General features: G+C 32.9%; 1 protein-coding gene across 1 annotated transcript; it reads right to left on the reverse strand.

Annotated features, from left to right (window-relative positions):
* Nucleotides 1-7778: 7778 nt before the first annotated feature.
* On the reverse strand, nt 7779-53701 carry LOC143052017 (uncharacterized). The gene is made up of 13 exons (XM_076224992.1): nt 53684-53701; nt 52833-52944; nt 49972-50022; nt 48783-48884; nt 47911-47990; nt 47020-47121; nt 42104-42184; nt 19318-19393; nt 18552-18809; nt 17067-17513; nt 14827-14966; nt 9732-10215; nt 7779-8945 (listed from the first exon to the last, which is right to left on the reverse strand). Exons 1-13 carry the CDS (start codon nt 53699-53701, stop codon nt 8878-8880), a joined length of 2019 nt encoding a protein of 672 aa, XP_076081107.1. The 3' UTR covers nt 7779-8877.
* Between the last annotated feature and the right edge of the window lie 18388 nt (nt 53702-72089).

The raw sequence follows: 72089 nt of genomic DNA on the forward strand, positions 1-72089 counted from the left end.
GGTTACATGTACTGTACACACTCATGCATTAATTTATGTATTAATTTATAGCACATGTTGACCTCTAGATGTTGTTTTTTTGTTTTTGTTTTGTTTGGTTTGGTTGGCTGCTATTTCATTACAATACTCCTTTAAATCCTTCTATTCACGTTTTAATCACTTTTTAGAATTTCACATTTATTCATAAAATTAAATTTTTATTCTGGTCAATGATTACAATTGAATAAAATTGGGAGGCTCCTAAATATTTTTATTTTCCATCAATTTGGGAATCAGAATATGTTTTCAAGACAAATACTACTAGTAGTCCAAATAATTATGACAGTAAGGAAGGGTATATTAAATTTTTGCTTTGACGGCCCGCCTTCCTATAACGCACGAAAGAAAAAAAATATAATAGCCTTTCAAGACGTTTTGACTAGTAAAATACCATACCTCCTCCAACCTTTTGAAGTGCAATGATCGTTCCATAAATATTTTCCATCTGAATTTATTATTTTATCTTAGACAAAAACTATATCATATGTAGGACATACGTCCTGAAAATGCATGAAATATTTGCCACTGGACGTTAAGCAAACAACATTCAATCAATTTATTGGACATTGTCTTGGTATAAAGCTGGAATTTAAGATAGCGCCTTCCTCATATTAAAATGATAATTGACATGCATTATATTAGTAACATCAAAAGGGTCAGTCATCTTAAGATTGCTAACTACTAGTATACGATATTTAAATTTGTTAAAGATCTCACAGAAACAGTAATGTGTTTTATTTCTTATGATTTTATTAGACTGTTATCCTTTTAGAATCAAATGCACTAATATAATGGTGTAGAAGTTAGCATGCGGAAATACAGAAATTGGAGCATCGGAAAATCCACATTACGTTTCTTATTACGGAAAATTACACGCATTACGTCCCGCAAAAAGTGACGTTTTGCGGGAATTCAAACGCTTAACGTCGCGCCAAGAGTTAACTCCCTTTAAACTGTATCGGATGCCCTTAAGCGATAAATTCAGAATCGGTTAATGCCACAAACGACCCCGTTTATATAGTGTCTGGTCAATAACACATTGTGTTACGTTTATATAGTGTCTGGTCAATTACACATTGTGTAACGTTTGTATAGTGTCTGGTCAATAACACATTGTGTAACGTTTGTATAGTGTCTGGTCAATAACACATTGTGTAACGTTTATATAGTGTCTGGTCAATAACACATTGTGTAACGTTTATATAGTGTCTGGTCAATACCACATTGTGTAACGTTTATATAGTGTCTGGTTAATAACACATTGTGTAACGTTTATATAGTGTCTGGTCAATAACACATTGTGTAACGTTTATATAGTGTCTGGTCAATAACACATTGTGTAACGTTTATATAGTGTCTGGTCAATACCACATTGTGTAACGTTTATATAGTGTCTGGTCAATACCACATTGTGTAACGTTTATATAGTGTCTGGTCAATAACACATTGTGTAACGTTTATATAGCGTCTGGTCAATTACACATTGTGTAACGTTTGTATAGTGTCTGGTCAATAACACATTGTGTAACGTTTGTATAGTGTCTGGTCAATAACACATTGTGTAACGTTTATATAGTGTCTGGTCAATAACACATTGTGTAACGTTTATATAGTGTCTGGTCAATACCACATTGTGTAACGTTTATATAGTGTCTGGTCAATAACACATTGTGTAACGTGTTTATATAGTGTCTGGTCAATAACACATTGTGTAACGTATTTATATAGTGTCTGGTCAATAACATTGTGTGTCGTAAGTATAACGGTGTCGTTCAATTTTTATTCAGTAGGGGGTTACGGGGTTAGGACCAACTTTTTTTTTTACGATCAATGCCTTTGAATGTGGTAATATGATTAGAACTTTAATTTATCCTGAGTTGGAACCCACTTTTTAAAAAATTGCTGCATCCGCCCATGAATATTTCCTAATTTCATCATAGATACATTGTACTTGTATTTATTATCTTTGAATTATCCTGGATTTTCAACTTAACATGACGTAAAATTGAGAATGGAAATGAGGAATGTCTCAAAGAGACAACAACCCGACTAAAGAGTCGAAAACAGCCGAAAGCCACCAATGGGTCTTCAACACATGGAGAAAATCCAGCACCCGGAGACGTGCTTAAGTTTGCCTCTAAACAAAAATATGTACTAGTTCAGTGACCTTGGACATCAAGCTTAATCTGAAAATGGTAAATAAACATATTAAAATTTAGGCAATTAATAAGTTTGCTATAACAATTTTGCCAACGATTAAATCTATCTGAAACAAGTGTACAACAATTAGCAATTTTCTGATTTATTACAATTTAAACTAAATCGTAAATTATCGATGATACATGTGATTAAACTGTTACATTATCACGATTTTCTTTTGACTGTTCAAACAACAGAAAAGTTCCCAATTGTGAAATAGATAACGACTTGTTATTTTTCAACCCAGATGTGAAACTTCATAGAGTGAAGATGTGATAGACGGATGCTAAAAATCAACATGTAAATTATATGGACGAGAAATAAAAAGGTGTTACATGTATGAAGTTATTTTGGAAACTGTTATCAATTAGCGAGATTCCGATCAAAGCTTTGTATTTGCAATCTTCGATGAACGCAAAAAAAGGCAAAAATAAAGAGTGATGTTATAAATGTAAAAGTTTTAAAAGTTTATTTTAACATATTTCTATTTCCAAGCAAATGGTCACTTACTCACGTTTAACATAAAAACAAATATGTTTAAATATTTCTTAAGAATATATTGTTTTTAATATTTGTTCTTTATTCTACTTTTCAAGACATTTCCAATATTTGCATATATAATTATATATATATTTTTTTTTTAGATATTCAAGGCAGTTTTATTTCTTTTTCAAGAACTTTTAGAATGATTCCCTCCTCTTATTTCTAGTTAATTTTCTGTATTTTATAAACGTCTTTTTTATGTACGTTAGATATATTTTCTAATTAAATCAACCGTTTAATTGTGTTGAGTCATTTAGGTAAACAGAAAACACAATATAATAAATTTTCTTCACTGAATATTCTTGCTACATTATGTAAGTATATTTGTGAGCGTAATTCGTCCTGAACATTCATGATATATATGCCACTGGACTTCAAGAAACGAACAACCAATCATTACTAGCTAGTGTTTGCACTTGAATAAAATAAAAACAAATACACTGTACATGCATATGATAGCGGACTATGCGTGCACTTACAGATAAATTGACTGACTTTGGAAGTACTAGGTTATTTTGAAAAAGACTAAATATACGGATCATACGCTAATGTAAAAGACGGGAAATGATTACACTAAAGTCATCGAAAAAAAATGTTTTCCCTCCGTGAAACTAAATAAGAATATTTGTTATCTATTTTTTGGAAAAACTTAACGGGCGTTAGTTTTAAAATAATTTAAAAGAATTTTAATAAATAAAACTATGCAAATCGTTTGACGTGGATAACGAAAACGATTGACACACACATGTTTTGAAAGCATAATATGATATATTCTATTTATTTTAACCAGGGATAGCGACTGCCACTAAATTATGTTTCTGAGATACTTTTTCACGTCTTTTACGATGTACATCTCACTAACTAATATGAAAATAAATTAAAAAAATATGACAACTTTAATAATAAATATGAATAATAAAATAAAGAATGGTTGCATCCTATTTTTTTAAGAAGAGAAGATATTTTGATATTTAAATTGATATTGTTTGCCTTTCATAATTTAAATAATTTTACTATTTATCTATTCATTTCAGAGTTATCATTTTTATTTTAAATGCAATAACTAAGTAATGTAATGAATTCTATTCATAAATAAACAATGAGTAGTACAATATACCGGTTAACTTCGGTATATTTATTCGTTTCATTTGGAAATTTGAAAACTAGCATAATCACCAAACAACCAATCAGGTGAAATAGTATCGTTTCTGAACGAAACATGTTTGTTTACACGGAATATATTAATCGTTTCGTTCGTTTCGTTCACACACGACTTTGAGCGGAAAAAAAACACGAGTTGACTTTAATAAACGAAATGAGTGGAGATACACGATTCTAACTGGTTTAACTCGTTCGTTCTCATTTCATTCCATTCGCGTGTTCGTTCTGTGTTTGTTCCATGTATGAGGGAACGTTGAGTGGTTTAGTAGCTGTATCTTAAAAAAGCATGGCACACCAATGTTTAGTGCAAAATATCTAGTTTGTAAATTTAAATCTTTTTAAGTATATAATTCGGACTATGCTATACATAAAAGTCAAATTAGTTCCAACAATTATCCAATTTTTACCCCGTGAGGGGTCCATATACAGGAGAAAGAATCCCCACAGAAACAATCAAGATCCATCGTCAAAAGTAACTTTCCAGATAACGAAAAATATTCATAAATAGAATTTCCAACCTCTTACATTGATCCTAACATGGAATATGGAAATAAAATTGTTAGCAAAAATAACAGAAATCCCCAGACTATAGACAAGCTTGTTTGTGAGAAGAATTAGAACGCAAATAACAACGAGAACAATGCACAGTAAAACAATACTAGTAGTTCTCCATTAATATAATTATATTACAATTATATATTGACATAATAACGAGTATCGTTTTTTTTTTGTGCTTTAACAAAAATGTTGTGTGGACCTTCAATTAAATCAAAGAAGTGCTCAGTAACAAATAGCATTCCTCTTTTATGTGTTGTTGCTATCATCTGGACCTTAACACAAATTTGAATCTTTTTTCAAGGTCCATTGTTATCAAAGAAGTGCGATTTAAAAGATATCATGCTTCTATGACTTGTAGTTGATTAGAGTTTGTATCTTAAGGTATCTTAACCAGCATTTATTTAGGTTAAGATGACTCTTTGTTCATGGACAATCGTTACTATCCAATAATAGTAAATCATTCTTGTTACTCACAGTTTGTTTCAATCTTTACCTAAATGCAAAACTTAAATACATGATTTTGTTATTAGTTGTTAGTGGCTTTGAACTAGCTGCCAGTAACTGCGAGAACTCGCAGATCAGTACTTAGTGTCTTTTTGTTGTTGAAATATACAAGTAACCGGCCATGTTCACTCTGTTTTTTGTTAGATGTATTTATATTTGTATCCAACTGATGAGTTCAGCCTTTTTCAACGGATTTTTATAGTTCGTTCTTATGTTATTCTGTAACAACACTGTCCCAGGTTATTCTGTATATAATTGTCTGTTCCAAGTCAGGAGCCTGTATTTCAGTGGTTGTCGTTTGTTAATGTGTTACATGTTCGTTTTTCGTTCGTTTGTTTGTACATTATTTAGGCCGTTAGTTTTCTCGTTTTGAATGTTTTACGTTTATCATTGTGGGGCTTTTTTCATAAGAGATAATAACTAGAAATGAAAATGTTAAACTGGGTCTTGAAAGGGTAAATTTTTCTTATGAAAGTTTATATCTCTATACAAGACTGCTGGTCATATTAAGAAGACAAACTGCTTGGCGTGCTTAAAGCTTGTAAAATAATTGGAATAATTGATGTAAAGTTATGTTAAAAACCTACAATGAAATGCTTTAAACTGCATTTTCCTTATCTGTTAGATACTTATTCATGTAAAAATGCCAAATTCTGAAAATCGATGCCAATAATGACTCTACCATGACATATATAAGTTACCGTAATATGGCACTTAGTTATTATAGAAAGTTGAATATTTTATTTAAAAGGTAATTAAGCTTTTTAAAACTGAGTACTGACTATAAAGTGGCACCTTGCTAAAGTTCTTCAGTAGAAAATGAACTCGAGGCCTATATCATACAAATTTTCCATGAGTTCAATATTTCATTAACTAAAATGTTCATTATTTAACTTACATTATGCCATGCGTATTTCTTACGATGAACATAACTAGTTCATTCATTCACCTCTTTGTTTCATATTTTCCTCAGAATGAACTTCCAATAAATTAATAAAATTATATCTGTCCAATTGCAGACAATAGCAGGCGTTATTTTTCTTCTCATATGATTTTCAATCGAATTGCCTTGATAACATGACTTTAACAACTGTTTCAATTTGTTTGCGGGGCACTATCAATTATGACTGTATTCGGTAATTTCCGCTAAAAAAAAGTTTACCGAATCATCTCATCATACATCAATCTCATCAAACATCATCATCAAACATCGTCATCACCATCACCGATCATCACCTTCATCAACAAAAAACGTATAATGTTGTGAGCACTTCATATAATGTCGTGGACACTTCATTTAATGTTGTGACCACTGCATATAATGTTTGAATCACAGCGTATAATGTTGTGAGCACGTCATATAATGTTGTGAGCACTGCATATAATGCTGATCATTAACATAAGGAAGCCATGGCGGTCCATAGATACGTGTAGTATTCGAACTGTGATATGTATTTAAAAAAGAAATAAACACTTTTGTATATACATTAGTTTGACTTTTTATTTAAAATAGTAACACATCTTGTAAGCCTTCTGTTAAAACTACAGTAGATAAATAGACCCCTTTTAGAAGATAATTGTATTACTGAAGGCAAAACTGGACTTTCTTATCGCTCTACCAATTAATAGAATTATCCCCAATGCTCTTCAACTTTGTACTTGTTTGGCTTTATAAATATTTTGATATGAGCGTCACTGATGAGTCTTATGTAGACAAAACGTGCGTCTGTCGTACCAAAATTATAATTCTGGTACCTTTGATAACTAAAGGCAACATATTATATTCCGTTTTTTTGTTGTTGTTTTTATTTCTGATTGCATAATTAAACTTTTATTTGTAAGAACAGAAGTTTAGATATAGTATAAATATTCAAATCTTTCCAAAACCACTTAATTGATATATTAATCTTAAAAGTCATTACTGTTATTTTGAAAAGCAATAGTATAACAATGCATACCAATGATACTTTATTTAAAAAAGAAATACAGTTTAAAGGAGGCATACACATAATAAAAAATAATTTTGTACGCACTCATAATACGAATTTTTACAAAATATTATTGAGTAATACAACATATTAATAAAAAGGTGACATGACATAAATAATGCATAATACAATATACAAAATACGAACGGAAAAAGATATTATATGTTACTCATGTCTCAGACAGGGAAGATACTGTGACATTCCCGATTTAGAGTTTATATCCCCCGAGACGAAGGCGAAGGGGATGTAAGCCTTAAGCCGGAAATGACACAGTATATACCCTGTCTGAGACATGAATTACACATATATGACGGATTATCCCTGACCTGTTATTTTCCAGTGTAGGTATTTGTTGAACATTCACAATGCAACATACTCATTACATGTTTATTGTGTTTTTTAATATTTTGAGTAATCCATGTATATGCACCTTTTATATCTTGTTAAATTTTTTCCCGTTAAAAATACTTTCAATAAAGTTTTTAGATATCATATGTTGTATTTGTATGTGTGTGTGGCTTTGTTTTTTTACAACACATATATTGAAAAACCCAACCTTATAAGTTTGGCATACGTGATGCAATAATTTATTATAATTAGTTATCAAAGGTACCAGGATAATTTAGTACGTCATACGCGCGTTTCGTCTACATTAGACTCATCAGTGACGCTCATATCAAAATATTTATAAAACCAAACACGTACAAAGTTGAAGAGCATTGGGGATAATTCTATTAATTGGTAGAGCGATAAGAAAGTCCAGTTTTGCCTTCAATGATGTAATGATGAAACAATTACAAAACAGAAAAAAGATAAACAGTTAAAAGTAAAAGTAATAATAATAGGTATACAGAATCTATAATAATAGGTATACAGAATCAATAATAACAGGTATACAGAATCAATAATAATAGGTATACAGAATCAGCAATCATAGGTATACAGAATCAATAATAATAGGTATACAGAATCAATAATAATAGGTATACATAATCAACAATAATCGGTATACAGAATCAACAATAATAGGTATACAGAATCGATACACAAATTGCATTAACTGAGAATATAATCAGATACAGTGTGCTTTTGACCTTAAGCGATAAAATCTGAATCGGTTAATACCACAAACGACCCCGTTTATATAGTGTCTGGTCAATAACACATTGTGTAACGTTTATATAGTGTCTGGTCAATAACACATTGTGTAACGTATTTATCTTCGACTATCTTCACATAGTTGAATTTAGACGTTGTTATAAAGACCTAAATGAAGCATTGACGTAATCTTTGGTTTCTGATGGACATCTCTAGCTTACAATTAAGAATCTAATTATACAAAAAATTCAAAATGCCTCCTATAGCAATTTTATGTCATAGATCCTTGATTTCACAACTTTCGACACGAAGCTTTCTTTTCATGATAAAACATATTGATGATTTTACTTTATGATCAACAACTATGTTTTAACTTGAAATACTAGTTATAATATATCAAACACATTCTGCATTTGTATGCGCTTGTCCTAAGTCAGTAACCTATTGTTCGATGGATGTGGTTTGTTGGTTTGGTTCATATGTGTGTCTCTGTTATAAGTCTTCAGTCGTCCTGTATGATTGGTTTTACACTAGAGTTTATAGTTTGCTGATTGGTGTGCGCCGCAGCTTCGTACCTTGACCTATAGTTAACTTTTATTACATTGGGACTCGAATGGAGTGTTCAAATCACATCTTCTTGTTTATATTTATTGTTTACCATTGACTTTTTTGTCAATTTAATTAGTAAATTATAGTCTGAGTTGTTCATTACATTTTTCTAATTTGCCAATTTTTCACATATTCAATATTTATCCCATTGACCACAAATGGTGAATACAAAAATGAGTTAACAAATATCGTTCAAAGCATCAGATACCACACTATCGAAAACTGCATACATGTTTTCTAGGAATCCTGAAAAATTTAAAAGAAATTCTGTCAAAAAATCATTTACAAAACGTGTTTGCATCCGATACTGAGATAATATAATGTACCTAATTAGAGCAACATATCTTTATTCGTTTACCTTAACTTAAACATGAAGACTAACTTAGTTGTTGTCGCTTTATCCAGATGATTTGTTCATTTCAAGTTCAATAGATCAACAAGGTATAAAACACAAGTGGTAAATATCGATTTGTTTTCACTTTGACAATTCAGTCTAAATATATCTAATAGCTGTTTAAGAACATTTGTTTTGATTAGGAGGTATTGTAATGGACACTTTCTTCATTGCCCAATATATTATACAAAACGTGACAAAAATAACAAGCACATCGTGCAAACAAAGGGTTAGGTGTTCTAAATTTGGGGTTGATATATTTGGTTTTGCATACTTGCATTCCTATTTTTCTTTTCTGTATAAAAGCAAGTATTTTTCTAATAGTTTTAGAAAAGTATGATATCATCTGACGAGACTTGTTAATTGAAAGTTGTAGTTTATCTACCTTTATTAACAAGGAAATGAAAACAGAATAAACTTTTGAATTCACGTTTTCTGATCGTAATCGTCAATAGTCGAGAACGAAGGGGAACGTTTTTTTGTTGGCTTCAAAGCATTGGTTTTACTGTTTAGTGTAGTGATTTTTTACTGTTGTACTCTTTTCCATCGATTTCTATTTGGGCGTGGTGTTATCTGTCTTTCAATATTTAGGATTTATTCCTGTACTTCAAACATGAAAAAGATATCACTTAAGTTACCTGCTTTCATTCGTTCTTTTATCTCTTCAAAACTCCTTGTCTCTAATTCCATTTTCCTGATTTCGTCTAATCGTTTTACATAGGATTCACCTGCTGGATTGTTACGCTGGTCAAATCTAGTTAGCATATCATGAACTATAGTGATTAGTGTTTGGTATCGTGTGTCATCTAATCCAAAGACAGAAGAATGCTGCATTTCATTTCTGATCACACGTATCCGTTGAATGTCATCACCAATAGTATCTTCATTTGGATAAATCTCGTCAACAAGTTTTATTTTCCTAAAGCCTTTACTTGGAAAGTTTATTTTTAAAGCACAATATTTCTTACACATTTCTGTTATGTCCAACTTATCACGATCAAGTATTTCTCCAGTCTTTGTATCTATGTATAAGCGATCGTATAAAACGCCTGATAATACCTCTAGAACTATCATTGACATTCTGACGTAATTCTGTTGATCACTACTTATTCTACGGGAAGCCTAAAATATCAATGAAATATGTACAATGTAATGGTACAAACTTATGCTATATAATTGCCATCTATTAACAGGTAGGTAGACTTAACATGCTTAAACAGGAGGCACTTAAAAAAATGACAGGTGTGGGCGTGAAGCCTGTAGGCTGGCTGTTAATTATCCGTAAGTTCATTTATGATTTCAAACAAATTGGACAAATCCTTCTGAACAAACAGAAAAAGAAGACACATAAGACTTTTTTCAAGTTTATTAAAGAAAACTATGTCTCTGCTCGGAATACGGTTAGGTGAGCTTTAAATTATAAGTTATAGTGTGGATTACGCAAATGTTTGAAGTTGGTCGGGTTTTGCATACATTTCCTGTAAAACAAGTTTTGTTGGTTTCCTCTTATAGTTGATGTGTTTACCTCAGTTTTAGTTTGTAACACGGATCTGTTTTCGCTCAATAGATCTATGACTTTCGAACAGCGGTATATATGAAATTTAGTCCTGGTATCTATGATGAGTTTATTTACAACCACTGCTGGTAGAGTTTTATTTCCCCGAGGGTATCACAAGCCCAGTAGTCAGCACTTTCTGTGCTGACATGAATTATCATTGATATTGTTATATTATAAGTTAACTGTTTACAAAATTTTGATTTTTTTGAAATACTAAGGCTTTTCTACCTCAGGCATAGATTTACCTTAGCTGTATTTAGCAACACTTTTAGGAATTTGGGATCTAAATGCTCTTCAACTTCATACTTTATTTGGCTTCTTTTTTTTTTTTTTTTTTTTTTTTTTTTTTTAACTTTTTTGGATTCGAGCTTCACTGATGAGTCTTTTGTAGACGAAATGCACGTCTGCCGTATATATAAAATTTAGTCTTGGTATCTATGATGAGTTTATATACTACTGTTGCCTTTATTTGACACATTTAAAAAAAACCTTAGTCATATTTGACACGTACAACTTCTTGGAATTTTGGATCCTTAATGCTGTTCAACTTTGTACAGTCGCGCATATTAATTGCGAATGGACCCAATACTTTTGTCTTTATCACAACCAGTCCACACTGATACTGACATTAGCAACGAGTACACATCAAAGGAATAAATATACAAATTACCAATAATTGGATTTCATCATGTCACAGATATATGCCCACTAAATGAAAATAATCTAAAGCAAATAAAGACATTACCTTTGATTTTTCACCAGACCAATAGTCTTTATATTTATGAACTGTCGCATGTTCTTCGCAATAATAATTTTCCCCATCATTTACTTGATCAAATTCAAGAAATCCTGTGTCAAAGGAGAAACTGGTGGTCTCACACTTCCATTTTTTCTCGAAAGATACTGTTTTCAACTTGTATCGCGTGTTGACAATTCTGTTGATTTCTCTTTCGACAACTTTTAAAACAGCTTGGTTAATCTCTGTATCTACTTCATCCCATTGCCATACTTGCAGCTGAATCATATGGCTACTCTTTGCTAATACAAATTTTGCACAGCCAGTTCTGCCAATATTGAATACACAACAATCCTTGAAGAGACCTATCTCGCCCTTTACCACTGCTAGAGGATATTCTCGTAGACAAGAGACAATCAGATTGCTGATTAGATACGGCGGTAAAAAACTAAAGACAAAACACAAACATGTAGATTTGCTAGCATTTGGGACGTTAAACAATGCATCAATATCCTTAATTTTTAATGTTTGAAGCATGCATGGAACATAAAAACTATGCTCCCTTTGTACATTTCCACTTTCCGTCAGTAGCAATGGATAGATGATAATGTCAAACTTTTCAATTACTTCCAGTATATGCTCTTTATGAATTATCATGTCTGCTGATTGTTTCTTGAATATTTCTTCCAATAGTTTAGCATCCATCTTTCCTGTTTTCTTGAAGTTGTCCCATTGTAAGTGTGGTAATTCAAATTGAAACTGCTGGGCTGTAACAATGCATTTAAAGGCATTTGCTAACCATTGGGGATCAAGTATGATGTATGACGGAATGTCTTCAAAAAATATCACGTTACCAATTTCATGTTGATACCTGAGAAAGAGATGAAGCTCCTTGTTATCAGTTATCGGAAGTGGTATTTTCTCACCTAGTTCTTTTAATCTTTCAAAAGAAATTATTTGTTTTCCGATCGTAAGTTCAGAGTTGATGGCTTTTTCCATCTGAATAAATTTAACAGGATATTCTCGATTCCAATTTGCAGTACTCTTTGCTGTGGCAAATATATCATTCCTCAATTTTTCAAAAGCATCTTCCACATCCTCTGTGTTGGAGATCAGGTGAATTGATCTCAGGTGAAGCTTGGAATCTTTAAAGATTTTATCAATGTAGGATTCGAGACGTTTTCTGCATTGTTCTTCGTCCTTTCGCAAAAACAAAAACAGTGATATTGTATTATTTCATTATCATTTAACCTAAACAGTCTTAGTACATGATTTCTTATAAGATGTTTTTGGCTGTAACTATTACTATTCTCATATCTGTACTTTTCTGTGTCGTTTTTTTCTAGAGCGGATGTATAAATACTCTGGCTTTCCAACCAGGATGTTTTTAAGCCGGCTTTGAGTCTTTTGTTTTTATGCTGATTGGTTTGTGCTTCGTACCGATCCAATTGGGAGGGTCGCGTGTTCACAAACATGCTTAACCCCACAACATTCTTAATGTGTCTATGTGTCTGTCCGACGTCAGTAGCCTGTAATTCAGTGGCTGTCGTTGATTCAAGCATGTCTGTCAATTAGTATTTAATAAATTGTATCGCTATAAATAAGGCCATTAGTTTTTCTGTTGTTTCAAATTTTTCATTTCGCGGACTATACGGTGTGTATTATTGTCGTTGTTGTACGGTTACCTACATTGTATGAGTGATTATCATTTTTATCTGGTCGGTAGTTGTCTCATTGTCATACCACATCTTCTTATTTAAAATCTACAGTTGTCTCATTGTCAATCATACCACATCTCCTTATTCATGTTATTTGCATACACTGTTATAGTAATAACATCTTCAAGTAGTGTGAGTACACAATAAAAACATTTTGTAAACTTGGACTTTTTGTGTTTGAGTTGATATTGTAGCACTTTTTTATTCTTTATTCTATTCATCACTAGGCGTCCATCGTCGTCTGTCGTAGTCGTGAACTTTTTTACATTTTGAACTTCTTCTAGAGAACCACTGAATGGAATGAAACCAAACATGGCATGAATGTTTCTTATGAGGTGCTGACCAAGTGTTGTTACTTTGTAGCCGATCCAACATCAAAGATGGCCGCCAGCAGGGGGACTTAGTTTAACATTGGACCCTATGAGAAATGCATACAAATGACTTATTTTAGAGAACCACTGAGTGGAATGAAACAAAACATGGCATGATGGTCCTTATGAGGTGCTGACCAAGTGTTGTTACTTTGTAGTCGATCAAACATCCAAGATGGCCGCCAGCAAGGGGACTTAGTTTAACATAGGACCCTATGGGAAATGCATACAAATGACTTCTTTTAGAGAACCACTGAATGAAATAAAACAAAACATAGCTTGAATGTTCCTTATGAAGTGCTGACCTAGTGTTGTTACTTTGTAGCCGATCAAACATCCAAGATGGCCGCCAGCAAGGGGACTTAGTTTAACATAGGACCCTATGGGAAATGCATACAAATGACTTCTTTTAGAGAACCACTGAATGAAATAAAACAAAACATAGCATGAATGTTCCTTATGAAGTGCTGACCTAGTTTTGTTACTTTGTAGCCGATCCATCATCCAAGATGGCCGTCAGCAGGGGGACTTAGTTCAACATAAGACCCTATGGGAAATACATACAAGTTTCTTCTTATAGAGAACCACTGAATGGAATGAAACCAAACATAGCATAAATGTTCCTTATGAGATGCTGACAAATGTTGTTACTTTGTAGTCGATCCATCATCCAAGATGGCCGCCAGTGGGGGACTTAGTTTAACATAGGACCCTATGGGAAATACATATACATGTCTTCTTTTAGTGAACCACTGAATGGAATGAAATCAAACATAGCATGAATGTTCCTAATGAGTTGCTAACCAAGTGTTGTTACTTTGTTGTCATTGCAACATCCAAGATGGCCGCCATCAGGGGGACTTAGTTTAACATAGGACCCTATGGGAAATGCATACAAAAGTCTTCTTCTAAAGAACCACTGAATTGAATGAAATCAAACATAGCATGAATGTTCCTTACCTTATGAGGTGTTGGCCAAGTTTTGTGACTTTTAGCCAAATTTTATATATAATTTTTATATGATTTCTAAAACCCAAGTAGAAGCAGGTGAGCGATACAGGCTCTTGAGAGCCTCTAGTTTGGCAATTGTAACTAGAAACAAATACGTTCATGTATATTTTATGTTAAGTCAGTTTAAAAAAAAATACAATAACATTTAAGGAATGATATTTTTTAAGATCATACAAACACATTCATTTAACGACAAGCTCAATGGTCTGACACAAATTTTTGAAAAGCACACCAAAAATAAAAAATAAATATTTTCAAAGGCGCAAATTCAGTTGTCAAGTTTTTATAAACAGAGACTAAATTAACATGTCTACTCCACTATTACTTTGATATAAATACCTGAAATTTGTCCTTGTGTGTACCAATTGCAATAACTGGTGGATCTAGAAGGTTGTGAGCTCCTTCGAGCAATACAGCTTCAGTTTTGTTGTTTATGCTTCCATAACAATGTATTGTATCCATCCAGAAATTGAATGTGCCTGTGATTAAAAACAAATTAATATTTAAATATTTCGGTGGATGACTGCACTTGAAATGTTTCTTAAGAATATAATTACTTCATTCAATAAAAAAAAAATATATAATGATTTATCCTGCAGACCGTTATGATATTGCAAGTAAAAAATACAACTATTTAAATCAGTGTTTAAAACGAGGCAAAAGTTACACACGGGCGATTCAACATTCATCAGTCAAAAAGAAAGCGATAACGATCGGGCAGATAAAAAGAACCCAAAGAATAAACAATCAAAAATATGCACAACATTATATAGAACACAATCGAGAGAACAAAATGAACCTTGCATAAATCAGGGTTGAATCGAGGTGCTCAAGAAGGGTACGCAGATCCTATATCACATTCAGCACTCGTCTTGTTGTTTATGGTAAGTACAAATTCGGCGAAAAGTCTCACTTGTATGTCAGAGTCGACGTAAATAGAACGATATTGTGGTAACTACAAATGGAACATGCCTATGATAATCTGGTAATAAAGCCAATTTAATGATGGAGTCCATAAATTTTCCATGTACAGAAAGCAAAATGCTATACATTAATAAAACACAATGCGAGGCGCAGCTTGATATGAGCGAAGAAGTCAAACCCTAAACAGTTTGGGCGAAAATCGAAACTTCATTCATGCAAGCTTGATACAGATCTGAATTTGGATTCTTATAAAATATTTGACACATATATAAAGCTTTCTAAAAATTAATTTTTACAAAATTATAAACAAACATACCATGAAGTTCTGCATAGTTAGATTAAGCATATAAAAAAACACCATTGAATTCAAATGTTGAAATCAAACTAAATTTAATTTGGACCCATAGGACCTCAATGTGGATCAATTTAAACACATGGCAAAAAATCCATCTAAAGATACGGTTACATTTAGCATAATAAAGAACCCACCGTGTTCTAGACTTTGAATTAAATCCCATTGAATATGGTCAAGAAATGAACAACTGATACATTTGTATCAGAAAAGTTTTGTTTTTGTTTCGTTTATCCTAAACAGTTCAGACCATTGCCGCAAAAATCAATCCCAACCTTCATTTTTTTATATGAAACCTTGTGGTAACATTTCATCAAGATCCAATCACTAATATGTAAGCTATTGTTTGGAAATCAAATGTCTTCGGACAACACAAAGGATGTTTGTATGAGATAAGAAGAAAACAACATTCGTGGTGATATTTTTTTAAGCACGAAATAAAATAGGTTAGCTACAAGTATATATTGACGTGTAAAAGAGAGGAAAAAGATACCAAAGGAACATTTATAATCATAAGACGAAAATAAACTGACAAAGACATGACAAAGAACGCCAAAGACTAAAACGACAATCAAAAATATTCAAAACACAACGTAGAGAACTTAAGACTGAGCAACAGAAAACCCAACTAAAAATCAGGGTTGATTTCATACACTCAGGGAAGATTCTACTCTACATGTGCACCCGTCGTGTTGTTTGTGTATTAAACCTGGTGATAAGTATAATTCAGTAGGTTACATACGAGACAAAAGTGGACGGGATTGTAGTTACGACTTTTGGAACATATCCGTCGTCATCTTTATAACAGATATTTTATGACGTTAAACCAACTATTGATGGCGTCTGTAAATTTTGAAGGAATAATTTCAACTGCACCTCTTTAACACTTGGCTTGATAGCTTTTTTAAGAGCAGCAACCTTCTTATCAGGACATCATGATAGGAAATACAAGTCCTAGAATATCGTATCAATTTGGAGATATATACTTAATGGGAAGACACTGCTATAATGTTGCTACATAGAAAATGAAAGAACAATTGGGAAGCTGAAGGCATCTCTTTTATCACGAACTAGATGGAAGTCAAGATAGTAAATGTCTATATTAAATGAAACACAAAAAGTAGTGTTGTTTAGAGCAAATATGAAAATCATTTAACAAAAAAGAACCGTATTAAAATTTGCTGTCTTAAATGTTTAGTTTCATTGTTTTTATATGAACTGAACATCAAGAATAATTTGTATCTACGTTTAATATAATTATATTTTTAAATTTGATAAAGAAGCACAAATTGACTTTACAAACCGTAGGATACTGTGTCATCTATGTCATGTAAATTTGCTACGACAAGAAAAATTGCTTCTGAATTCAAAAACGTTTGATGTGTGTTGTAATACTCAATGTCACCAGCGAAATCCCACACTGTTAAATTTGCAAAGCCGTCTTCGTCTTGTAAGTCTACAGCAGATCCGATTATGCTTAACAGCTCATCCTTTGCCAGTTTAGACAACGGCGATTCTGTAATCTCCGGATAAGCAAACTGATAATTCATTTTGGCACGTTTGGGTTGAGGTTCTTCGTCATGTTCAATATGTTTGGTGATTGTGCCCTTATTATCATCTGTTGATATCTGATCTGATGAAGATACCTCCAATATGTCATGCTTTGATTTTTCTTTATCTTGATGCAACTCTTTGACAATTGACTGTAATATTCTATTGTTGATACTTGTTTCTTTCACTAATCTTGTATCTACAAAAAAATAGTAAAAAGTGTTCATAGTATAGGAGAAATCTATGGAAGTTATGATTAAACTTCACCGATTTCATATGTTATACAATAAAGAAACAATAAAGAAAACCACGTTCATACCTTTCTCAGAAACTAAACACATAAACAATAATCTGTTAAGGCAACAGGTCATTCATTATCAAGAAAAAAGTAAATTAACAAAAATACCGACCTCTGAGGAAAATTCAAAACGGAAAGTATGTATTCAAATGGTAAAATCAAAGCTCAAACACATCAAACGAATAAGGGTATCTGCATTTAAAAAATATAGATATCAATAACATTTTATTTCTATATAAAACCTTTACAGTAACAACTATCGCAGTAATTGAAATAATGAAATTACAGTAGACATAAAGTATTTGCCAAAGGATTAAATTGCCATATACAACACTCAATTCAGACATCCATCTGATTAGATATGTTCATTTAGATTTTTTGAGCTGATTGGATTGTATTCTTGAGAACAATTTTTAATAAGACGTTGAAGATCATATAAACGTCATGAAATGCAGGCACTAAAAATGTATTTAAAAAAATCCTAATTACACAGCTTTTTAAGTCTCAAGTATAAAAGAGTACACTGCAAAACAGTACAATTATAAAAAAACAAAACATTTTTACATATAATAAAACGGATGCGAGGATAAGTTTACATAAACATAGTCATTTTTGCGAAAAAAAATATTTTGTGATAATGTAGTAGAGATCATTAGTCTTTATTTTAATTTAAATTACATCCAACATGCCTATCTTTAATTCCATTAATTAAATATTAAATATTCATATTAGGTCTGGGACATACGGTTCATACTAGGATCTAGCAAAAATGTGTTTCCAAGAATTGAAAAATAAAAAAAAGAGTAAATACATAAAAACAGCATACACAGAACTTTAAAAAAAATTATAATTATGTTTACTATGTTTTAGTTTTTCTATGATAACTTTGCAATAAATAAAACATGTAAAACGAGAGTGAGCAAAACATCGCATATTTACCTAACACTTTATTCCATTCCCAGTTACTTAGATTTATTCGACATCTCCGCCGATGAATTTCTATACCATTTGTGCTTTTAACGCTCGGTAACTCCTCCCCGAACAATCTTCGTACTAAGGAAGTCTTTCCAACAGATTTTTTTCCAACAATTATTAAATTTATATCCCGTCTTCTTTCTGAACCCGATTCAAGGGCGTTCAGATAAATTGCAATCGACTCATGATCCATCTTTTTTATTTGTTCTGGTATTTTGCTGTCTGAAATGTAAATAAATAAATGTTTATACTAAAACGTCATTAGTAAGAGGTAATACTCGTCTACTGATTTATACATATAAGGTCCGAGACATACAGTTCATATTAGGGCCTTCTCAATCGATTTATGAATTTCGAACAGCGGTATCCTACTGTTGCCTTTATGATTATGTTGACGTCACATACCTTGTGACAGCAACTAGTAAGAATGATTTTGACGTCACATGCCTTGTGAGAGGAACTAGTAAGAAAGGGATATCCAAAATATATTCAGCACGTTGAGGAAAGAATAAATTAGATGAGAATGATGTTAAAGTTAATGTGATCCTGGTGATCTGTAATCAATCAATCTTCATCAATAGCCTACTTCACTTTTCTCATCAATTTGTTGGGTTTTTTCATCATTTTTCATTATGACATTATAAACAGATATCAAGGTTCCCGTATATTAGAAACAAGTAATTATAAATCATTTCAGCCGGTATCTGAATAATTAACATTAGATAATTACCTTCAACTACTGGTGCTGCAGGTTCCTGTAAATGGGTGTCAGGAGTTACTTCTGGGGATGTCTTTGACATGACAGTCTACAAAAGAAAAATATGCCATAAACTATCCTTCCCCATGTGAAAACTTGTCAAATAGTTTTAATACATATATATGTTAATAGCCTTTCTATCTGCCAGTAGATTTAAAGGACAATAACTCTATATTTTACAGGAAGTTGAAATGCGCAATGCAATCACAACTTATTTTGACTAGACACAGACAATTATCTTGAATATACCGTAATTCTTTGCTTAGTTCTACCTTTGATTCTGTTGTTTGCATCTATTTGTTATAATAGGTACAGTCATTGTATTGAACAAAATCATGTCTCTTCGCCACATAATTTATAGATAATGCATAGTGATGCACGTTGACTAAATATGAAAGTGCACATGTAGTTGTCTCCCTTACTAGTATAATCAGTTTCAGAATGTTCATTGTTATTTCCCTTGTTTAAAACTATAAATTTCATGTTTCTTTATTTCATGATTTACATGACGTTTATTCAGTACCTATTTGTGAAATTGAATAGATATTAGTATTTTGAATTCATTGGTTAACGATATTCATTTTTATTCTAAAATCTATTATTTGCATTGTCACAAATCATTTATAACCTCCTTTGACAGACTTTAGGCCTATACATTTTATATGACTGGTTTGGTGTAATTGCATTGAATTGTCTGATGACTGAAATATACAGCCCAACCAATGAAAGCTGTACTGAATGCAAATCTTCCTTTAACTTATTGGAAATCCGAAATAAACTTTTTTATAATTGAATCAGTGTTTATAATGTACAGATTGAAAATATATTATTGATATTGAATAAATACTGTATCATATGCAGTTTATACATGTATTTCAACCAAAAAAGAGGATATTTTTTTGGTCAGGTAAATTAATCAATGAGCGATAGATTTCTCCAAGAAGAAATTTAAAGGTCTCAAATGAATAAACTACACATAGAACAATTGCTATTGTATTGATTCAATGGGACAGTATATGTGGTGGTGTTTAACGACCTTGACTGCTATACAGCCCTCGCACGGTCGGCTCGGTGCCCGAAGGCGTTTGGTGAGCTTTATCATATTTTGATGCCATTGGTCAGGAACAAGTAGTGAAGGTCGTAATATGTAGGCCTCCATCTTGGTTTTGGTGAGTTGTTTTTGGTTTTTGACTATTTTGTTGTTTATTCTTCACTAACGACTGCTTTCAGGGCCAGTTTGGTCAGCTTGGCAGCCCGCTAGCCTCGATGATGGAATACTGGTAGATGATCTCGGACGTAGTTCGAAAGATGACAGGAAGCATTATCAGGACCAAAGCCGTGAGGCAGTGAAATGAAGGTCGTATCACCCAACAGCCTAGGATACAGCCCTCAGACGTTAATCGGCATAACACTCCCCATAATACAATGGTTTTGGAGTGCATGTTAACGCGGGTACGCCAACTACTACGTCTATCTGTACGGCATGGATCGGTTTCTGTCATCTTAAGTAGTAAGTCGTTAATATCTAACTGTAAACCCTCATCGAAGATAGCGGGTAAAGGAGAGCTGGCCCAGCACGTCCGTTCAGCTGTAATGACTGAGACGTGACTGGATTGTGATGACAATGGGACAGGTAAACTTACAAAAGTTTAAATACCTTGGTCAAGAGCAGACAACTCTGTGGTTCGCAATAACACATAATGAACGGATATATAATCTGTTTATTGATGGCATTGTAAAAAAAACAATCTAAATACAAATTTATTATATTTAAACTTGCCAAAGTTTGTCAAGGGCAATGCCTCCAACTACATCACAATCATCAATACTGGGACCAACTACCGTATCCCCAGGACCAACAAATTTCACCTCTAGACCAACAACCTCAGGGCCGATAACAAATTCCACCTCTAGACGAACAACCTGAGGGCGGACAACAAATTCCACCTCTAGACCAACAATTTCTGGACCGACAACAAGTTCCACATCTGGACCAACAACCTCTGGACCAACAACAAATTAATAATTATATATTCATTTAGAACGCCGGAATAATTGCTTGCTAATTCCGTTTCAGGTCTTTATATTTAGAATTTAAAAGGAAAATTAAGTCACGGTTATATATGATGAACTAATCTATTTGAATAAATAATTTGTTATATATATGCATAAATAATCTATAATTATAGTTAATATTTAAAGAAAAATATTCAACAAGAGTGCACACACTGAAATGTCTCGACTTCGATACTAATCATTGATATTATGTTGATAGTCCTAAGTATAAAGCTATGATTTATTACAACTGTCACATAAACTTAACATATACCAAGATAACTAAACAAAGACCAATGAACCTTGAAAATGAGATCAAGGTCAGATGAACCATGCCAGGCAGACATGTACAGCTAACAATGCTTCTATACAACATATATAGTTGACCTATTACTTATAGTATAAGAAAAATAGACCAAAACACAAAAACTTAACACTGTGCAATGAACTGTGAAAATGAGGTCACGGTCAAATAAAACCTGCACGACGGACATAAAGATCATAAAATATTTCCATACATCAAATATAGTTGACCTATGGGATATAGTATTAGATAAAAAGACCAAAACTCAAAAACTTAACTTTGACCACTGAACCATGCAAATGAGGTCAAGGTCACATGACATCTGCCCGCTAGACATGTACACCTTACAATCATTCCATACAACAAATATAGTAGACCTATTGCATATAGTATGAGAAAAACAGACCAAAACACAAAAATCTAACTATAACCACTGAACCATGAAAATGAGGTCAAGGTCAGATGACACCTGCTAGTTGGACATGTACACCTTACAGTCCTTCCATACACCGAATATACTAGCCCTATTGCTTATAGTATCTGAGATATGGACTTGACCACCAAAACTTAACCTTGTTCACTGATCCATGAAATGAGGTCGAGGTCAAGTGAAAACTGTCTGACAGACATGAGGACCCTGCAAGGTACGCACATATCAGATATATTTATCCTATTACTTATAATAAGAGAGAATTCAACATTACAAAAAATCTGAACTTTTTTTTCAAGTGGTCACTGAACCATGAAAATGAGGTCAAGAACATTGGACATGTGACTGACGGAAACTTCGTAACATGAAACATTTATATACAAAGTTTGAAGCATCCAGGTCTTCCACCTTCTAAAATATGAAGCTTTAAAGAAGTGAGCTAACGCCGTAGCTGCCTCCACCGGATCACTATCCCTATGTCGAGCTTTCTGCAACAAAAGTTGCAGGCTCGACAAAAACTAGCCAGGATCTTTTCTACAAAAGCGTATTAGGGATGTAGTAAAAATGAAATCGGATTACTGATTGTTTTTAAAGTCAAAATGTTGACATCTCATATCTCAAAATCTCTGTGAATTATATTTTTGTTTCACTTATTTTGATAATTTACCAGTTTAATACACAATTATCTCTATCCAATAATATATGAATATTTGGCGGTTACGCGTACCCTAAGAAGTCCAATTATGCCACGCGTACCCGCATGACGCAGACACTGCCTTTATTATAAGCTTAATTTCACTCGTTTCATTTTCTTAAAAGAAATGATAGTTTTTCGCGATAGCTCTTAGCTTGGGGAAAAGAATAACACTTAAAATCGATCAAAATGTATTTCAAGCTTAAATTGTATAATAAGAACATTTGAACTTCTGGAAATGGTTGCATAAGTTTTTGGGTTTTTTTTGGAACGTTTTAAAAATCTAAAATATGTCCCCAAACATTTTCAGTTTGTCATAACCAGGCGTGGTGTTCTCAGAAGTATCCTTTCGTTTGAAGACACACTATAAGACAGATTTTGGGATGGACTTAAGATCATTTTAGAGCACTGATGCATCTCAAGTTTGAACGTTCTGATCATATCTTACATTTGTTTTTAATTGATTGAATTGTATATACTTCAGAGTAAAACAATAAAGAAAAATAACACAGATATCATGTTAGTCTATAGAGTAGTTAGTCATGCAAAATTTGTAATCCTCACAACTGAAATCTTTGTAATTATGTAAAGGGATTTTTTTTAACGTACTCTGTCTTTTACAATATGTACTTGAATGCAACAAAATCAATTGGAGATAAGCTTCTTACGTCAATTAGACAAAAACAAAGCGACACAAATTAAACAGAAGAAAGATATGCATCCCGATTTGCAATTATATACTGGCATTTCATTAAGAAACTCTGTAAAGTTGATATCTATAGTTTTCTTTCATTGCTTTTTTTTTTATAGAGAAACATAATTTTCTAAATACAAATTGCAACTATTAAATTTAACCACGTCCCACCTTGAAAACCATTATTGGTCCTTTTAACGAGACAGCAACCAAACGACGTAATTAAACTATAGATATTTATTATACAGTCACAATTATTCCTCTAATATACAATAAAGATTCTCAAAATTTATAAGAATATTTCAGGTTGATATTTATCTGTTTAATATCTTTTGACATTTTAAAGAGATTTTTTGTTGGTATTGAAATTAAAACAATTGATTAAACGAAGTGAATATCTGTACTTTGGTATTTTGGTTTTTCTCACTGGGGTAATACTTTAGAGAATTGTTTTTTTGTATGGAAATTAAAACATTTGATATAACTAAGTCAATATGGGAAATCCGTAGTTTGCTTTTAAAAAAAAACATAGTTTAAAATCATACATTGTAACCACGGATTTGTTTAGATTAATACGCTGCAACATTAAGGTGATTTTCCCGCAAAACTGAATAAAAAAATAGTGCAGGAGTTATTTACCTTATCTGGATCAAAATGTTTAATGGCGGGCGACTTTTGACGTTGCAGACACAGTAATAGATGTAGAAATAGGTAAGCTACGCGTATCCGAAATGATGAAATATATCCCATATGGTGTCTTTTTTCATATTATAATGTATTTTTACATCAAATAAGAAGACCTCATTCTTTGTGTCGCTTCTCTTCCTCTCACAATAAATTGATTATCATGCCTTTGTGTCCTATAGGTATCATGCATAGTCACATTTGTCATCCATTTTTGTGACTATTCAATTTGGGTTATTTTTGGAGAAAACAAAACTAGAGGCTCTAAAGAGCCTGTGTCGCTCACCTTGGTCTATGTGAATATTAAAGAAAGCAGATGGATTCATGACAAAATTGTGTTTTGGTGATGGTGATGTGTTTGTACATCTTACTTTACTGAACTTTCATGCTGCTTAAAATTATCTCTATCTATAATGAACTTGGCCCATTGGTTTCAGTGGAAAATGTTAGTAAAAATTTACAAATTTTATGAAAATTGTTAAAAATTGACTATAAAGAACAATAACTCCTAAGGGGGTCAATTGACCATTTCGGTCATGTTGACTTATTTGTAAATCTTACTTTGTTGAACATTATTGTCGTTTACATTTTATCTCTATCAATAATAATATTCAAGATAATGACCAAAAACAGCAAAATTTCCTTAAAACTAACAATTCAGGGTCAGCAACCCAACAACGGGTTGTTCGATTCATTAAAAAATTTCAATGCAGATAAATTTTGACCTGATTAACAATTTTACCCCATGTCAGATTTGCTCTAAATGCTCCGGGTTTTGAGTTATAAGCCAAAAACTGCATTTTACCCCATGTTCAATTTTTAGCCATGGCGGCCATCTTGGTTTGATGGCCGGGTCACCGGACACATTTTTCAAACTACTAACCCAAAAGATGATTGTGGCCAAGTTTGGATTAATTTGGCCCAGTAGTTTCAGAGGAGAAGATTTTTGTAAAATATTACTAAGATTTACGAAAAATGGTTAAAAATTGACTATAAAGGGCAATTACTCCTAAAGGGGTCAACTGACCATTTCAGTCATGTTGACTTATTTGGAAATCTTACTTTGCTGAACATTATTGCTGTTTATAGTTTATCTCTATCTATAATAATATTCAAGATAATAACCAAAAGAGCAAAATTTCCTTAAAATTACTAATTCAGGGCCAGCAACCCAACAACGGGTTATCCGATTCATCTGAAAATTTCAGGGCAGATAGATCTTGACCTGATAAACAATTTTACCCCATGTCAGATTTGCTCTAAATGCTTTGGGTTTTGAGTTATAAGCCAAAAACTGCATTTTACCCCATGTTCTATTTTTAGCCATGGTGGCCATCTTGGTTGGATGGCGGGGTCAGCGGACACATTTTTTAAACTAGATACCCCAAAGATGATTGTGGCAAAGTTTGGATTAATTTGGCCCAGTAGTTTCAGAGGAGAAGATTTTTGTAAAAGATGTCTAAGATTTACGAAAAATGGTTAAAAATTGACTATACAGGGCAATAACTCCTAAAGGGGTCAACTGACCATTTTGGTCATGTTGACTTATTTGTAAATCTTACTTTGCTGAACATTATTGCTGTTTACAGTTTATCTCTATCTATAATGCCAATTAAAATTAATTGATAGATTTTCATCCCCGCCCGCCCGCCCCTCTGAAATCGTCCCGCCTCGATTTTTTTTATTTTGAAAAATTTACGATTTCCGGATTAGTTCATTTCCGTTTCCGGTAACCGTCATAAATTTTGTTTCCTTTCAGACTTCCTGTTTCAATTTTCGGTTTTCGTATTACTTTGAGTAATTAAAAAAGATTCTGCAGCTCTCAATGACAAAATCGTCTACCGAGAACAGAGATTGATTTCAAGAAGGGCATGAAATAATCGGGTTACAAGTTATACGCTGTGTCCAAGATGGCAAATCGCGGTATGACACAAATTTCTGTGATTAAGAAAACCGTGGATTTTTTTATTGATAAAATGACTTTGTGGCAGGAATTGTGGACTATGAATTATACCCAAAGAGCTCGAATCGTGGAACACATTCGTACAAAACCATAACTGTATAATTAAAATGACGCAAGCACGAACTAGATTAATGACATTACAATTGAGTTCAAAAAGTCGGCAAACATACACTTAGATTTACCCATGGCTTTTTTAATGACAAACAGCACAAACACCTTCTGTCCCAATAACCTTAAGGTGGTACCCAACACTTTCACTAAAATTAAATTGGCTCGTTTAATTTTCACAAAATTTTGTAACAAAATTTTTTAACAAAAATATAAAAATTTAAAAAAATTTGAACCAATCGTTTTGTCAGAAAAATTACACTGGTTATATAGCAATTTGATAAACGCCAATTTTGATCATTGAGAAGCTTAATATTGCTTTTACAACACAACGTAATTAAAACGTTTAGCTGACTTTACAGAGTTATCTCCCTGTAGTGTTAGGTACCACCTTAATAGAGCCATTAAACATCTTCTCTGTTTTGGTTAAGTTCATGTTTTACATATTAATCATACAAGCACCTTCGTTTTCAAAACAGTTTCATTTTATTCTGAACTCGTAATTCTTTAGTTGCATAATTGTTTCATTTTATGGAGACAAAAAAATGGTCGCTTAAAAAGACACTAAATTTGGTGAAGATAGTCTAACTGAGGGGAGTATTCTCCTTTTATGTTTTTGCTGTTTAGGCTTCTAAAGCAGCTATTACATGTAGAACAGTGGTTGCCAATTAGAGATTTTTATTCATGTTAAGATTTGAAATATTATGTACCATTCCTTATATGTAGATACATAATATAAACTTATTATTACTCTTGAATATTTGAAGAACACGTCACAAGAGGGTTTCAAAAGAAATAAAAATTAAAAAAATTAAATCCTCCTACCCGCCCCATTGTTTTCAAAAATTTGGATGAAAATCTAATAATTAATTTTAGTTGGCCTAATAATATTCAAGATAATAACCAAAAACAGTAAAATTTCCTTAAAATTACTAATTCAGGGGCATTCAACCTATCAACGGGTTGTCCGATTCATCTCAAAATTTCAGGGCAGATTGATCTTGACTTGATAAACAATTTTACCCCATAACAGATTTGCTCTAAATGCTTTGGTTTTTGAGTTATAAGCCAAAAACTGCATTTTACCCCTATATTCTTATTTTAGCCATGGCGGCCATCTTGGTTGGTTGGCCAGCTCACGCCACACATTTTTTAAACTAGATACCCAAATGATGATTGTGGCCAAGTTTAGTTTAATTTGGCCCGGTAGTTTCAGAGGAGAAGATTTTTGTAAAAGTTAACGACGACGGACGCCGGACGCCGGACGACGGACGCCAAGTGATGAGGTGAGCAAAAAAGTGGGTTTCATCTTCAACCGCATTTATATTACAATGTTAAAATATTCTATTTTCTCTTTGAATTCTTTTATATCTACCCCTCTCTATTTCCAAGAAATGGTCGGCTTACTCGCATTTTACATATTAATTTTCTATTTTCAAAACTATTTTTAGAAATGTATTTGTCTATTTCATATTTTGTCTTTATTTTACCGGTGTCATTAGTTAATTTTAATTTTTCAAAGAAAATATTTCCAAAGCTATGTTTTATTTCTTTTTTATATTTTTTGAGAATGAACTCTTCTCTTGTTTATAGCTAATATCCTGTATTTTATTTATGTCTTATTTATTTGCATGAGCTATATTTTCTGAATATGAAAACCATGAAAATATACCGTTTGTGCTAAGCATTTAGATAAACAGTAAGCATCATATAATAAATTGTTATTTTCATCACTAGAAATTCTTGCTAAATACTTCAATGATTGACTTTAATAAAGACATCTATGGGATACTGAGCTAGTTCTGTCTTTAATTTGTGCTTGTCTTTCAGCTTTTATTATTTTTTCATAAAAACCCATATACCAAAATTCAGAATGATACATGAGAATAGGTTTAACAAGTGATGCGAACAATTTTTTGTATAGTTTTATAGACACATTTTCTAAAGGAGAAAAATGCTTAAAAATAGAAAACAAAACGTTAGTAGTACCTTTCTCAGCCATAATTCAGTGTGCGATGAGGTCAATTTCCCATTATCATGACGCGCCGTTACATGGTATTATTTATCCACGACCGACGATTTTATTCTTTACAAATTAGCGTGTTGATTTTTCGTTTGATCTTTAAAGAGTCGTGTCACGGTGATGAGCGATGGTGATAGATGTAACAGTTTATTAAAGTCAAATAAACACATACATGTACAAGTTAACTTGGTAAACAAAAACAAACGGTTTCATTTGAAAATTAATAAACATATATGATTTTGCAAAAAATAAAACATAAAAAAAACCTTAAAGTTTTGTTTCAACCATGTTATATTTAAAACCGATTGAGAAATCTCTACAAAGTCGTAAAATTTTCCATTCAATTGATGCCTTTTGAAAACGGTAAATGAAATTACAGAACAAATTTAAAATAAAATGTGGCTTTCTCATGGATCAAAACCCCCTTTTGAAAGCATTGTCCACTTTTGGTTATATTACTAAACATTCTTATACTGAAGCAAGGTTCCGTTTTGTAACGTAACTCATCGTTGAAAGTGTAGAAAAATCTAAGTCCGTTCGAAACATTTTATCTTAACTTGAGTACACAAGCCATTTTGCATACGGGCCCAGTTAGAAAGATGGAATTTAAATAAAGTCTGAATAATGAATATTCTATTGTACTCTCAGTTTTTATATTTCATCATAATCATGATAATTGAGTATTTTTCTAATAGACAAATTTAATTTTTTGGTTGCTTAACGTGTTGTGGCAAAAATCAGGACGGAAAGTCGTATTAGATGTAACCGGTGAGATCACGAACCGACGAATAATGACGAACGAACGTATTGGGAGCGGTAATTTGGCTATTGGATAAAGCTCATTAAAATCGAATAATCGACTAAAATACCCCTTGACACCTAAAAAAGTTTCCTTTATTAGAAAACAATGATAAAATACGAGCTTTCAAGTATAAGGATGGATATATAAGACTATGTGTTTTTAACTTATATATGGGAAGTGCCTATGTACGGATTAAAACGGAAAAGTAAGTATAAATGTATACCTGTGGTGATCACCTTGTACACTTTTAATATCACGTGGAATGATAGCATGATTAAATCATGGTTTCAAATTTAACATTATATTTTGTGATAATTATCCAAGATTAGATTTTTTCTTCCTTACCTGGCCAGATTAATTGTTTTCTCAAAATTTAGAATCAATATATTATTTCCGAGAGAAAGAGCATGCCCCCCCCCTTTTCATGTTAAACGGTCGGACTGAGGCAAAGTTTTTTTTTTATTTGTTGCAAATTTCTTGCAAGGGACTGTATGGGAAATTTGCAACAAATAATAAGAAAAATCAGTTGACCCCCCTCTTTTTCTCCCGTCTTTTTCCTATATATCAATTTATTTTATATCGCCGTTATATCGATCATGTGTCTTTCAGAAGAGTATAAGGAGGCAACCATTTATTCTGAGGGACCGGCCTGGCAGATTTGGTCAATCAGATTTTTAATTTAGAAAAAAATCTCAACTGCTACATGCAAGACTATGTATTACGCATGTATCACATTTCTGTATAATAGAATTTGGAGGCCAGGTTTTTATAGGTGGAGGCCAGGTTTTTTTTAGGTGGATAAGCAGCATGTTTACTACTATTTTTTTCCTGGCCAATAAATTTATTTACGAAAACTGCCATCTCCGATCCTAGAATCAAAGGGTCTTGCCCTAACTCCCATTTAGTATGCGAGATCGATGGTATTATTTCAGATATTTGGTCCGCGAAAAAAGAATAGTACGCCTTAATAAAAGTTGGAATTTAATACGCTGGAATTATACAATTGTATCATTATATCTTACTTATTTGATTAGTTATCGCTTATTCTGCGAAAGAACAATAGTTTATATGAAGTTTTCTGTTGAGTATTCGGTATTCGCTTTTTTTCTTCATTTTTCCCAAAGTACAAAGAGTACAAGGAATTCTCCCTTTTTTTGTTATATAGGTTATTCTAAACAATGATCTGGATTAATACAAATTGTCAGTTACTACTTTCTTAAGCTTTGCATGCATATGCACCAAAGGAGTGGTCACTTCCTATAAAAAAGTTTTGGGCTGAAATTTTGAACTAAGGGACCAGCCATTTAAATTGAAAATAGGCTGGGGAAGGGCATGTTCAATTTTCTCGTCCGCAAATATTTTTGTCTCTTCCATTTCTAGCTATTTTTTTTTCATTCAGTCTCTTAAAATTTGGAATCAAATTATTTATTTCAGGAATTATTAACACAATGCTGTAAGTGATATGCTATATCTGCAGATAATTAGCCCTTCTTTTAGAAAGAGCTGCATACAGCTCTACAATTGATGCCATTTTCAATCTTGGATGACCTGTCCTGCCTTTTTATTTCAGCCCCTACAAATCTAACGGTCGTTCTCTACTCTAGTTGCTTGCCAGAATTATTTTTTTTACAAAAATCAGAATCAAAAAATATTTTTTTTCTAAAAAATATAAGACCTGCCCCCAACTCCCCTCCCCAACTCCCACCAGAAACTGCTCCATGACTGACGACATACAAAATAAAAAGAATAAAACAGACAGTATGCGTGTAATGAGAACTGCAACCACAGTTCATTTTTAAAAATTTTAATGTTCAGGAAAAATACATACCTAAATTATACATCAGTGCAAGGAGGAATAACGTGTACAATAAGAAAAGTTTGGTCACATTTTTTTGAAATTGAGGTCAAAAGTCAGACCAAAAAATATCAATATTTCAACCACAAGGACATGAAGGACAACAAGAGGCTCTCAAGAGCCTGTATCGCTCACCTGACTGTACTTGGGTTTTTGAAATCATATAAAAATAGATTTGGCTACAAAGTAGCAACACTTGGCCAGTACCTCATTAAAAGGACTATTCATGCTATGTTTGATTTCATTCAATTCCGTGGTTCTCTAGAAGAAGACTTTTGTATGCATTTCCTATAGGGTCCTATGTTAAACTTAGCCCCCCGCTGGCAGCCATCTTGGATGATGGATCGGCTACAAAGTAATAACACTTGGTCAGCATCTCATAAGGAACATTCATGCTATGTTTAGTTTCATTCCATTCAGTGGTTCTCTAGAAGAAGTCATTTGTATGCATTTCCCATAGAGTCCTATGTTAAACTAAGTCCCCACTGGCGGCCATCTTGGATTATGGATCAGCTACAAAGAAAAAACACTTGGTCTGCACCTCATAAGGAACAGTTATGCCATGTTTGGTTTTATTCCATTAAGTGGTTCTCTAGAAGAAGTCATTTGTATGCATTTCCTATAGGGTCCTATGTTAAACTTAGCCCCCCGCTGGCAGCCATCTTGGATGATGGATCGGCTACAAAGTAACAACACTTAGTCAGCACCTCATAAGGAACATTCATGCCATAAAATTGAGAAAGGAAATGGTGAATATGTCAAAGCGACAACCACCCGACCATAGAGCAAACAACAGCCGAAGGCAACCAATGGGTCTTCAATGTAGCGAGAATTCCCGCACCCGCAGGTGTCCTTCAGCTGGCCCCTAAAATATGCATAATAGTACAGTGATAATGGACGTCATACTAAACTCCGAATTATACACAAGAAACTAAAATTTAAAATCATACAAGACTAACAAAGGCCAGAGGCTCCTGACTTGGGACAGGCGCAAAATTGCGGCGGGGTTAAACATGTTTATGAGATCTCAACCCTCCCCCTATACCTCTAGCCAATGTAGAAAAGTAAAAGAATAACAATACGCACATTAAAATTCAGTTCAAGAGAAGTCCGAGTCTGATGTCAAAAGATGTAACAAAAGAAAATAAATAAAATGACAATAATACATAAATAACAACAGACTACTAGCAGTTAACTGACATGCCAGCTCCAGACCTCAATTAAACTGATTGAAAGATTATGTCTTCATCATATGAATATCAGGTACAATCCCTCCCGTTAGGGGTTTAGTATCATACTATCATAAAATATATGAGAAGAACATAACCCGTGTCATGCCAACAACTGTTTTTTAAGAAATAAATGTGTTTAGTTCCGATGCAAAGACCCTATCAGTGAATCAATGTTAAAGCCAAAATATGCAATCTTTAATGACCTGACCACAGTATCGTAACTATATCCCCTTTTAATAAGTCTATTTAAAGGTTTTGTTAGTTTCTGAGGAGAATACTGACATTTTTGTGCTTTATAAAGAATATTTCCATAAAATTTTGGATGTGAAATACCTGAACGTATAAGATGTCTGCATGTTGAGTTATATTTACGAATTATTTCCTTATACCGGTGATAAAATTTAGTAAATGTTTTGACCAGTTTGTGATATCGAAAACCCTGGTGTAATAATTTTTCAGTAATACATAAATTTCTCTCGCTAAAATCTAATACATTGTTACATACACGAGCGAATCGTACAAGTTGAGATATATAAACACCATAAGATGGTGACAAGGGAACGTCACCATCTAAAAATGGATAATTAACAATAGGAAATGAAAAATCATCTCTTTTATCATAAATTTTTGTATTAAGCTTCCCGTTTATGATATAGATATCAAGATCGAGGAAAGGGCAGTGGTCATTGTTATCATTAGCTTTATTTAAAGTAAGTTCTACAGGATAAATTTCTTTAGTATACATACTGAAGTCGTCATTATTTAGAGCCAATATATCATCCAAATATCTAAAAGTATTGTTAAATTTTTGTATCAAATGTTGTTTTGATGGGTCTTTGCTAATTTTAGTCATAAATTGTAACTCATAACAATACAAAAACAGGTCTTGGTTTCATTCCATTTAGTGGTTCTCTGGAAGAAGTCATTTGTATGCATTTCCCATAGGGTCCTATGTTAAACAAGTCCACCGCTGGCGGCCATCTTGGATGATGGATCGGCTGCAAAGTAACAACACTTGGTCAGCACCTCAAAAGAAACATTCATGCCATGTTTGGTTTCATTCCATTCAGTGGTTCTCTAGAAGAAGTCATTTGTATGCATTTCCCATTGGGTCCTATGTTAAACAAGTCCACCGCTGGCGGCCGTCTTGGATGATGGATCGGCTACAAAGTAACAACACTTGGTCAGCACATCAAAAGGAACATTCATGCCATGTTTGGTTTTATTCCATTCAGTGGTTCTCTAGGAGAAGTTCAAAATGTAAAAAGTTAACGGCGACGACGACAGACGACGGACGAGACGACAGAAGCCAAGTGATGAGAAAAGCTCACTTGGCTCTTCCGGCCAGGTGAGCTAAAAAGGAGAAATTTCCTGATATGTATTCAATAGAATGCTACAAAAACGGTCCAATCATAAGCATATGCCATATTACAGAATTATGTTCTACCTATTTACGACCAGACGGAAATTAAAATATAAATATTATTCTACATGTATCATTTAAAACAATTTATTCCGGAAATTAAAGGGAAAGTTCGCCAAAAAATCAAAAATTGATATTATGTCCATTCTGTATAAAAACGCTCAAATTCATAGATATTAAAGTTTTATTCTGCTAGATAAGAGATCACCATCAATTTTAAATTTAGAGAACCAATTCTCTGCGTTCGGCCATTTTGTCATCTTCCTCGATTTGAAACCACGATATGTCTAAGGACCAAAACTACAGTAACCTGATGTAGTCGTAATTGGGTGTCGATATCTTGTCAATCATACGGTTGTTTTATCCGACTAGTTAACAAACTTGATACGGAAATTTTTTTATTTTTTTAAAATAACCATCATCCATGGTCTGTTATTTTAAACTGTTAATTTTGGAATTAGTTAAAAAGTCAAAGTTTAAATAATAAATAAGTGTTCCGTGAAAATTGAATTGTTTTCGAAACTCTAATTTGTTCATAATTCTTTTTCGAAGACTTTATTCAAATAAATTCGGATCTTCTCACAACTGATCACCCGCATGGCTAAAGGTTTTACTCCCAAAGGTATTGTGAGGGGTGTGAGGTGACACATCCAGGTATTCAAGTAATTTCCTGTCGGGCTTGCAAGTTCATGCATCGTTTCACTTCTAAGGGTATTGATCAGTGTACAAGGGCAATAACTTATAACTGTCCATTTTTAACTATTAGGTGCATATTATACATCTCTTGTCTTGCGTGTCCGAAAGGGATATAATATACTAAGTCATTACTAAACTCATACGCTTGTTTATAAATAACATTTCTGATGTAAAGAATATTATTTATCAAAATATAAATAATACAAAAAAAAACCACAGATTTGATGAAATAAAAATCTATATATATACTTTTTTCAACATGTTCAAGGGTAAATTTGGTAAAATGTAATATATAGTCTTTGTCAACATGGTCAATAGTGAAGGACAGATTGGAACATACCAGAAATATTGATTTAAAATAAAACCAGATGCTCCGCAGGGCGCAGTTTTATACGACCGCAGAGGTTGAACCCTGAACGGTTGGGGCAAGTATATATATATATGGACACAACATTCAAGCTGGATTCAGCTCTAAATTTGGATTGTAATTAAATAGTGGACACAGCATAGGCTTCTGACACAGAATGAATGTGGTCTAATGAACTAAAAATATTTGTTTTGCCTTTGAGCAATTCACTATGCTGTTGAATATTAATCCTCTCAAATAAATGTTTGAAGACATTTTCTTTTTATTTATGAAATCTGAAATGAGAAAAATGTAATCCCCCCCATTTTTTTTCTTCACATCCCCCTTTCCCTTTCTCCAAAACTGATCTCAATGCAAATTTCTAATGGAGTTTGCAATAATAACTACTCATTTAAATACATCATAAAATATTAAAATATAAAATAAAGTGCTTGTTATCACTGAATGGTAAAGATTGTTTTAATTTATCATTTGGTAGTAAAAGTTAATATACATTGTATATTGTATAAAACAATGATTTAAGTTCATTCAACTACTATTCTGGACAAAGAAAGATAACTCCAATTGAAAATTTCTTGCTATTGCACAATATTGTGCAATTAGATATTTCTTGCTATTGCGTAATACTGTGCAATTGAAAATATTTGCTATTGCACAATACTGTGCAATTGAAGATTTCTTGCTATAGCTAAATACTGTGCAATTGAAAATTTCTTGCTATTGCACAATACTTAATATAATAATTTTGGATCCTGATTTGAACCAACTTGAAAACTGGGCCCATAAACAAAAATAAGTACATGTTTAGATTCAGCATATAAAAAAAAACCAAGAATTCAATTTTGTTAAAATCAAACTTAGTTTAATTTTGGACCCTTTGAACTTTAATGTAGTCCAATTTGAAAACGGGACCAAAAATTAAGAATCTACATACACAGTTAGATTTGGCATATCAAATAACCCCAATTGTTCAATTTTTGATAAAATCAAACAAAGTTTAATTTTGGACCCTGATTTGGACCAACTTGAAAACTGGGCCAATAATCAAAAATCTAAGTATATTTTTAGATTCAGCATATCAAAGAACCCCAAGGATTCATTTTTTTTTAAATCAAACTAAGTTTAATTTTGGACCCTTTGGACCATAATGTAGACCAATTTGAAAACGGGATCAAAAATTAAGAATCTGCATACACAGTTAGATTCGGCATATCAAAGAACCCCAATAATTCAATTTTTGATGAAATCGAACAAAGTTCAATTTTAAACCCTTTGGGCCCCTTATTCCTAAACTGTTGGGACGAAAACTCCCAAAATCAAACCCAACCTTCCTTTTGTGGTCATAAACCTTGTGTTTAAATTTCATTGACTTCTATGTACTAATACTAAAGTTATTGTGCGAAAAACCAAGAATAATGCTTAATTGGGCCCTTTTTTGGGCCCCTCTGTTGAAACCAAAACTCCCAAAATCAATCCCAACCTTTTTTGTGGTCATAAACCTTGTGTCAAAATTTCAGATTTCTATTTACTTAAACTAAAGTTATAGTGCGAAAACCAAGAAAATTCTTATTTGGGCCCTTTTTGGCCCCTAATTCCTAAAATGTTGGGACCAAAACTCCCAAAATCAATCCCAACCTTTCTTTTGTAGTCACAAACCTTGTGTTAAAATTTCATAGATTTCTATTCACTTTTACTAAAGTTAGAGTGCGAAAACTAAAAGTACGACGACGCCAACGTGATAGTCCAATACACGACCAAACAAATTTCAATTTTTGCGGTTGTATAAAAATGTATGCACTTGTCGACCATTCGGTTATACCCATGGATAATAAGTTACGGAACTATAGTGCAAATTAAAATATATACAGGTATACATTGAACATAAGAAAGAAACATATATTCTGTGTAAATTGGGGTAAAAGTTTTGTAAATAGACTAGTCCACGTATGCTAACAGTATGTAATAGACTATTGTATACCAAAAGAAGAAGAAGAAGAGAGCCAATTTGATACAATACAGGTCGATATATAACTTGCTTTGGCTCATCGAAGTTATGGACATAGTAAAATCACAGATTTATATATCAACAAGAAGTAATTGTAACAGGATGCTGTTACGAAGTCTCCCTAACAAAGCTCCCATAGCTCGTCATTCATCATTGTTCATATGGTCCCATGTTAATTTGATTTGTTTTTTTTTTGTCCCATACAAGAATATATATGGCTTACGAGTAGGGATCTCAACCATTTACAAGTATTCAAACAGGAGGGGTGGTGGTGACCCCCAGGGAATTTACCTACATTTCATTTGATTTGTTTTATTGTCCCCTACAAGAATATGTATGGTTTAAGCGTGGGGATCTGGACCGTTTACAAGATAATAGCACATTCTCAAATTGAATGGGGTGGGACGACCTCCAGAAATTTCCCTTTAATTTCAATTGATTACTTTATTGTCACATACAAGAATAAATATGGTTTAGGGGTGGGGATGTTGACCGTTTACAAGTTTTCAAACAAGAGGGGGTGGGGTGACTCCTTCTGGACTTCCCTCTTATTTCATTCTATTTATTTTATTGTCCCCTACAAGAATATATATATGGTTTAAGGGTGGGGATCAGGACCGTTTAAAAGATAATAGTACATTCTCAAATTAAACGGTGTGGGGTGACCCCCAGGAACTTCCATTTAAATTCATGTGATTTGGTTTTTTTTTGTCCCATACAAGAATATATATGGTTTAGGGGTGGGGATGTTGACCGTTTACAAGTTTTCAAACAAGAAGGGGGTGGGTTGACCCCTTAGGGACTTCCATTTAATTTCATTTCATTTGTTTTATTGTCCCCTACAAGAATATTATATGGTTTAGGGTTGGGGATCTGGACCGTTTACAAGATAATAGCACATTTTTAAATTGAACGGGGTGGTGATGACCCCCGGGGACCCTTTACTTTCAAAGTCTTGCTACTTACAATTATCTCTATCTATAATGAACTTGGCCCAGTAGTTTCAGTGGAAAATGTTAATATAAATTTACAAATTTATGAAAATTGTTAAAAAATTGACTATAAAGGACAATCACTTCTTAGGGGGGTCAATTATGTTGACTTATTTGTAAATCTTACTTTGCTGAACATTATTGCTGTTTACAGTTTATCTCTATCTATAATAATATTCAAGATAATAACCAAAAACAGCAAAATTTCCTTAAAATTAATGGTTCAGGGGCAGCAACCCATCAACGGGTTGTCCGATTCATCTGAAAATTTCAGGGCAGATAGATCTTGACCTGATAAGCAATTTTACACATGTCAGATTTGCTCTAAATGCTTTGGTTTTTGATTTATAAGCCAAAAACTGCATTTTACCCCTATGTTCTATTTTAAGCCATGGTTGCCATCTTGATTTGATGGCCAGGTCACTGGACACATTTTTGAAACTAGATACCCCAAAGATTATTGTGGCCAAGTTTCGATTAATTTGACCCAGTAGTTTCAGAGGAGAAGGTTTTTGTAAACGATAACTAAGATTTACGAAAAATGGTTAAAAATTGACTATAAAAGGCAATAATTCCTAAAAGGGTCAACTGACCATTTTTGGTCACGTTGACTTATTTGTAAATCTTACTTTGCTAAACATTATTGCTGTTTACAGTTTATCTCTATCTATAATAAATATTCAAGATAACAACGAACAAGAGCTGTCAAAATGACAGTAAACCGGATTCTTTAACATTTATTTGTGTTCTGGCATTTATCAATATTACAAGGACCAAAACTCCTAATAGGAAATTTTAAAAGGTTTGGTTGAACGGTTCATGAGTAAATGCACGGACACAACATTTTTTAAACTTTCAAGAACCGTAACTCCTGAACGGTAAAAGTCAAAATCGTCACTATTAAACTTGACCTCCATTTTGTTGTCAGTAACAACATATTAAAATTTTAAAAGGTTTGGTTGAACGCTTCATGAGTAAATGCACGGACAATATTTGGTTGCCGCCCGCCCGACCGCCCACCCGCCCGACTGTCGGACCGCCCGCCCACCCGCCCAACTGCCGGACCGCCCGCCCACCCGGCCGCCTTCCGTACATCCCCAAATCAATAACCGACATTTTTGACACAAAAATCTGGTTAAAAAGAGCAAAATTTACTTAAAATCAATGATTCAGGGGCAGAAACCCATCAACGGGTTGTCCGATTGCAATCTAAAAACTTCCACCCTCTTTTCCAAAATCCTGGATCCGCCCATAAGCAATGCAAATATCACATAGCCATCTATAAATAAACTCATCATAGATAAAAGACCCCACAATGACAAATGTAAAACAATTCAAATAAGAAAGCTAACAGTCTAATTAACGTACAAAATCATGAACGGAAATCAAATATGTTACAGTGACTTGACTGTAAGTGTTGCTATCCACCAATTGCAATTCATTAAAAATTTTGACCAAATTGCAATTTGTTTTATTAAACCAAATTGTTCAACTGGTCAGAAATTTGAACCAACTGCTGTAGAAAACCACAGTCAAGTCGTGAAAGTGCAAGGTGATAAAATAAAACATACTTACAATCCTATAAGACTTTAACTCCACTTTAATGATGGTATTACTAAATCAGTCTATCAATCTGTATAGTTATATTATAGCCATTACCATACTAAAGGTGAACTGTTTTATTTTTAATTGCTATAAAAATGTCCAAACTAAGCTTTTATATAGTTTTTCTTTCGAAAAGTATTCTATATTCATAAGAATCACACATTATGTGAATAAACACATTTCATATTCAGTAAACTATTTGTGAAATTGCAATATGTTTGTAGGAAGGGGAGATAATCTTTTTTGGTTTCAAAAAGTCTTTATTCAAAAGAATAGTATTTTAGGTTATCTCCCCAAGGAAACTTATCAATAGCATATTGTTATTTCACACGTATTTTACTGAATATATGATGTATTATTTTAAAAGATGTATGATTCTTATAAATATAAAATCCTTTTTGAAAGAAAAACTATATAAAAGCTTAGTTTGGACATTTTTATAGCAATTCAAAATAAAACATTTTACCTTTAGTATGATAATGGCTATAATATAACTATACAGATTGATAAACAAATTTAGTAATAACATCATTAAAGTGTATTAAAGTCTTATAGGATTGTAAGTATATTTTATTTTATCACCTTGCACTTTCACATTTTGACTGAACAATTTGTTCAATATTTTGACCAGTTGAACAATTTGATTTTATAAAACAAATTGCAATTTGGTCAAAATTTTGAATGAGTTGCAATTGGTGGATAGCAACACTAACAGTCAAGTCACTGTAAATAGCAACAAAAGACAGCCACCAAATTACAAACTAATGATATGGGACCAGCACATACATAATTTGTCAGAAAGCACACATGTACAGTACTTTAATTTTACAGTATTTGAATAGCCTTATCTTTAGAAAATTTAGAATCTTTACGCATCATTCTTTAAATGCTTTAAAGGACTTATTATTTTGTATCTTGAAAAAAAATTCTCAAGTCTACGCAAGGTTAAAAGAAAGCGTCTGTAACAGAAAATAGCATTTCTCGTAAAGGATGTATTTAGATTTTCATACATTTTTTGTAGTTCCCAACCCTTGTCCCTCCCCGTCGGAAAATCACATATCATCCTACAAGTACAAATGTACATGTACATGTACCTGACAATGAGAATAACTGATACAGATTTTTGTAATACCAGTTGTAATTCATTACAAAGTATTTATCAGACAAAGAAAGAACACGTTAGAAAGAACGACATGCTAAACAATATGAATACACTAGATAGATCGAATCTCTGATCGATTCTAATAAATTTTAAAATTTGTAGAATTGATTCTAAATCAATTCATAAAATATTATTGCACATTTTTAAATCGTAACGAACTTGACATCAATCATTCATGTTATCTCTTCGAGCTTCTTATTAAAAGGTTGCAATTAAATAAAAATGAAACATATCTCAAGTGCCGTGTGCTGGAAACCTCATGATTAAAGAATTATGCAAAATTAAAAAGTTTTATTTTAATAAAAATACATTTTTTTCTCCAGTGCCGTTTACTATCCATATCCTCTTTTGTCTTTAAACAGACGATGAAATCAAGCATTCACCAATTTTAAAATCAATCAATGTACTGACAAAACATGGGATGACTACAAGTTCTTTTGGGTGGTGACAAACACTTGTATCAGAAAAAAAATCGCATTTCCATATATCCAAAAGTTAGGTTAAGGTACATTTCACAGACACATGTTTTCAGGTGACAAGTTCCTGTGTGGACGATGAATAAATGACCGGGAATTCAACCTCACCGTAACATTTATTATGTTGTTAATCAGTATACTCTAGTATGTTGTTATATATTATAAAAAGTCATCAAATTAAAAAAAAATGATGCATATGTTTTTTTTTTTTACAACTATAACAGTGTATAAGTATAGTTTTCATTCTCAAACATATGTATTGTCATATACTTTTTTCTGAAGAAATTTCTTTAACTTGTCCACATTTAGAAGATTACTTTTTTTAATTGCTTGATTCCAGGATGCAATTCGCGGACATATTTCCGTATGCAAGTAACCTTAAAGTGACCTTTCTCGTAAAAATCCATCGACCGCAATACGCATCGATATTCATTTAAATAAACTATATTCTGATTGTACATGTTAAGCAAAATCTCCTTCGGTAACCTTCCACTTTCCACAAACTTGTCAATTGTATTAACACCTTTTGGCAAAGTTGATTCAATAGGTGAACTGGTAAAGGTTATGACCCTTAAACGTCTCTTACAAAGATGGAAAGTGCATGAAATATTGCAAACTACTATACAAAAAGATTATATTGGAATAAACACCTTTAAAGCATCTAACATATCCACAAATCACGAGTTATATCCAAAATTAAGCACATTTCTTTCCACCGTATACTGTGGGCATTGTATGTCCAAGGCTGTCCTCAATATAAGGTGGACACCACGCCCACGGCTGTCCTCGCTATAGGGTGGGCACTACACCCACCAATGTCCACGGCATAGGGTGGGCACTACGCCCACGATGGACAGAGAGTGGACGGCATTGGTTTGTCCACTGTGGGCGAGTGGAAATGACAAAGTCCACCTGGACTGTATTGTATATACCTAGGAGATACCAAGCTGATGACACAAAAAATAAGAGACATCCAACAGATGAGAACACAGATTTTAAATATTTGTCTTTCACATATATGCCAACATGTATATTAGGCAACAAGCTTGGAATTGTCAACTTACATTGTTAACTGACAACAAATACTACAATGATATTGAAAACCGTTTTATTGTAACTTCTTTGTACCTAGTCTGTTTTGTCTCTGATAATCTGTGAATATCTTTTAAAGTAAGACAAGGATATTTACCTTAAGGAAGTCCATCACTTCTTTCTTCCTCTCTTCAGAACAATACCTTGATATTGTTACCAGATCATAAGGAGTCTTACCCTGAAATACAATCAAATAATCTTTCATTTATTATACACATATATATCTTTTATTTCAAAAACTGTAAAACATTAAGTAATAGGTAACTGTTGCATTAATTTTACCTATGCAATGTAGAATGTTGTCTTTTTTATATATACAGTACTTGAAATAAAAACCAGTGAATAATATTTGAGATTATGCTGTTAAAGAAAATATTGAATGATTGGTGTAGGGTGTGTTGGTGAAATGTGATAAGATGGTAATTGTGATGGTAGTGTAAGATGTGTTGCTGGAGTATGATTAAATGGTAGTTTTGTTAATAGTGTAGGATTGGTGTAAGATGTATTGGTAGAATTTGATTAGAGGGTAGTTTTATAAATAGTGTGTGGTTGGTGTAAGATGTGTTGGTGGAATGTGATTAGATGAAAGTAAGATGTGTTGCTGGAGTATGATTAATTGGTAGTTTTGTTAAAAGTGTATGATTGGTGTAAGGTGTATTGGTAGAATTTGATTAAATGGTAGTTTTATAAATAGTGTGTGGTTGGTGTAAGATGTGTTGGTGGAATGTGATTAGATGAAAGTAAGATGTGTTGCTGGAGTATGATTATATGGTAGTTGTGTTAATAGTGTATGATTGGTGTTTAATGTGTTGGTATAGTATGATAAGATGGTAGTTGTGTCAGTAGTGTATGATTGGTGTTTAGTGTGTTGGTAGAGTATGATAAGATGGTAGTTGTATCAGTAGTGTATGATTGGTATAGGGTGTGTTGGTAGAGTATGATGAGATGGTAGTTGTGTCGGTAGTGTATGATTGGTGTTTAGTGTGTTGGTAGTGTATGATGAGATGGTAGTTGTGTCATTAGTGTAGGATTAGTGTTAGATGTTTTGGCATATTATAATGAGTTGGTAGTTGTGTCAGTAGTGTAGGTTTGGTGTTAGGTGTGTTGGTGGAGTATGATGAGATGGTAGTTGTGTCAGTAATGTAGGATTGGTGTTAGGTGTGTTGGTGGAGTATGATGAGATGGTAGTTGTGTCAGTAGTACAGGATTGGTGTTAGGTGTGTTGGTGGAGTATGATGAGATGGTAGTTGTGTCAGTAATGTAGGATTGGTGTTAGGTGTGTTGGTGGAGTATGATGAGATGGTAGGTTTGTCAGTAGTTTAGGATTGGTGTTAAATGTTTTGGCATATTATGATGAGTTGGTAGTTGTGTCAGTAGTGTAGGATTGGTGTTAGGTGTGTTGGTGGAGTATGATGAGATGGTAGTTGTGTCAGTAGTATATGGTTGATGTAGTGTGCGTTGGTGGAGTATGGTGAGATGGTAGTTGTGTCAGTATTATATGATTGGTGTAGGGTGTGTTGGTGGAGTATAATGAGATGGTAGTTGTGTCAGTAGTGTATGATTGGTGTTAGGTGTGTTGGTGGAGAATAATGAGATGGTTGTTGTGTCAGTAGTATATGATTGGTGTTAGGTGTGTTGGTGGAGTATGATGACATGGTAGTTGTGTCAGTAGTGTAGGATTGGTGTTAGGTGCGTTGGTGGAGTATGATGAGATGGTACTAGTAGTTGTGTCAGTAGTGTAGGATGGGTGTTAGGTGTGCTGGTGGAGAATGATGAGATGGTAGTTGTGTTAGTAGTTAGGATTGATGTAGGGTGTGTTGGTAGAGTATGCTGAGATGGTAGTTGTGTCAGTAATGTAGGATTGGTGTTAGGTGTGTTGGTGGAATATGATGAGATGGTAGTTGTGTCAGTAGTGTAGGATTGGTGTAGGGTGTGTTGGTGGAATATCATGAGATGGTTGTTGTGTCAGTAGTATATGATTGATGTAGGGTGTGTTGGTGGAGTATGATGAGATGGTAGTTGTGTCAGTAGTATATGATTGATGTAGGGTGTGTTGGTAGAGTATGATGAGATTGTAGTTGTGTCAGTAGTGTATGACTGTTGTAGGATGTGTTGGTGGAGTATGATGAGATGGTAGTTGTGTCAGTAGTATATGATTGATGTAGGGTGTGTTGGTGGAGTATGGTGAGATGGTAGTTGTGTCAGTAGTATATGATTTATGTAGGGTGTGTTGGTGGAGTATGATGAGATGGTAGTTGTGTCAGTAGTGTAGGATTGGTGTTAGGTGTGTTGGTGGTGCATGCTGAGATGGTAGTTGTGTCAGTAGTGTAGGATTAGTGTTAGATGTTTTGGCATATTATGATGAGTTGGTAGTTGTGTCAGTAGTGTAGGATTGGTGTTAGGTGTGTTGGTGGAGTATGATGAGATGGTAGTTGTGTCAGTAGTATATGGTTGATGTAGGGTGCGTTGGTGGAGTATGGTGAGATGGTAGTTGTGTCAGTATTATATGATTGGTGTAGGGTGTGTTGGTGGAGTATAATGAGATGGTAGTTGTGTCAGTAGTACAGGATTGGTGTTAGGTGTGTTGGTGGAGTATGATGAGATGGTAGTTGTGTCAGTAATGTAGGATTGGTGTTAGGTGTGTTGGTGGAGTATGATGAGATGGTAGGTGTGTCAGTAGTTTAGGATTGGTGTTAGATGTTTTGGCATATTATGATGAGTTGGTAGTTGTGTCAGTAGTGTAGGATTGGTGTTAGGTGTGTTGGTGGAGTATGATGAGATGGTAGTTGTGTCAGTAGTATATGGTTGATGTAGGGTGCGTTGGTGGAGTATGGTGAGATGGTAGTTGTGTCAGTATTATATGATTGGTGTAGGGTGTGTTGGTGGAGTATAATGAGATGGTAGTTGTGTCAGTAGTGTATGATTGGTGTTAGGTGTGTTGGTGGAGAATGATGAGATGGTTGTTGTGTCAGTAGTATATGATTGGTGTTAGGTGTGTTGGTGGAGTATGATGACATGGTAGTTGTGTCAGTAGTGTAGGATTGGTGTTAGGTGTGTTGGTGGAGTATGATGAGATGGTACTAGTAGTTGTGTCAGTAGTGTAGGATGGGTGTTAGGTGTGCTGGTGGAGAATGATGAGATGGTAGTTGTGTTAGTAGTTAGGATTGATGTAGGGTGTGTTCTTCCATAAAACAAATATAGTTGACATATTGCTTATAGTTTAAGAAAAAGAGACCAAAACACAAAAACTTAACACTGAGCAATGAACCCTGAAAATGAGGTCAAGGTCAAATGAAACTTACGCAACTGACATATTGATCATAAAATGTTTCCATACACCTAATATAGTTGACCTATTGTATATAGTATTAGAAAAAAAGACCAAAACTCAAAAACTTAACTTGTCGTTCATTTTTTTATATAAATAAGGCCGTTAGTTTTCTCGTTTGAATTGTTTTACATTGTCTTATCGGGGCCTTTTATAGCTGACTATGCAGTATAGGCTTTGCTCATTGTTGAAGGCCATACAGTTTATGTCTGTGTCATTTTGGTCTCTTGTGGACAGTTGTCTCATTGGTAATCATACCACATCTTTTTTTATATTTGACCATTAAACCATGAAAATGAGGTCAAGGTCAGTTGACACCTGCCAGCTAGACATGTACACTTTACAATCATTCCATACACCAAATATAGTAGACTTATTGCATACAGTATAAGAAAAACAGACCAAAACACAAACACTTAACTATAACCACTGAACCATGAACATGAGGTCAAGGTCAGATGACACCTGCCAGTTGGACATGTACACCTTACAGTCCTTCCATACACCGAATATACAAGACCTATTGCTTATAGTATCTGAGATATGGACTTGACCACCAACAATTAACCTTGATCACGGATTCATGAAATGAGGTCGAGGTCAAGTGAAAACTGTCTGACGGGCACGAGGACCTTGCAAGGTACGCACATACCAAATATAGTTATACTATTACTTATAAAAGAGAATTTAACATTACAAAATAACAAAATTTCCAAGTAGTCACTGAACCATGAAAATGAGGTCAAGGACATTGGACATGTGACTGGCGGAAACTTCATAGCATGAGGCATCCATATACAAAGTATGAAGCATCCAGGTCTTCCCCCTTCTAAAATATAAATCTTTTAAGAAGTTAGCTAATGCCGCCGCCACTGCTTGATCACTATCCCTATGCCGAGCTTTCTGAGATTAAAGTCGCAGGCTCGACAAAAAACTGTTAAACAATCAATTAAATTTGGGGTCACCATTCATTTACGCTCACAATCTGCCTTCGAAAGAAGCATACATTTTTGTTAATGTCCTTTTTTCTGTTGACTTAATAGGGTAAATAGTTGTAATATTTAAATCAAAAAAGAACCAAATTACAGAAATCACTTAAATTTTACAGTTATTTAGTTTATGTACAGCTTTTTCGAAAACACGATATAAAATATATGAGTTAAAAAAGATATTTCAATTTTAATGCCAAAAAATGGCATTTTTGCACCAAAGGGAGATAATTTGGAGCTTTTTCAATGATATCTACATTTTAAAAGTCACCTGAGGCCAACATGAATTGATTTTTTGGAATGATTCTTGTACCATAATGATAAAGTAATAACTACTTAAGGTAATATATATTTGTAATGAAAAATTATTGTTTAATTTTTTTCTGAAAATCTTATACCCGCAAGCCTCCTTAAGAAAACTGTGTTCATTCATTAGGTGTATTAATAAAAAGGTTTGTCCCTCCATGTAAAAGTTAAGCACAGACTGATTTTTTCATATTTAGTTTAACCTGTTTATTATACAGGTATTTCATCATAAACTTAAAAGTTGTACTTTATTATATTTTATCTGCAGCTGTTTATCCTCAACTATGGTATTTGTATTTATATTGTATTTGTACTTTCTCTGTTGACTTGTATTTAGTTTTTAGAGAATAAAATATCTATCTATCAAATAAGAATAAAACTGAATGTTACCTCTTTTGTTTTCACCCAAGGACTGCATCCTTTATCTGTTAACCATTTTGTTACATCAATCCGTCCAAACTCAGCAGCAAAATGTAAAGCTGTTCGTCCATACTATAACAATATAAAAATATAAACATGTTAATGGTGTGTGATAACAAAATCATGAGAGGAGTCAAACAAATTTACCAAATGTAAGAAATATAACATCGGGTAAGAAAATATCCAATTATATTTGTGTATAAACTATTAAATGGTAGATTAAGATATATAAATTCAATGTATATTTTCTGATTCAGTGAAACAAAACAGGTAAAAAAGATTAGTAAAGTCTTAATTATATGTGTAACAAGTCAAATAATAGCAACCCTGACTTTATATAAGTCTCACAAGTATTTGTTGTCCATTTAACATGTATGATAAACAACATGATTTTATGTTGATTCAGTAGAATGATCAAAGTTGAAAAAAAAACTTTTTTCAAGAAACATTAAAACGAGTAATATTTTCTGATTCAGAACGAAGAGACAAGAAAAATGAGACCCCACTTTATATAATTCTATCAAGTATTTCTTCTTTTTAAAAGATGTTTTACATTAAATCTGTAGAATAAACATTATCTAACTAAAAAATTAACAGAACTTATTCTCATCAACTTCTCATTAAAATCAGATGTTTACAAAATAATTTCTCGTTAAGAAACAAAATGAAACGTTTACTATCTGATTCAGTTCTGTGTTACGAATAAAATGAGACCCCACTTTATATAATTCTAACAAATATTTGTTGTCCATTAAACCTGTCTGATTAACAACATAATTTTGTGTAGATTCTGTATAAAGTGGTGTGTTTGGTCATAGTAAGGTCATTATATCTATCATTACCTCGTTTGTGACTTCTAACTGACTTCCGTGAGTGAATAGGTAAGTCACTACCTTCAGGTGTCCTCCCATAGCCGCCCACATTAATGGTGTCTGTCCAACCTGTAATATCAACATATAACAGACATCAAAACTTGTGTCATAAACTGAACAATGTTGTGTAATAAATATAAACAAAATATATATCACATGAATCAGTGGTCAAAACTGAATATAATGACCAGTCACACTTGTATTTATATTCTACATAAACAACAAATAAACAACATGTTTTATTGTGAGATGTCAGAACTTCCATCAAAACTGTCAGGTTTAAAAAAAACACTTTTTTTCTAGAAACATAAACAATATTTATATTAATGGACTCAGTTGGACAAGACAATTAAAATGAGACCCCACTTTATATAATTCTTACAAATATTTGTTGTCCATTAAATCTGTCTGATTAACAATGATTCAGTAGAATGATCAAAGTTAAAAAAAAAAAATTTCAAGAAACATTAAAACGAGTAATATTTTCTGATTCAGTACGAAGAGACCAGAAAAATAAGACCCCACTTTATATAATTCTGTCAAGTATTTGATTTTTTTTTAAAGATATTTTACATTAGATCTGTAGAATTAATAATATCTAACTAAAGAAGTTAACACAACTTGTTCTCATCAACTTCTCATTAAAATCAAATGTTTACAAAATAATTTTTTGTCAAGAAACAAAATAAAACCTTTACTATCTGATTCAGTTCTGTGTTACGAATAAAATTAGACCCCACTTTATATAATTCTAACAAATATGTGTTGTCCATTAAACTTGTCTGATTAACAACATGATTTTGTGTAGATTCTGTATAAAGTGGTGTTTGGTCAGAGTAAGGTGATTATATCTATCATTACCAAGTTGTCTGTGGCTTCTAACTGACTGCCGTGAGTGACTAGGAAAGTCACCACCTCCAGGTGTCCCATCCAAGCCGCCACCATTAATGGTGTCATTCCATTCTGTAATATCAACATATAAAAGACATCAAAACTTATGTCATAAACTGGACAATATTGTGTAATAAATATAAACAAAATATATATCACATGAATCAGTGGTCAAAACTGAATAAAATGACCAGTCACACTTGTATTTATATTCTACATAAACAACAAATAAACAACATGTTTTATTGTGAGATGTCAGAACTTCCATCAGAACTGTCAGGTTAAAAAAAAACTTTTTTCAAGAAACATAAACAATATTTATATCAATGGACTCAGCTGGACAATACAATTAAAATAAGACCCCACTTTATATAATTCTAACAAATATTTGTTGTCTATTAAACCTGTCTGATTAACAATGATTAAGTAGAATGATCAAAAGTTTAAAACAAAATTTTTTTCAAGAAACATTAAAACGAGTAACATTTTCTGATTCAGTACGAAGAGACAAGAAAAATAAGACCCCACTTTATATAATTCTGTCAAGAAACATTAACAATATTTATATCAATGGACTCAGCTGGACAAGACAATTAAAATCAGACCCCACTTTATATAATTCTAACAAATATTTGTTGTCCATTAAACCTGTCCAATATAACAATGATTAAGAAGAATGATCAAAGTTAAAAAAAAAAAAAAATTTCAAGAAACATTAAAACAAGTGATATTTTCTGATTCAGTACAAAGAGACAAGAAAAATAAGACCCCACTTTATATAATTCTGTCAAGTATTTGTTATTTTTAAAAGATATTTTACATTAAATCTGTAGAACTAACATTATCTGACTAAAGCTGTTAACACAACTTGTTCTCATCAACTTCTCATTAAAATCAAATGTTTACAAAATGATTTTTCATCAGGAAACAAAATAAAACCTTAACTATCTGATTCAGTTCTGTGTTACGAATAAAATGAGACCCCACTTTATACAATTCTAACAAATATTTGTTGTCCATTAAACTTGTCTGATTAACAACATAATTTTGTGTAGATTCTGTATAAATTGGTGTTTGGTCAGAGTAAGGTCATTATATCTATCATTACCTCGCCTGTGGCTTTTAACTGACTTCCCTCCAGAAAGAATCTGCACCTCACCATCTCCAGGTTTCCTCTCCAAGCCGCCAACATTAATGGTGTCCTTCCAACCTGTAATATCAACATATAACAGACATCAAAACTTGTGTCATAAACTGGACAATGTTGTGTAATAAATATAAACAAAATATATATCACATCAATCAGTGGTCAAAACTGAATAAAATGACCAGTCACACTTTTACTTATATTCTACATAAACAACAAATAAACAACATGTTTTATTGTGAGATGTCAAAACTTCCATCAGAACTGTCAGGTTAAAAAAACAAGAGTGTCATTGCTATGTCACATGTAAGTGTTGACTATAAGAGTGTCATAGCTAAGAGACATGTTGGTGTTGACTATAATAGTGTCGTTGGTATGTCACATGTTGGTGTTGAGCATAAGTGTGTCATTGCTATGTCACATGTTGGTGTTGACTATAAGAGTGTCATTGCTATGTCACATGTTGTATGATCAGGTGTCACATGTCATGTTCAGTACAGGAGTGGTAAATGAATGTTGTATGATCAGGTGTCACATGTCATGTTCAGTACAAGAGTGGTAAATGTATGTGGTATAATCAGGGGTCACGTCATGTTCAGTTCAAGAGTGGTAAATGCAGGTTTTATGATCAGGTGTCACATGTTATGTTCAGTACAGAAGTGGTTAATGAAATGTTGTAGAATCAGGTGTCACATTGCATGTTTAGAACAGGAGTGGTCAATGAAAGTTGTATGATCAGGTGTCATGTCTCAAGTCATGGTCAAATTCAGGGCTCACGCTACCAGGCGACTTGGGCGAAGAAGTCGCCTTCCCGACCGTCACTTCGCTTTCCCCGACCCCCAAAAGCAAAAACAAGTCGCCCTGTTCTTCCGTCATCGCACATTTTCAATTTTTGCCAAGTTGATGAAACATCAATTTTCTATTGATAATTAAAGAAATTCAGACATAAACAATTCATTATCTTTTGAAAAGAGGTTGAAGCATTGTCTTCGCAGTGTGTAGCAGGTTATTTGATAAAAATACAACTTTTTATCACTTCGTGCATTTCCGCAAGTTCCGGTGCTTGTTACTCGAAAACGTACATCAAACTCAATTTCGGCGGCAAAATAAGTTTGTTACTTCATTTAAACGTGATAAAAGTTGCCTCCAGTAAATTTTTAATCCATTTAATGCATTAAAAACGTCATGTTCCTTTCCAAATAACTTGTCAAACATCGTTTATTTTCGTAAATTTTCTTGCATTCGTCCGCCATTGACCGATTTCTAAACTACGGATCTGAACCGGACCAGCTATGACCGAAATCCGTACTTTTACAATAATTACTACGGACGCACGGATGGAACAGCTGACAGAAGAATATTGATCCCAAAGGGAAAAATTATGCATTCCACACGCATTAAGAGGCTTTTGGTTACATCTAATTGATTGGTGTATATAATTCCCTATATTTTTTATGGATTGTTTCAAACTATTGATTAAAGTTGCTTAACTCTGAGACTATTATACTAATATCAATATATTATGACCCAGCTTAATAACTTTTATATTTTTTTATGAGAAACACTGAATGTCATACACAAGATAATTTTTAATTAAATTGTAATTGATATATATATTATAATTTCTTTACATTTTTAAATTATTTTTTTTTTAGTGCTAGATATTTAGTTGGTAATTTCTCACAAGCTTAAACAACTTTTAATTTCAAATGTTACTTTAATTGTAATTTTTTTACTCAGATATGAATTGAACAATATAAAAAGAACATTATTTACATATGGCCCTTTATACTATTGTAAAATCCAAACATTGTATCGCACCGCGCGAATGAGCACTTCTCTTTCAAATCTCACCACTTCTATCAGTTTCAAAAAGAGAAGCTACTTCTCCCTATAATTCTGAAGTAGTGTGAGCCCTGGGTCATGCAAGATTTTTTTGAACCAAAGTAATGTTTTTTGTGTAAAATACTATGTTACGTGTAATAAAGTAAATCAATATTTCAATTGTATACAGTTACGAAGTATCAGACAGCAACTCTTTGACATACAAACTGGAGTGGTATTCATCAGTGTAATAAAGTAAATCAATATTTCAATTGTATACAGTTACGAAGTATCAGACAGCAACCCTTTGACATACAAACTGGAGTGGTATTCATCAGTGTAATAAAGTTAATCACAATATTTCAGTTGTATACAGTTACGAAGTATCAGACAGCAACCCTTTGACATACAAACTGGAGTGGTATTCATCAGTGTAATAAAATTACTCACAATATTTCAATTGTATACAGTTACGAAGTATCAGACAGCAACTCTTTGACATACAAACTGGAGTGGTATTCATCAGTGTAATGAAGTAAATCACAATATTTCAGTTGTATGCAGATACGAAGTATTAGACAGCAACCCTTTGACATACAAACTGGAGTGGTATCTATCAGTGTAATGAAGTAAATCACAATATTTCAGTTGTATACAAATATGAAGTATTAGACAGCAACCCTTTGACATGCAAACTGGAGTGGTACTTATCAGTGTAATGAAGTAAATCACAATATATCATAATACTATGTTTCTTAATATTTTGAAGACAAGAGTATTTGCAATAAATATAATGTACACTGAATCACTGAATACTAACAAGGGCAGTGTATAACTGATCCACATTATGTGTACTATTATATAGTCTTCGCAATGAACTCTTAAATCTACCGGCCCGGAGATCAATTTTTGAAAATTTTTGGTTCGATTCTGTTGGCCTGTAGATATGATGTTTACAGGCCCGAGAGCAATTTTACAAGCCTAGGCTGCCATTCAGTATGTATACTATATAATAAATATCTGTGAATGTGTTAAACATTTCACTTTACTTACAACATCATGAACATCCATACATTCCAAGTCAGCTCCGTTCTTTACACATACTTCTACCTCTTTTATATTCCCCTCCTGTGACCATGCCTGTGCAGCTGTAAGAAGTTTCTGTAAGCAAAACAAAGCTTTTACATTTTCCTCTAGATTATACAAATGTATTATAAATGTAATAATTGAATTTAACAAGCTATATTTTTACAGTTTCAACAGTTCATACCAAATACAGTGATTACCAAGAAGGCGTGAAATTGTTGTCTATAATTTCAGAGTTTGTTTTTTTAAAGTCTGTAGACAATTGTGAGATCAGCCTAAGTTTTTGTTGAGGTTTGTGTTGCTGGGTCTTTAGTTTTCTATGTAATGTTTTGAATATAAAAAGATGTAATATGATTGACAATGAAACAGTTCTAAAATATAGACCAAAATAACAAATATATGTCACCTTACAGCCTTCAACAATGATCAAAGCCCATATGGCATAGTCAGCGATAAAAGGACCTGAAATGACTAATGTAGACCATGTAGACTGTTAATTTTTGATTGTTTTTCATTTTTTTCCATGGCCATGTCAGATTCTCTTTGACGTAAAGAGTTGAGAATGTCCTACAATATCTTACATTTTTTTTTGTATCCTGGAATTTTGTATATTGAAATTCTGTTCACTGTCGTCATTGTCCCCCTGAGAATACTTCACACCTGTATCTGTACACATAAGTCACATGACATAGGTCACATGACACTGACTGACTCTGAGAATAATGCACGCCTGTATCTGTATGTACATTTTATAGACAACATAGGTCACATAACATAGGTCACATGACACTGACTTTTAAGAAGAAAAACTTACCTCATCCCAACTTGCCATTATATCCTGTAAAAGAAAATGAAATCATATATGTATATTTATAAAAATAAGGTGATATGATAACCAATGATACAACTATCCACTTAAGTCTAAATGAAGTGGATGTAAGCAATTATAGGCAATGGTACGGCCTTCAACAATTAGAACAATAGGCTGTCAAGTGACAGCAAACAGGATTTTCCGGCATAGGTCGAACCCTGAACAGTTGAACAAATATGAACACAAAATTTAAGCTTAAAACAGCTCTGAATTTGGATTCTGATTGAATATTTGTAATAGATTATTTTCTTATTAAAAGGGAATGCCACGAACAATCAAGCTTCCTCCCTAAAATTTATTGAAACTACATTTTTAATTAATAATGAAAATGATATTTGCAAATCTGAACCACAAACAGGATCATGTAAAAAAATAAACATTAACACACACAGCAAAAATAAACAACTGTGACATCTACCTTCATAACACACATGACTTTAAAAATTCCCTTTGTACAGAAATGGATTAAACCATCAAAAATTGAATTCTGGGTAAAGGGATATAACTGAACATCAAGACAAGCTAAAATCATGAAAATTGACCTTGACCTTCATTTAGTCACAGGAAACAACATATCATCTAAATTTGAAAACATTTATTTAAAGCGTTTTCATGTAAATGAATGGACACTAATTGGCAGCCACCTGCCTTCCCGCCCGCCGTACATCTCAAAATCAATAACTGATTTTTACTTAAAAAATCTGGTTAAAAAGCCATACCGTATATTCAGCTATAAAAGGCCCCAACATGAAAAATATGAAACAATTCAATTGAGAACACTTACGCCTAATTTATAACAAACCTATTTACGAAAACAAATATGACAGACAAGAGCCAGTGATATCCACTGAACTACAAGTTCCCGACGTGGGATAGGCACATAAAGCATGAGGAGGGGTTAAACATGTTTGTATACAGGAGTTGTAATTTTATGAAGAATACATTGATTAGTGTCATATTTAGATTGACCCAATACTATTAAATATTGAAATTGAGAAAATCTGTATTTTCTCCAAATAATGATGAACATCCAACTTTGTCCTTTTATTACATTCCACCATATACAAGTAAATTAGATAAACTTTCAGACAAAGTTACTCTTTTTTAAATAGATGCTGTAAAAATGATGTACACATTTTGCTTACATTTTAGTGTCATTGTTGAAATAATGAAGGGCCATAACTCCTGAAAAGCATACTGAAAATTGGCACTCTCACACTTGACTTTCATTTTGACATGAGAAACTTTAAAAGTTTTGGTTAAATGTTTCGCAAGTTATTACACAGAAATGTCATAAACAGTCATTTTTCAATCAATCACAAGGACCATAGCACTTAATTCATAATATGAAAATGTTAAAGTTTTGGTAGCAACAGTTTGTCGAAATAAGTTTTTCAGTCAGAAATGTGTTTTTCTTGTTATTGTAAAATAATGTTAAAAGTAAGAAGATGTGGTATAATTGCTAATGGGACGACTCAGTCTTCACCAGAGAGTTTTCAATAATAAACAAAAGCTTTACCAAACAGCAATCTATAAAAGGCTCCAAAATGACAAATGTAAAACAATTCAAACAAGAAAGGCCTGAGAACAGTTATTTCGTATCGCATTGCTTTTAGAAAATAAATTCAAATTAAAACTAGGTGCTCCGCAGGACAAAGCCATATACGACCCCAGTGGTCAAATCCTGAACAGCTGGGGCAAATATGATCACAATAGTCAAGCTTGATACTGTCTGAATTTGGATTGTGATCAAACTTTTTTACATAATTTGATTTTTTGTTACAAAATAATGTGGTCAAAGATCTTACAAATCTATTGCACAATACTGTGCAATTGAATATATTTTCTTCAAACTTTTCAAAATTTGCAAATGGTAACCCCCCCCCCCCCCCCACACACACACACACACACACTTTTTGAGACCCCTATTGGAGCAATAACCTGTAAACTCAATCGCATGCTTTTTTTTTTAGTAATATTGAACCTTGTAGTACAATTTCAGAGAGATCCATACACTTAAACACAAGTTATCATCATGATTGTTTAGAAACATGCTTCTTTTTGGCCCTTTTTATGCCCCTAAATCCTACATATTTCAGGCAATTAACCCAAAACTTAATCCCAGCCTCCCCTTTGTTATATGGTACGTTGTGGTACAATATCAAAGAGATCCATACAATTACACACAAGTTATTGTCTGGAAACTAGAACCAGGTGCTCCCAAGGCGCAGTTTTATACGACCGCAGAGGTTGAACTCTGAACGGTTGGGGCAAGTGTGGACACAACATTTAAGCTGGATTCAGCTTTAAATTTGGATTGTGATTAAATAGTTGACACAGCATAGGTTTCTGACACAGAATGAATGTGGTCTAATAAACTTAAAACTTTTGTTTTGCCTTGAGCAATTCACTATGCTGTTAAATATTAATCCTCTCAACAAAATGTTTGAAGAAATTTTCATTTTAATTATGAAATTTCAAATGAGAAAAATTTAACCCCTCCCTAAATATTTTTTAACATCCCCTTTTCCTTTTTTCCAAAACCGATCTCTATTCAAATTTCTAATGGAGTTTGCAACAATAATTACTCATTTAAATACATCATAAAATATTAAAATGTAAAAAAAGTGCTTGTTATCACTGAATGGTAAAGATTGTTTTAATTTATCAGTTGGTAGTAAAAGTGTAGATACATTGTATATCGTATAAAACAATGATTTACTCCAATTGACATTATGCAATTAGATATTTATTGCTATTGCGCAATACTCTGCAATTGAAAATACTTGCTATTGCGCAATACTGTGTAATTGAAAATACTTGCTTTTGCGAAATACTGTGCAATTGAAAATTTATTGCTATTGCACAATACTTAATATAATAACTTTGGATCCTGATTTGAACCAACTTGAAAACTTGGCCCAAAATCAAAAATCTAGGTACATGTTTGGATTCAGCATATCAAAGAACCCCAAGAACTCATTTTTTGTTAAAATCAAACTAAGTTTAATTTTGTACCCTGTGGACCTTAATGTAGACCAATATGAAAACGGGACCAAAAATTAAGAATCTACATACACAGTTAAATTTGGCATATCAAAGAACCCCAATTATTCAATTTTTGATGAAATCAAACAAAGTTTAATTTTGGACCCTTTGGGCCCCTATTCCTAAACTGTTGGGACCAAAAATGTACTGTGGTTGTCGTTTGTTTATGTGTTACATATTTGGTTCTCGTTCATTTTTGTACATAAAAAAGGCCGTTAGTTTTCTCGTTTGAATTGTTTTTCATTGTCTTATCGGGGCCTATTATAGCTGACTATATGCGGTATGGGTTTTGCTCATTGTTGAAGGCGGTACGGTGAACTATAGCTGTAAATGTCCTTGTCATTTTTGTATGTTGTGGATAGATGTCTCATTGACAATCATACCACATCTTCTTTTTTTTTTATATTTATCAATAAAAAAGCTGGAATATTAAATATGTAAATGTTGAAAGGAATACAATATTATGAATTGCTTGACAAACTTAAGAATACCTGAGGTTGCATTATCATTTAGTGGGTTAAGTTCAAGAGAAAAACTATACAAACTTTAAATACAAACTTTAAATACATTCTCAAACCTAATAAATTAATAATCGTCAATAACACATGGCTAAATACAAACTATGTGATAAAGAGAGACAAAAAACCAGCTCTATTTGCAATATCTTAAATTAATAACTTTAAATGACATCCGAATATAAAATGTAAGATTTAGTGTTATTAGTCATTGAACTATCTATTACGCTCAAACAATGTGTCTGTTGTATATATATTTAAAATTTCTACACATGGATAATCTTCTATGGCTCTTTGTTATAGCACCTGGTGTATTTAACAGAATTATTAAGTGTCGAAAACAATGACAATGATTTTTATATTTGTTCACTCGAAATGTTTCCTGTACACTTATAACTTGTAAACTTATTTTGTTAATTTATCTATGCCTTCTACCCCATTGGGGTATAACTGTGCATTATTCAATAAACTTTTATACTACAATCAGCTATTTTACTATACAGATAAAGCTATACGTATAAACGTTAGCTTTATACGTCAATGACATCAACTAACCTATAAGCCCCGTCTACTTATCAGAACTACTGTATCTCATCAACAACGTCACGTCTCACCAATGACAACGTGTAGTAACAATGGTCAAACTTTTATGAATTTAAACTTGTTATGTTTTGAAATATTATATCCTAGCCTAACAATAGTGTCGTTACTAAACTATCGACCACGTACTCATTGTGTGCCTCTTGTGATTTTTGTTAAAGGTCCCCTCATGAATAAACATAAATGCCTCAGTAATATTGCACCTTAAGTATTTAAAAGAAGTATTGGGTTACGTAAACATTTCAGAAAACTTTAAATGATTTCAATCGAAATATTTTCTGTACACTTAAAATATTATTTTTTATTTCTGCGAGTTGTTTTCTATAAATAAGCTTTCGAATGAGGTATAAGGTATTTTGTAATTAGGGGGCGGACGGATTGCAGCAGTCCATTCCATTTTTCAAAATATCCATTCCATTATTCAAAATTAGCTATTTTTTAATGTTCACACGAATTTCGACATGTAGGTTCTATGTAAATCCTCTAATATGCGTTGCGGAATTCGACATAGATAGACATACACTTAGAATCCAACAATGAATCATGTTTTTTTTATCTACATAGAACCTTAAAAACTAAAAAAATATAAATTGTTTTCTATAAAAAGAGAACAATCGACGATCAGCAAAAATTCTGACCGACCGAATGATGTTATAAAACTTAAAGGAGTGTTTAAAATGCAAAGTTTTCATAAACCTGAACTTTTACCTTTAGAAAAAAAAATACATGACATATCTCATTTGAATATAGATGACTTCTAACTGTTTTTAATATTAAGAAGTTATTTGACAAACTATTGTCTGAAGACAGAAAAAAAACACGTTCTTACCTCAAACTGTCTTAAATATCCGTCAAATGTCAATATGCGAGTTATTCACTATCAAACTGTTCACTTATATCCCATTTAAAATTTAAACTTCATACTACATAACGTCGCGTGTAGTTACTGTGTTAAGATAAAAAACACGCTATTTGTCTTTTTGTTTAAAATATATCCGCTTGGACAAACATACAATGTCCTTAGCTATATTTTACCTTAGGTATTTGAAAAAAGAAAATATAATATGGTTACAGGTGTAAACAGTCTTTGTACGTATTTATCCGAATTGTGCGCACTGTCAAAATGTCAAAATATAAAATAATTAAATTACTGAACTCATAGGAAAATCCAACACGGAAAGTTTTTTTTTGTTTATTAAATTACAAAATCAAAACCTTTAACACACGAAACGACTGTAAATCAACTGGTATATTCCTTATTTGTTAAAGACATTTCCTTGTTTAGAAAATGGTTTATTCAACCTGGTTTATTACCTAACTAAACCTTTCATTTGTATGACAGTTGCATATAATTCAACTAATTTGACAACAATCTGTGAGCAAAAAAACAGGCATATTAGGAAAAATGTGAAAAATTAGTTATAGCAGTCGACACTTTGTAACAGTGAAACGTCTCAAAAACTGGCCGCTCGTCGCTCGTCGGACCACAGAAAACGGCCGCTTTGTAGAATGGCCTCTTTACACTGACGAGTCTTATGTAGACGAAACGCGCGTCTAGCGGACTAAATTAGAATCCTGGTAATTTTGATAACTATTTACAGGGATAATGTCAAAAAAATAGTTTGTAACAGTAAAACGTCTCAAAAACTGGCCTCTCGTCGAACCACAGAAAACGACCGCTTTGCAGGGGTGGCTGGTTAGTCAAAGTTTAAATCACTTAGAGTTACTTCCCTTATTATATTATTAGAGACATTTGAAAATATATATTACCTTAATCGAAATATATGTTTTCCTCTGTGAATTTTTATTTTCTATATTATATGTATCATAAAATACAAGTACAATTTTTATTTCATCTTATTTCATTTTTTTGCAGGAATAATAGATAAACATATCATACAGTAATGGTATTTCTTATCTATAAAGTTGTTCAATTTAAAACGTTTTCAATATGTTTCAAGAGTTATGACTACTTATGTGTAGCATGTGTGTTAATTTTGATCCGTCACAACATGAAAAGCTTGGTTATTGAAACAGGTTCGACAAGTAAACCGTCATCAGTCAGCATGCATTTGTCCTTTGAAGGATTACCTTCTTTGTTTTATACACTTATATGCTCTAATCAGTGATTGTAGGTTACAACACTGGTTTTATGATGATACATTTAATTTATTGTTATTAGATAAATACAAAATTATCGTTCATTATCTAGGTTTTTAGGCGTAACCGGTTTTAAAAGAATACAGGACCATTTATTTAAATACAAATCATCAGGTACTTTTCTATTCGGTAAGATGTTTAAAAAGGTAAAATCACAAAAATACTGAATTTCTAGGAAAATTAAAAACAGAAAGTCCCAAATCAAATGACTAAATCAAAGACTAAAACACATCAAACGAACGGATAACAACCACGCTTCATTCTGCATCTTCTGTATGTTGTGTCCGAAGTCAGTAGTCTTTTCTGGGCCTTGTATAGCTGACTATACGGGATGGGTTTTTTCTCATTGTTCAAGGCCGTACGGTTACCTTTAATTGTTAATTCATGTGTCATTTAGTCACTGGTGAAGAAATGTCTTGTAGCCTTTATATACCACATCTTCACATTCCCTATTTCCATTCTCAATTTTATCTTTATCAGATTTTTTGAGATTGTAAGTTCCAAACGTATGTTTTGTGGCGTTGAAAAATATATCACCAATATCCTTTACAGTATCATTAATATTATTCAGGTTAACATGGTCGTTTGTTAGTAGATCCAAAGTATTATCAATAGTTTCAATTTTGGCAAGATCTAGAATAGAGTTAGAATAAGATTTATACACTGGCAAATAATTTTTGTCAAATTGCATTAACACATGTCTGTCTACATGTTCATCATTCTGTCTATGTGTCCAAAAGTTTGTCTTTATTTTCACCAGTCTTTTGATTAGTCCCCTAGTCTGTCTACATTCTCAACAGTCTGGTTAAGTGTTTACAAGTCTGTCTTTGTCCACTAGCTAGTCCGTTTACAATTTCACCGGTTTGTCAATGTGTGCATGTTTAATAGTCTGAATCCATATTCACTAGTCCGTCTTGGTGTTTAATATTCTGTCTACATGTGTATCATTGTGTCTCTATGTTGGACAGTTATTAAAGACAACTCCCTCTATTGTTTTTGCGCATATACAAGCGCAACAGTACTATGCCGTCAGCGGTTTGTGACGTCGCGGTTTCCGCGAACCCGAAACGTTAATGAGAGTTATTCCTCTTTGACCCGATGGATAGAGTGAAAATCGTTTGGTAGATTTGCCGAGAAGAAAATGAAAATTGTTTTTATATAATAGACATGTTCCAGAATTGGAAATATGCATTAAATATATGAATAAAAAATGAGTCACCTATACAGCAATCTAAAAACAAAAAAACACACAAAACGACTGTCAAGAAACGAAACAAAATATGAATACTTGACATAATACTAATATCCATAATTTGCTACGTGTATGGACTTATCTGTTCTTTAGAGTCAATCTCTTTGGTAGGTTTATAATTGTATTTATATTTCCACAAATCATTAAGAAAATACGAAATTCATCAATCATGTCATCAAAATTCAATGTATTTATAGCAATAGGTACATTTCGTACATATATACCTATATATGAATATGGCAAATTGCACATACGTATTTTGAATGTGTACGGCGATTACATTTTTACACGAATATAATATTTAGATATCTGATAAACACTAACAAAACAGCAACAATGGACGCATACGTTTAAATAAAGTCCATCTAGAGTTTACATATACGCTTCTAACATAAAGATTGTAGGTTTTTGTATTTGACGACTCCGAGTCTGATCCGATTTGCCAAGTTTTATATTTATGTACTAGGTGCACAATTTTTATATAAAAACACAACATAATCGTGCCCGTGTTTAAAAATTGTCGGAATAAAGAATTAAAAAGGAATACATATGAAAAAAAAATCAATAGTTGATTTGAGAAGAAGAGGTCGCATTAGGTTCCATTCATAATCACGGTATGACAACTGTATGAGTATACTTAGACTGAGTTTCTAGCAACATTACAGAATATTTCGATATACATAGATGCTTATGGATACATGATCAAAACAGAAAGTATGTTAAATATACCCCGTTAACACTTGCACAAAATTTAATCGACCATTTAAGATCATCTCGCGTTTACGGTCTTTTTAGAACTTGTGCGTTTACAGTATACATTGCAATCTTAAAATAATCGGTTTAATCATTTCGGTAAAAAATTTCGTGGAAAATAGAATAAGCCGAGAAATATTTAGTTCATTAGATATGCTTCTACATTTATTAATTATCTTGTTGATTAACATGTCATAAGTCCTTAAAAACAAGGAAATGTCAGAATAATTTTACTTATAACAGTCATTTGGTTTGAAGATGAGGAATTTACAGAATATAAAAAAAAAATAATAATGAATAAATGCAATTGAAAAGATATTTTTTTTAAATGTGCACCGATTAACACACTTATATTTAAGCGAAAAAGGAACGAATAATTAACAGGGCATTAGTCAAGTACTGAAACGAGTATTTACCAGACGCAAGAAAAAGTGGAAAAAAAATTGTTATAAGCGAAAAAGTTAGAGGGCATCGGTCTAGCGCTGAAACGGGTACATACGCGCTAATAGGGATATTTTAAGAAGCCATGGTTAACACCAGAGACAAGAAAACAATAAAAAAAGATGTTTTTCTTAAAAGTTGCAATGTATTACAACGTGTAATTAGTAAATACGGAACGAATAAGTAAAGGTATCATTTGAGCACTGAAACAGGTCCTGTCCCAAGTCAGAAGCTAGTTGGTTCATAAATTAAGCCGTTATTTTCTCGTTTGAATTGTTTTACATTTGCCATTTCTGGACCGTTTATAGCGTTTATATGCGGTATGAGATTTGCTCATTGTTAAAGGCCGTACGGTGGCCTATATTTCCTGTGTCAATTGGTCTCTTGTTGACAGTTGTGCTATTTGCAATCATACCACATCTCTTTTTTTCTATTTATCTTTCAGAAGAATGACGCAAAAACGTCGTATACATATTATTATATTTTTATCACCATGTTCTGCCAAATCCTTTGAGAATATGGATGAAACACTGAAATCAGTTACTTATAATAATATTAAACTGACCATGCGCAGATTAATTTTCATATCTACATAAAACACTTTGAATACTAGATCGGTTTTTCGCGATGTATCTAAGCGTTTACACTTAAACGAATATCAGTGTTGCATTCAATATCAAGCGGCTACATTGGGCTATTAAGATTTTTGACTATTGAACGTGTAGTTAGCCTAGCTACTATACATAGATATTGATAGAAGCTAGACTAGCTACTCGTTCAATAGTCATAAATCTACGTAGCCCTATGTAGCCGCTTCGATATTGACCGCAATCCAGGAGGTGGTATTTTTAAGTCCGATGGAGATCGATCTTTCTACTTTTTGCAATACTAAAGGGCGGCGATCTTTATTGTTTGTGGAAGCGGGGTCTAAGATTTCTATTGTATTTCCTGTACACTTATAACTTGTAAACTTTTTTTGTTGATATATCTATGTACAGACGTAAAGTAGGTCAAAATACATTTGTTCACAAAATCCTATAAAATCATGTCTTTTCCTAATAATTTGTTTCGGCAAGGACGTCCATATTCATAGATTAATTTTTACGTGACTATTAACTCTTCATGGTCCGCGAAAATATGACGTTAACCCTTGTATAAGTGTTTTTTTTTTTATCTAGTACACATGCTTTACGGTTCGTTTAACTTTAAGCTGGGGGTCTTGGAGGCACCGTATAGTCTGAATTCTAAGTCGATAGAAAGGAATTTGAAAAGCAAAACAATAATCAGATTTGCAGGCACTCCGGTCTCATCAACCAATTAAAACTGGCCACCACGAAATAGCCTAAATGCGAAGCTTAAAAGAGGCGTTAAAACACCAAACATCAAATCAAATCAAATATTTTGTGACAAAAAAGTTAATATATTGATACTGATAAACACAGATGTCTTATTACTATTCTTCGTTTATCAAGTTTTATTCGAGATTTTAAAAGGGAACAGTTGACGAAACATTGTCGATATGATAGTGTGTTTAGATATATATGTATAATGTACTTTATCAATAGAAAAGCCGGAATATTAAAGATGTAAATGTTGAAAGGAATACAATATTATGAATTGCTTGACACACTTAAAAATCTCTTAGATTGCATTATCATTAAGTTCAAGAGAAAAACTATACAAACTTTAAATACAAACTTTTAATACATTATCAAACCTAAAAAAATATTAATCGTCAATAACACATGGCTAAATACAAACTATGTGATAAAGAGAGACAAAAAAAACAGCTCTCTTTGCCATATCTTAAATTAAAACCTTTAAATGACATCCAAATATAAAATGTCAGATTCTAGTGTTATTAGTCATTGAACTATCTATTACGCTCAAACAATGTGTCTGTTGTATATATATTTAAAATCGCCACACACGGATAAACTTGTATGGCTCTTTATTAAATTGCACCTGGTGTATTTAACAGAATTATTTGGGGTCGAAAACAATGACAAAGACTTTAATATTTGTTCACTCGAATATGTCCTGTACACTTATAACTTGTAAACTTATTTTATTGATTTATCTATGCCTTCTACCCCATTGGGGTATAACTGTGCATTATTCAATACACTTATACAAAATTTTAACTTCGTTACTTCTGCGAGATGCAACACATTCACAGGCTACTTTTTACGGCAGTTTCAAATCTCCATTTTTTTGCAGATACTTCTCTTTTGTACAGACTAAATGTAAGTGAAAATAGATTTGTTCACAAAATCCTATAAAATCATGTCTTTATCTAATAATTTGTTTCGGCAAGGACGTCAGTATTCTTAGATTCAATTTTACGTGACTAATAACTCTTCATGATCCGCGCAAATATGACGTTAACCCTTGTATTAATAGTGTTTTTTTTTATATCTAGTACACATGCTTTACGGTTTGTTTAACTTTAAGCCGGGGGTCTTGGAAGCACCGTATAATCTGAATTCTAAGTCGATAGAAAGGAATTCGAAAAGCAAAACAAAAATCAGATTTCCCTTCCGAAAAAAAAGATCTAAATGATTCAATTAAAAGGGAAATTGAATTTAAAGAAAACATAAAATTTTGTGCAATTGCAAAGCATTAATTATTCTTTCCTTGTGTTCTCATTTTGAGAAAATACCATAGTACCTTAACATTCATATCACGTCACTATTACATATTCAGTAATACATGTATAAAGACAAACCATGTTACGAAGAGAGATAGAATATATTCTTACCTCAAGCTCTCAATTACATTTTTTATATATGAATATGTGTGTAATACATTAGTATATCTTTCATTTAAATTCCATTTAAAAGATTATTGAACCCAATGTAGCGTCTAGTTACTAAGCAATCAATGAAAAACACGCGATTTTTCTATTTTTTAAAAATTTTACTCTTAAATAAACAAACATGATCTTTGTTATATTGTACCGAAAGTATTTCAAAGAAGTATAGTATGTGTAGTTACATGTGTAAACAGACTTGTTATACTATTTATGAACATTTCATTCTGGTTGCATTTCCTAATTATATGCTAGCAATAACAAGTTTTAGCAATTTGAGGAGCTTACTTCTTAACCTTTGCCGGCAATCATTTTGTAAATACTATTTGGCCAGTAATTGAAAATGTCAGTGCTTTCGTTATCGATCATATGAATTAGCATTGCAATTCAGCTGTCAACCCTTTATTCAGTTTAACTGTTGAGATCGACATGTAATAAAGTAAGAGTTGAGTGTACATTATTGAGGAACAAAACCGCCGACAGAAGCAACAACATGTCTAAATAAATTAAAACATTCTTCAAAAATAGATAGATGGCATCGTAATATTTCGAACTACTAAATATCAAAATTCTTAAAAGTTAGGAACCATTCAAAGAGAAAAACAAATATGCCATATTAACCAACATTCAAAAACTTGGCTTTGGATAGGTCTGTAGTATCTTCTCTTTGTAATCACGTTTATTAACACTATACAGAGTCGTTATAACGATAGACCTGAACCATGAAGTTTATTATTCGACACAATTGTAAATGTGAAAATATTATATAAAAATAAACCATTAATTGGTCCAGTGTGTTGGAGGTAATTTTGTCTTATGCTTCTGGTCAGGTTTGGTAAACAAAAAAGGGGGGAATTATATTGGAAAGCATGAAGCAAATGTAACATGTTGTTTAAATAATTGTGATCTTTGAATCATATAAAAAACAAGATAAGGTAAAATAAAAGGTTAGGAGTAAGAAATACAAACATCAACTAATAATAAGAGCTACGATATAATGTTTTGTAAACTGTAGTCTTACGTGAAATATTCCTTTCTAGTCTAGGTTAAATAGTTAAAGCTTGAGTGTTTACGACAACGTTTTATTCATTTTGATATCTACACAACGTATTACACAGAATATTTGTCGTATATATAAGGATTGAATGGCATGTAACATGATACAACTGACTATCAACAATATATTCCATCTCATACTCTCCTCAAGAGTCCAAAGGACGCGGAAATTAACAACTATGTGTATCCGTAGGGTCGTCAACAATGAACAAAGCCCATACCGATATGAAAGGCCCCGAAATGACAATAAATAGTAACAAGTAAGTTAACTATTTTACTGTTTTGTACGAGAAAACTAAAACGTGTCTACTCAATAGTCATGTATATTTCTTGAATTATAACAACTGCTTAATTTGTTATTGTGCAGTAGATAATGCAGATTTATAAAAACCTCAGAAGGGGGGCTGGTTTACGAAAAGTCTCATAAGTGAACCTCGTATCTGCAAGATTAAAAGGTCAAAAACAGGGCACGAAATCCTGAAAGGTTTGTTTTCCAAAAACAGATAATATGATGTATTCCAGGGGTAAACAAATGAAAAGAAATCACAATGATTTTCTATGTTAGTAACTAAACTGCATTCCATATTTAATTAGAATAAATATCCAAATATCGAAGCTTTTCTGATAATCATTAAACACATTATTTCCGACTTTTGTGTTTTTATAATAGTAAAAACTTTTATAACATATTTCAATAATGAATACGAAAACAAAATATGAAACCTTTCAACAAAACCCGATTTTGAAATATTATATCCTAGCCTAACAATAGTGTCGTTACTAAATTATCGACCACGTACACATTGTGTGCCTTTTGTGATTTTTGTTAAAGGTCCCCGCATGAATAAACATAAATGCCTCAGTTATATTGTACCTTAAGTATTTAAAAGAAGTATTGGGTTACGTGAACATTTCAGAAAACTTAAAATGATTTCAATTGAAATATTTTCTGTACACTTAAAATATTATTTGTTATTTCTGCGAGTTGTACCGAATTCATAACGGCTCTCGATGGTCTTATTTTACCCTGCTCTGCGGAATGATTAAAATCTCGCGCGGTACAGACTAAATGTAAATGATAAATAGATTGACAGACCTTTTTACCTCAAAATAAGGTATTGCTACAAATGAAAGTTATCGGAGTTAGTTCTTCTGAAAACGATTCCGATATGATTGTAGATTAAGAAAAAAATAAAATTATTTCCTTCATTTTTTGAATTTATATATTATATAGTTTGAACATTCACATATCTTATTCACTGTTTCTTAGTTCAAAGGTATTTGTGAGTTATAGTCTGATCACTTGGCGTCTGTAGTTTTTTCCGTCATCTTTTATGTTTCAAAAGGTGACTGTCCGCTGCGCAGTAAAACATGTCAACCATCCGTAACGCAATATTCTGACTCAGGGCGAACCATGCTACGTGCTCTTAAAAAAAAAGGGGGAGATCAAATTTTGCAAATCAATTAGTTTAATAATATGTATCCACATCTGTTATCTAGAACAAAACTTGGTAGACCCTCCCCCCCAAAAAAAAATAAAACAACAAAAAAACAACACACACACACACACCGATTTCTATCCTAAAGATTACTCCCTAACCTTGATGTCAATTTATTTGTGTATCTATTAAACCGGAAAATGTTTACTCCAGAATGCAGGATATGTTTATCTTTTTTGTCAATCCTTTTTGACACGATCCCTGTAATTTTTGCTGTCATAGTCGGAGTCAACAGTCGGATCCGAGACTTTCCGTAAATCTCTATTATAAACACATATGTTTTGTGAAAAGTCAAAAAGGTTCTTATATGTATACGATTTATTCGCTGCAACCTAGCCTGATTGTTTACTTTCCAATTTACTTTGATTGTGTGATGTCACGTGGTAGCCTAGCCACAGAGGACCCTTCAAAGACGTAGATAACTACCTGTATAAATGATCGAAAACTTTCGAGACGTTCCGAGAATTTTATTCCGACTTCCGGCCGAGAGATATCGAGTGGCCCATAGACACATCCAAAACTCGCCAATATATAAGCGTGAACCCCTGAAACCCTTAGGGGGTTCACGCACAAAACCTGTACATTTACCCGGTATTTGAACCCCCCTTTTTCATGCCTAAAAATTGCACGCCCCCTTTATTCCCCCCCCCCCTTTTCAGGTTACAAATGACCAGTCCCTTAGTAAGTATTTGCAAAAAATTGTTTACTCATAATCAATACGGTATTGGTCTTCGGACTAGTAGATTGGTGAAAGGTTGGTGCAGACTGTGACCACATGACATTTTCATTCTCGTTTTTTCACATGAAGACATTTGTCTCAGCCTCTCGATACATGTTTACCTTTAGAGATATGGATGCTAGAAATTAAAAGGTGTGTACAGATGAAGACATTTGCCAGCCTCTCTATACATGTTTAACCTCAGAGATATGGATACTAGTGATCAAAAAGTGTGTACAGATGAAGACATTTGTCAGCCTCTCGATACAGGTTTTACTTTAGAGATATGGATCCTAGAGATATAAGGTGTGTACAGATGAAGACATTTGTCAGCCTCTCGATACATGTTTAACTTTAGAGATATGGATGCTAGAGATTAAAAGGTGTGTGCAGATGAAGACAGTTGTGACAGCCTCACGATGTATGTTTAAATTTAGAGATATGCTAGAGATATAAGGTGTGTACAGATGAAGACATGTGTCAGCCTCTCGATACATGTTTAACTTTAGAAATATGGATGATGGAGATTAAAAGGTGTGTGCAGATGAAGACATTTGTCAGCCTCTCGATACATGTTTAACTTTTGAGATATGGATGCTAGAGATTAATAGGTGTGTGCAGATGCAAGTAGAAGACTGTGTGTAAAATAAATTACAATGTACTTAACAAATTCTAAATTGGGGAAAATGTACATGATGTATGGTCTAAGTAATATACCCTATGCAAAACCATTGGAAACACTTACACACGGCTGTGCATATCATGCATGTACCTAAATGTGTGTGCATTAAATTAGGAGAATGGATTTAAAACCTGGACAAACACATACTTGCTGATATGGGCAATTCATTAGCTTAAAGCGTTCACATAAAAAAGAAATGGAAACACATATCAGTACTGGTGATGTGTATATAGTAAACACATACCATGCAGTAATAACATAGATAATTATGATTTATGTGGAATTACAGGTTTTGAGGAAGAAGACATTACAGGAACACATTGGAACACATACTTTTGTTAAGAGTGATATACTTGTATATGGTGAAGTGTTTTGACAAGAACGTAACCATGATAACTACTAGGAACACACGAAAGAACAAAACAGCAGTTATAAATCTAATCAATAGAACATAGGAATCTCATCTAAGGACAAGGTTAGAAATAATGAACTTACTACAGTATTGGAACAGGTACTAAATCTTTAACCTGCAAAATATGTGGTAAAATTTTTGCCCAGACTAGTATTTTATATAGACATAAAAGGATACATGCTAGCATTACACCTTTTGAATGGGGTGTATGTGTAAAAGTTTTACCGCATGGAATATCTAGAACTGCATGTTTAAAAAAAGACATACTGGTGATAAACCATATAGCTGTGATGTATGTGGCAAACGTTTGGTTAAGAGTGTTCAGTTTCGGAAACATGCGAGAACCCATTGTGGTGAAAGCACTTTTAAATATGAAGTATGAAAAAAATATTTTAATGATGAAAGTCATTAACACATACTGGTGATAAAAATGTGACTTGTGTGGAAAAGAATTTGTTCACAGGCGTAACTTATCAGTCCACGTAAAAACATATAATAAGCGCCCATTGTATAAATGTGATGGATGTTGAAAAGAATTTTGTCACAGGAGTAGCTTTACAGTCCACAAGAAAACATAATCTAAGCGCCCAATGTAAAAATGTGATGGATGTGGAAAATCATTATGTCACAGGAGTCACTTATCAGTCCACAAGAAAACATATTCTAAGCGCCCATTGTATAAATGTGATGGATGTGGAAAATAATTGTTTCACATGAGTAACTTATCAGTCCACAAGAAAACATATTCTAAGCGCCCATTGTATAAATGTGATGGATGTGGAAAATAATTGTTTCACAGGAGTATCTTATCAGTCCACAAGAAAACATATTCTTAGCGCCCATTGTATAAATGTGATGGATGTGGAAAAGAATTGTTTCACAGGAGTAACTTATCAGTCCACAAGAAAACATATTCTAAGCGCCCATTGTATAAATGTGATGGATGTGGAAAAGAATTGTTTCACAGGAGTAACTTATCAGTCCGCACGAAAACATATTCTAAGCGCCCATTGTATAAATGTGATGGATGTGGAAAATAATTGTTTCACAGGAGTAACTTAACAGTCCACAATAAAACATATTCTAAGCGCCCATTGTATAAATGTGATGGATGTGGAAAAGAATTGTTTCACAGGAGTCACTTATCAGTCCACAAGAAAACATAGTCTAAGCGCCCATTGTATAAATGTGATGGATGTGGAAAAGAATTGTTTCACAGGAGTAACTTATCAGTCCGCACGAAAACATATTCTAAGCGCCCATTGTATAAATGTGATGGATGTGGAAAATAATTGTTTCACAGGAGTAACTTATCAGTCCGCACGAAAACATATTCTAAGCGCCCATTGTATAAATGTGATGGATATGGAAAATAATTGTTTCACAGGAGTCACTTATCAGTCCACAAGAAAACATATTCTAAGCGCCCATTGTATAAATGTGATGGATGTGGAAAAGAATTGTTTCACAGGAGTAACTTATCAGTCCACACGAAAACATATTCTAAGCGCCCATTGTATAAATGTGATGGATGTGGAAAATAATTATGTCACAGGAGTAACTTATCAGTCCACACGAAAACATATTCTAAGCGCCCCTTGTATAAATGTGATGGATGTGGAAAATAATTGTTTCACAGGAGTAACTTATCAGTCCACACGAAAACATATTCTAAGCGCCCATTGTATAAATGTGATGAATGTGGAAAATAATTGTTTCACAGGAGTAACTTATCAGTCCACACGAAAACATATTCTAAGCGCCCATTGTATAAATGTGATGGATGTGGAAAAGAATTGTTTTACATGAGTAACTTATCAGTCCACAATAAAACATATTCTAAGCGCCCATTGTATAAATGTGATGGATGTGGAAAAGAATTGTTTCACAGGAGTAACTTATCAGTCCACACGAAAACATATTATAAGCGCCCATTGTATAAATGTGATGGATGTGGAAAAGAAGTGCTTCACAGGAGTAACTTATCAGTCCACACGAACACATATTCTAAGCGCCCATTGTATAAATGTGATGGATTCGGAAAAGAATTGTTTCACAGGAGTAACTTAACAGTCCACACGAAAACATATTCTAAGCGCCCATTGTATAAATGTGATGGATGTGGAAAAGAATTGTTTCACAGGAGTCACTTATCAGTCCACAAGAAAACATATTCTAAGCGCCCATTGTATAAATGTGATGGATGTGGAAAAGAATTGTTTCACATGAGTAACTTATCAGTCCGCACGAAAACATATTCTAAGCGCCCATTGTATAAATGTGATGGATGTGGAAAATAATTGTTTCACAGGAGTAATTTATCAGTCCACACGAAAACATATTCTAAGCGCCCATTGTATAAATGTGATGGATGTGGAAAATAATTATGTCACAGGAGTAA

The sequence above is a fragment of the Mytilus galloprovincialis genome, chromosome 11 (genome assembly GCF_965363235.1).
Source record: "Mytilus galloprovincialis chromosome 11, xbMytGall1.hap1.1, whole genome shotgun sequence".
Classification (NCBI taxonomy): Eukaryota; Metazoa; Mollusca; class Bivalvia; order Mytilida; family Mytilidae; genus Mytilus; species Mytilus galloprovincialis.

Coding starts and splice junctions, on each gene's coding strand:
- LOC143052017 (XM_076224992.1), bottom strand. Junction 42,185..47,019: donor CTTGGGTGAAAACAAAAGAG/GTAACATTCAGT, acceptor ATTGTATTTCAG/GGTAAGACTCCTTATGATCT. Junction 17,514..18,551: donor GGAATGGAATAAAGTGTTAG/GTAAATATGCGA, acceptor ATTTTTTTGTAG/ATACAAGATTAGTGAAAGAA.